The 72,089-nt window shown below is 44.5% G+C and overlaps 2 protein-coding genes across 2 annotated transcripts; both read right to left on the bottom strand.

Moving 5' to 3' along the window:
• Positions 1-21,686: 21,686 nt before the first annotated feature.
• LOC141082598 (olfactory receptor 5V1-like) lies at positions 21,687-22,604 on the bottom strand. The gene has a single exon (XM_073566579.1). It carries the CDS (start codon positions 22,602-22,604, stop codon positions 21,687-21,689), a length of 918 nt encoding a protein of 305 aa, XP_073422680.1.
• A 42,546-nt stretch (positions 22,605-65,150) lies between these two features.
• LOC141082597 (olfactory receptor 5V1-like) lies at positions 65,151-66,068 on the bottom strand. Its single transcript, XM_073566578.1, has one exon. It carries the CDS (start codon positions 66,066-66,068, stop codon positions 65,151-65,153), a length of 918 nt encoding a protein of 305 aa, XP_073422679.1.
• Between the last annotated feature and the right edge of the window lie 6,021 nt (positions 66,069-72,089).

Raw genomic sequence — 72,089 nt, 5'->3', positions numbered from 1 at the left:
GTGGCGTAGTGTGTTACTTATGGTAGGCCTTGTTACATTGGTCCCAGCTCTCTGCAGTTCATTCACTAGGTCCCCCCGCGTGGTTCTGGGATTTTTGCTCACCGTTCTTGTGATCATTCTGACCCCACAGGGTGGGATTTTGCGTGGAGCACCAGATCGAGGGAGATTATCAGTGGTCTTGTATGTCTTCCATTTTCTAATTATTGCTCCCACAGTTGATTTCTTCACTCCAAGCTGGTTGGCTATTGCAGATTCAGTCTTCCCAGCCTGGTACAGGGCTACAGTTTTGTTTCTGGTGTCCTTTGACAGCTCTTTGGTCTTCACCATAGTGGAGTTTGGAGTCAGACTGTTTGAGGGTGTGCACAGGTGTCTTTTTATACTGATAACAAGTTTAAACAGGTGCCATTACTACAGGTAATGAGTGGAGGAAAGAGGAGACTCTTAAAGAAGAAGTTACAGGTCTGTGAGAGCCAGAAATCTTGATTGCTTGTTTCTGACCAAATACTTATTTTCCACCATAATATGCAAATAAAATGAAAAAAAAACAGACAATGTGATTTTCTGGATTTTTTTTTCTCAGTTTGTCTCCCATAGTTGAGGTCTACCTATGATGTAAATTACAGACGCCTCTCATCTTTTTAAGTGGTGGAACTTGCACTATTGCTGACTGACTAAATACTTTTTTGCCCCACTGTATATATATACATATGTGTGTGTGTGTGTTTTGAAGGTTTTTGTTTTTTTTAAAACGATGTGTACAGTGTTAGTTTACAATGCTATGTTAACATGAGTTTTTACATGGAGAGAACTTGCTCTATGTAAAACCTCATGTTAAAATCGCATTGCATACGGATGTCATATTGAAAAATCACACTGAAATCGCATGACACTCGCATGACAATTGCATAGGATCGGTCCGTTTTTTTCAACCAGAAAACGGACCGTTTTTTTTCTCGCAAATGGGGATGAGCCCTAAGGCTGGAGTCACACTAACCTGCGCAAAGTACGGTCCGTAGTTTACATGCGTAATACGGATGAATGACCCCTAAATAGTGCTCCGTAGGTCATCCGTAAGCCAGGTGAGGTCGCGTATTTTGCGCATGAAAAAGGAGGATGATTGACCTCATGGAGATCAACATCCGACACTGCGGAGACACCATCACGTGTTTCTCAACGCAGTGATTCTAGAGCACTGCCCCCATACCTTATGGGAAATATGTAAAACATGCAAAAACATAAGCCGCGGAGACACCATCACATGTTTCTCAACGCAAGCAATGACTAGCCAGGTCTTTCACCGGAAAGGAACAACCACGGGAAGGGCTGTCTCCAATGAAGGAAACCACCTATGCCAAAACATGGTATCCATCCACAGACAGCTGTTTCGGGGTATTGCCCCTCATCAGTGTGGAGTAGGAAACTGGCTAGTAGGAGCAATGCCTAGTAAAAGACCATGAAAAAGGGAGGATGATTGACCTCATGGAGATCAACATCCGACACTGCGGAGACACCATCACGTGTTTCTCAACGCAGTGATTCTAGAGCACTGCCCCCATCCCTTATGGGAAATATGTAAAACATGCAAAAACATAACCGCGGAGACACCATCACATGTTTCTCAACGCAAGCAATGACTAGCCAGGTCTTTCACCGGGAAGGAACAACCACGGGAAGGGCAGTCTCCAATGAAGGAAACCACCTATGCCAAAACATGGTATCCATCCACAGACAGCTGTTTCGGGGTATTGCCCCTCATCAGTGTGGAGTAGGAAACTGGCTAGTAGGAGCAATGCCTAGTAAAAGACCATGAAAAAGGGAGGATGATTGACCTCATGGAGATCAACATCCGACACTGCGGAGACACCATCACGTGTTTCTCAACGCAGTGATTCTAGAGCACTGCCCCCATCCCTTATGGGAAATATGTAAAACATGCAAAAACATAAGCCGCGGAGACACCATCACATGTTTCTCAACGCAAGCAATGACTAGCCAGGTCTTTCACCGGGAAGGAACAACCACGGGAAGGGCAGTCTCCAATGAAGGAAACCACCTATGCCAAAACATGGTATTCATCCACAGACAGCTGTTTCGGGGTATTGCCCCTCATCAGTGTGGAGTAGGAAACTGGCTAGTAGGAGCAATGCCTAGTAAAAGACCATGAAAAAGGGAGGATGAGTGACCTCATGGAGATCAACATCCGACACTGCGGAGACACCATCACGTGTTTCTCAACGCAGTGATTCTAGAGCACTGCCCCCATCCCTTATGGGAAATATGTAAAACATGCAAAAACATAAGCCGCGGAGGCACCATCACATGTTTCTCAACGCAAGCAATGACTAGCCAGTTCTTTCACCAGGAAGGAACAACCACGGGAAGGGCAGTCTCCAATGAAGGAAACCACCTATGCCAAAACATGGTATCCATCCACAGACAGCTGTTTCGGGGTATTGCCCCTCATCAGTGTGGAGTAGGAAACTGGCTAGTAGGAGCAATGCCTAGTAAAAGACCATGAAAAAGGGAGGATGATTGACCTCATGGAGATCAACATCCGACACTGCGGAGACACCATCACGTGTTTCTCAACGCAGTAATTCTAGAGCACTGCCCATATCCCTTATGGGAAATATGTAATATGCGTATTTTGCGCATGTCTGCATCCGTATGTAATCCGTGTGGCATCCGTATGCAATCCGTATGGCGAGATTTTCTCGCAGCCTTGCAAAATGGACATTTAACGGTTTTGAGGCCTGCAAACAATTTAAATCATTAGCCTGCACCCTATTTATACACTCAGAAACAGGTGGCTGCCTACATTCTGTCCATTTGTGACCTTGCCTTCACTAGGTGTGTTGGTGTTCTTTGTGCAACATGGCAGAGGGTCTGAGATTCAATACAACTGAGCAGGTTCTCTTTACCTGGCTTTTGTCACGGCGCTTTGGGCAACCATACCCAGTGATAGTGGATCCGCGGAGGAGGAGACGCATGTGGGTACATCCACTTTTGAGGCAACGACTCACAAGAGGTCATTTTCACCGCCTCTATTCTTCTCTGCGGGAGCATCCAGAGAAATTTTACCAGTACTGTCGCATGAGCATTTCCACATTTGATCGACTCTTGGAGACAGTGCTCCCTGGGATAACCTTTCAGGACACAAGGATGCGCAAAGCGATATCTGCAGAGGAGCGACTTCTACTCACAATACGGTATGTACTACACAACCACATTCTCTATGTTCATAATGTGTGTGCTAAATTATGTTTTTTGGCCTTCTTGGACAAAGTTTAATGCCCTCATCTTACTCCAAATATGTTTCAACTGACACACCAGAATGTTAGATCTAATATGTCCTGCATATCACTTAGTCATTGTGCCACCAAATATGTGTGTGTTATTCTATCTCAATTCCTACCAAGTTTGGTCGGCATGTAACTGATTTTTTTGGACTTTAGGCATTCTAAACTTAACAATTTCTGTTGTTCTACAGCTTCCTGTCCACTGGCCTGTCTTATGCCGCCCTCCACCATGAGTTTCTCATTGGAAAATCAACCATTTCAGGCATAGTGAGGTCTACATGTACAGAAATCTGGACAAGAGTCCATCAAGTGGTCATGCCCGAGCCCAGGATTGAAGACTGGTTGAGGATATCAAGGGACTTTGAGGAGGACTGCCAGTTTCCAAATTGTATTGGGGCCCTGGATGGCAAACATATCAGGGTGCGTAAGCCGCCGAACTCTGGCTCCCAATTCTTCAATTATAAACAATACTTTTCTGTTGTATTGTTGGCTCTGGTAGACCCTCAATACAAGTTTATAATTGTTGACATTGGGGCCTATGGAAGGACGGGAGACTCTAGAGTCTTCAGTACTTCCATAATGGCTCGGCGGCTACGCACCAACCAGTTGGATCTACCACCACCACGCGAGCTACCAGGCTCCCCTGAAGAATCAGTCCCTTTTGTCCTTTGTGGCAGATGAGGCCTTTCAGTTATCGTGCAATGTCATGAGGCCATATCCCCGGCGCAACCTTGACCACAGGCGCAGAATTTTTAACTTGCGCCTATCACGTGCTAGGCGACTGGTTGAGTGTTCCTTTGGGATTCTTTGTGCCAAATGGCGGGTACTCCAGTCTGCCATTCAGTTGAGTGAGCAAAATGTGAATGAAGTTGTGAAAGCCTGTGTTGTTCTGCATAACTTCACCAGGATACATGATTGTTCCTCCTCTGATGGTGTTGTGCGTAGGCCGGACAATGTGCTGCAGGGTGAGACCACCTATGAACCCTCAACGTAGACCTCTCTCTGGCCTAAAAGTGCGTGATATTTTCACAAATTACTTTATCTCACCTGAGGGGGCAACTTCTTGGCAAGAGCATGCTGTGTCTATGTTATAATTTGTTTCTTGATTTGTGTCTAAATATATATTACTCCACCCCTTATGATTCTATGAGTGTTTCATTGCATTGGTTAGTGTATGTTAGTATGTTGTGAGGGATTGTGAAAAATCACACAGAGACGTTAACTAGAGTAGACAAATTTTTAGTTTTGCCTTTTTTTTTGGTTTGCTTAAAGACAAACATAATATTGCCATAAGAACATTTTGGCAATGGGCAAAATGACCCTTTGTGCCTTCTTTAACTTTTTTGAAAAGTAACATTACATAACAAAACACAAAAAAAGATTAGGCAATAGCAACATTGCTGCATGACAAGATTAAACTAGATTTGCCAAAAAAAAGTGAGCTCCATCACCAAAATAAATGCTAAAAGATAACACTCACATTTCCTCATAATGTTTTCCAATCATAGAAAGATTCCACCATGACAGGCAAGGCTACCTCACAGCTTTCAGACAGATATTACCTGTCTGTAGAACAGAGAATATTTAACCATGCTATACTTGAAAGGATGAAAAAACAAAACTCACTTGTTAAGACATAGAGAGAGCGTGATATTCTGAATGCTGGTCGCCTTGAATTGTTTTACTAGAGATTGCTACCAAAAAAGGTGCCTACTTCACTAAGGCCAGCACGCCTTTCCTAGGCATTAGCAAGTGAGTAGTGTCTTTTCATCCTTTCATTTTACAGTATAGCGCATTGAAATATTCTCTTTTGTACACACATGTAATATCTGTCTGAAAGGCGTGAGGTAGCCTTGCCTGTCATGATGGATTGTTTCATATGTTTGGAAAACATTGTTTAAAAATTAGAATGTTAAATTAGAAAATGTTGGTGATGGAGAACACCTGTTTTTTCCTTTCTGTTTGGAGCACCAGTTGAAACGCACTGGACATCTCCCACCATCAGAATCATAAATCCTCATAGGTTGGGGAAGGGGAACGTGAAAGAATAGCCTGTGGGTGCTGCTGGACACTGTGGCCAACATCGCCCTGTGTGGGGCCATACTGTTGCCCATGATGCTGGAATTGTCCTGCCTCCTGGGACTGTTGGGGATACTGGCCAGAGTAATGATGATGGTGAGGGGCTTCTTGTTAGCTGTGGTAGGCACGTGGCTCATACCCACCAAGATAGCCAGATCGTCCCCAACCAGGTTGGGACCAGCCTCCAACACTGGGTGGGTACAAGTGGCCATATTGGTGGGGTTGGCTTGAGGCTGACATTTGGGGCTGCGGAATAGAAGGTTGGGTAGGGGGAGGAAGGGGTTGAGGTGTTGGCCCACGTATTAGGGGCTGTTCGGACCCTGCTTGAGCAAGCATCTGTGTGGATGGTCTCATGTGCATTAGATTTCATGGTGAGAGCTGCCACCTCTCCAGAAATTAAAAAACCTCATATGGGGTATTGGGGGGGGGTGCTTGCATCAAGCAGGATCTGAATACATCCCCTAATACGGAGCCTGACCTCACAGGTAAGGGCACGGAGCTAAAGGGTGAGGCTACGTGCATAGGCCTCCTCCCCATCATCTGTAGTTACTCTAGATAAATAATTGAGCACCCCTGTGTCCACATTGGTCCTGCTCTCTTGAATAGTGACCTGGCGCCTTCTTCTTGTTCGCCGTGATGTAAGAGCAGCCTGTGGGGAGGCCCTGATCTGGGCAGTTGGGCTGCTGCTCAAGTTGCCCGGCTCTTCCAGGATGAGTGATGGGGCAGCAGCAGACCGTCCTGGTGGTGTTGTGTGTAGGCCAGCCATTGTGTTGTCCTGTGATGCCTCATCTTCAGCCATCCTTCTTGTAGGGGGAGAAGATGGGCCAGTCACCTCATCCCCTACAGGATCTATAATGGGCTCTGCCTCTTAGGCCGTTCCTCGATCCGTAAGGTTGGATTGAGTTCTGTTATGAAATAGAACAGAGGCAAAAATACATCAATATTTTTGTCCCTGTAAAGTATTTGTGTAATGTATTTGTGTAATGTGGTGTGAGGTATCTACTTACGGTCTCAGATCCAGAATTGGGGCGAGGAAGGACAGCCGGTCATAGTATATGTACTTCCTTTTTACATATCCAGCATCCCCACTCCTGGACTGCTGCTGGCGTTCCCGGCGGAACTGGTCCCGGATGCTTCGCCAGCGTTTCATCACATCTTCCACTGCAATGTGACAGGAAATATTGTAAAATTCACATATTTGAGAGGTCACATTTTCTACCAGTAGTCTAGGCATGGGGCCTTCTGGGGTGTGCTTTCTACCCATGGTGGCATATGTAATTGGGCAGATACACAGGGTCTCATTAGCTACACTTAAAATAATTTGTTTGGCTAGGAGGATGAGGAGCTTGTGGCCTAACCCCAAATTATGGCTGTGTGAAGCCACGTGTCACATCCAAATGTAACGGCCTCATGAGGTTAATAAAAGTACATGCACAAGAAGGGGGGTGCTGATTCTAGATTCATTTTTTATTGCGCGCTAAGGTGAATGATGTTTTGCGTTGCACTTACGAATTTTATGCTGCTCATCACGTGGTCGGTCACCAAAGTCATGGTACATCTGGCGACAGATGCGCCTCCATGACGCCTCCTTTCTTGCCCGGTTAGCATAATTTGCATCGCGTTGGTCCCATATTTCAGGACGCTCCTGCACCAGGAAAATGAGCATCTCCACATTTATGTACGTGGACGCCATGTTGCTGCTGTACTCTGTGGAGGCGTACTTCCTGGATGTCTGGAGCGCTTTTTGAGCTCATTTACATGTCTAGGCTTCCTGATGATGGATTGGCCCATTTCCTGTCACCAGCCAAAAGACCTGCGTATTGCTCGCAGGTCACACGTGTGGTCCGTGTGTAATCCATATTTTTTGCGCACCCATAGACTTGCATTGGCGTACTACGGGCGTAGTACGCTGACAATCGCAGCATGCTGCGATTGGCACGGAGCGTAGAATACGGATGAGAAATATACGCCTGGTGCGAGTGACCCCATAGAGAATCATTTGTCCGTGTCTAATGCGTGTTTTTAGTGCCTTTCAAAAAATGAAAAAATAATGCATATAATAAATACATTACATGGGGTATTGGTTACTATTTTGACCAATTTTGGCCAGCTATTACTATGAGTGTGATCAATAGGCTGTTCAGACACTTGCATCACACTTATCTGAGTGACTTACGTCTTCTCTGTGTGACTTACGTCTTATGCAAGCCTTATTTTTGTGCATTTTTTCACTAGGCAGCCAGCCCCTCCTTTGTCTGGTTGGGTGGCAGGTTGTTTTCATCAGTGGAATGCACCTGTGCCTTTATCAATGGGGGTCTCCTGCATCCTGCTAGTGCGTTAGTCCATGTTTTGGTGAGTCTACCTCTCATGTTATGTGTTTTTTATATGCTATGTTAGGCCGGGGTCACACTGCGTTTAGGCAGTCCGTTAGACAGACTGCATTACACTGCGGCATAACGCTGTGTAACGCAGTCCGTTGACGCTGCCATTGCCCTCCATTGTCGGGCGCATCGCGACGCATGCTGTAAAGCAGCATGTGTTCGTGAAGTGCGGTCATTCAGTGACGGAGCCTCGGACGTGGGCTGCAGCGTCTGAGGCTCCGTCACCGCTAGTGCAGATGAAACATCTGTGCTAACGGTATAGCATAACGCACATCGCGTTATGCTATAGCGTTAATGCAGCCCGTCAATGCTATGCGTTGAACGGGCTGCCTTAACGCAGTATGAACCTGGCCTAACATGTGAAATCAAGAATTTAGCCTTTATGTCCCATAATCCATAAGCACCTTTTTTCTGGGCTTTTGTCTTTTTCCATTCTCTACAGGCGGCTATTTAAAATTAATATTGCATTTACAAAACTTAGCATAAATAGCAACATTTTAGTGCTTGCTAAGTCCTCCCCCCTTTTTTTCTGCCACTTCTTGGATTTAAATACTATAAATTGTCTGGCTTCTTAATAAGTGGTACTTGTATTATATTCTTTTTCACTATGCACTGATCCTTTCTTTCCCCACCAGTTTGGAGGCCCCTTCTTGCCCTGTCTTTTTAATATGTTTTTATATTATTGTTATTTAACCCCTTTACCCCAAGGGTGGTTTGCACGTTCATGACCGGACCAATTTTTACAATTCTCACCACTGTCCCTTTATGAGGTAATAACTCTGAAACGCTTCCATGGATCCCGGTGATTCTGACATTGTTTTCTCGGGACGTATTGTACTTCATGTTAGTGGTAAAATTTCATTGATATAACTTGCGTTTATTTGTGAAAAAAATGGAAATTTGGTGAAAATTTTGAAAATTTAGCAATTTTCCAACTTTGAATTTTTATGCCCTTAATTCACAGAGATATGGCACACAAAAAACTTAATAAATAACATTTCCCATATGTTTACTTTACATCAGAACAATTTTGGAACTAAAAATTTTTTTGTTAGGAAGTTATAAACTGACCAGCGATTTCTCATTTTTGCAACACCATTTTATTTTTAGGGACCACATCACATTTGAAGTCACTTTGAGGGGTCTATATGATAGAAAATACCCAAAAGTGATACCATTCTAAAAACTGCACCCCTCAAGGTGCTCAAAATCACATTCAAGAAGCTTTTTAACCCTTCAGGTGCTTCACAGGAATTTATTCGGTCGTCCATGACAGCACCACCTGAGAGAGGGGATCTGCCCTTCAGGAGCAGGAAATCCTACAGATACATAAGGGCGGCACCTCTCCCACGCATCAGTTGGTTTCCTGTTCCTGGAGGACAGGATTCCCTACACATCGTACCATCATTGAGGAATTCCCAGGCCGGCTGTCCGACTCAGGTAGCGGGTGCGTCTCCTATCTCGGGCAGTGCGGGGTCCCCTGGAAGCACCATGGTGGGCCCAGGCAGGGCTCCACGACAGTGTGCGGAGCAGGTGGGAGCGGGGTCCGGAGGATGCCCGTCTCCAGGGCCGGCGCCGGCAGGTGAGTATGAATCCCCCCCGGACTCCGGTCCCCGGTCCTCCTGGTGCGTCCTCCCTTCAGTCCGGGTCGTGGTCGTGGACTGGCAGCTGTACCTCGGTGGCGTGCGGGGAGCACTGTGCGGGGTTGGGTGCCGCCGTGGCGCTGGCGGCCTGTGCGCCCCGCACGTTCACGTGGACCGGAAGTGGCACGGCCGGCGGGGGGCGGGGACAGTAGCGCCGGGCCGGAAGTCGCATGCCGGCCGGCTTATTTTCCCTGTGCGTCGCCGGGCGCAGCGGCGTGAGCAACGGCATAGCAGCAGTGGCGGGGAGTGAGCGATGCGTAGGGAGGAGTGTCCATGGATTTCGAGAGGTAGAGGGGGGGGAATTTGCCCCTGGCCAGGACACCTGTGAACCCTGGTTGCCGGGGGGAAGATAAAAAGGGCACAAAAACGCTGCAGAGCGGCTTTAGCTCAGGTGCAGAAATGGACGAGCCAGAAGCTCCTGTGACCCAGCTGGATCGAGAGCAGGACTGTACCTCAGAGAGGTCCCAAGCCAACTCCCAGCAAAAGAAAAAATGAACTGGACAATCCGGCCATAGAAGTTCCTCCAGGCCGAAGGATCCAGCTCGCCCCCCTCCGTGATCCGGTACCTACGCCTTCTGCTCAGGGTAAGAGATCTTCATGAATGGGCCCTGATGCAGTGTTCCCCTTTATGCTTTCCTCCTACAGGGGAAGAAGTGCGCTGAAAAAAATTACCATACATGCTTCCTTACCCTGTCCCCCCTCCTGTAGGTGGCGGAAGAAACCCCTGACTTCGCTACAAGTCTAAGGGAAATTATCAGGACGGAAGTTAAAGCCCTAAAGTCCATATCCCAGGGGGAGTTGTCTAGGAAAAGAAAGAGAGCAAGTTTCTCAGGGTCGGGCTCTTCAGCTGACCCTGGAGGAAATGAAGACTCCTCAGAGCCATCCACCTCCTCGTCTGCGTCCTCTTCAGAGGAAGGCGCCAGTCGTTTCTGCCTGGGTCTGGAACAAGTGGACAAACTAGTCAAGGCGGTTAGGGCTACCATGGGGGTAACAGACACAAAACCAGAACGGTCAGCGCAGGACCTAATGTTCGGTGGTTTAGACCCCAAGAAACGTAAGTCGGTTCCGTTAAATGACAAGGTCCAAAATCTGATCAATAGGGAATGGAAGAAACCAGAAAGGAAAGGCTCCCTACCACCAGCTTTTAAGTGGCGTTATCCCTTTGAGGACCCCGTGGTGAACAAATGGGACAAAGCCCCAAAATTGGACGCAGCAGTGGCTAAAGCGTCCAAAAAATCCGCTATCCCCTTTGACGACATGGTTTCTTTAAAAGATCCACTAAATATAAAGGCAGACTCCTACCTGAAAGGGACATGGGAAATGTCAGCTGGTGCCCTGAGACTGGCAGTAGCAGCTACCTGCACAGCCAGATCTATGATGGTCTGGCTGGACCAGCTGGAATCACAGTTAGAGGACAGAGCTTCGAGGAAATCTATCTTGAAGACCCTACCTACCATCCAGAATGCAGCAGCCTTTTTAGCCGACGCTTCGGCAGATTCCGCAAGAATGACGGCCAAAGCCGCAGGGCTGTCAAATGCAGCCCGACGGGCTATATGGCTGAAATGCTGGCCTGGGGATATCCAGGCCAGATCCCGGCTTTGCTCCATCCCGTGTGAGGGGGAATATCTATTCGGACCAGTCCTAGATGAACTCCTGGAGAAAGCCGGCGATGATAAAAAGAAATTCCCTTCCCTGCCCACCCTTTCCTATAGACGTCCCTTTACTAGGAAGAGATTTTTCCATAGGAGATCATCCAAAGACCGGGGCAGATGGGAAGATAAAAAGAAAAAAAGGTACCGGGTTTATGTTTGGAGGGGGATGCTAGAAAGCATCCCGTGACACCAAGAAACCTCCCCAATGACTAGCGGCTCCGGTGGGAGGTAGACTATCGGCCTTCTACCAAGCCTGGTCACGGATCTCAAACAGTGACTGGATCCTGTGGTTGGTAGCCTCAGGCCTAAGGCTAGAATTTGCCTGTGCCCCACGGAACAGTTTTAAGGTCACCCCGCTCAGGTCTTCCCTGGCAGAACAGGCTGCCCTAGAGACCGAAATTCATGACCTATGCCATAAAAGAGTACTGAAAAAGGTACCAGAGGCGGAGAAGGGCGAAGGCTTCTACTCCCCACTATTTTTGGTCCGTAAACCAGATAATTCCTACAGGACCATATTCAACCTGAAGGCACTCAACAGATACCTGGTCATTCAAAATGGAAACGATCAGTTCCACAATAAAGTTACTGTTTGAAAACTGCTTTATGGTGGTGTTGGATTTAAAAGACGCCTATTACCATATACCCATCCATGCGTCTCATCAGCGTTTCCTTAGAGTGGCAGTTCATTTAAAGGGGTCGTTACATCATTTTCAATATGTCGCCCTTCCCTTTGGTATAGCAGTCGCCCCCCGGGTGTTCACTAAAGTTATAGCGGAAGTTATGGCCCATCTACGAGAGGCAGACATCCTAGTAATCCCATACCTGGATGACTTCCTTATTGTAGGCAGAACAGCAGAACATTGTCTGGATCAATTGCAAAAAGCAGAATTAGCTCTGGAGCGGTTAGGGTGGCTACTAAACATTAAGAAGTCCCGTTTACAGCCAATGAAAGTTCAGCAGTTCTTGGGCTTAACCCTAGAGTTGCAGAATCAGGAGTGTCATCTTCCACCCGAAAAATTAGTTTGCCTACGTCAGCAGGTCTTGAACGCCTCCAATAGCCCTACCATGTCTCTTAGGAAGGCAATGTCCCTCCTGGGTTCTCTCTCATCCTGCATCCCCACGGTCCGGTGGGCCCAGTTCCATAAAAGGGTGCTACATTGCGAGGTTTTACGCCATCAAAAAATCCTGGGCGGTTATCTAGAAGGCCAGTTGACTTTGTCCCAACATACTTTGAAATCCCTTGAGTGGTGGCTAGACAAAAACAATCTAGCTAGAGGGGTGCCCTGGGAATGTAACGTAACCCGAATAGTCACCACACACGCAAGCCCTACGGGTTGGGGGGCCCACATGGGGGAGGTCTTGATCCAGGACCTATGGGAATACCATCAGTTGGAAATATCCTCCAACCTGAAAGAGCTAATAGCCATAGAGCAGGCAGTTAAAAACCTTCTTGTGTATCTACAGGGTCACCATGTTCGAATATTCTCCGACAATCAGGTCACCGTGGCTTACATCAACCACCAAGGTGGGACTCGTTCCAGGCCCCTGATGGAGGTAGCAGAGCGGTTGCTCCAATGGGCAGAGCAACATCTCCTATCTTTAACAGCTCTGCACATAAAAGGAAAAGAAAACACCACAGCAGACTTCCTAAGCCGCAACCTTCTAAAGCAAGGGGAATGGTCCTTAAAAACGTCCATCTTCGACCTGATCGTACAAAAATGGGGGCAGCAAGAAGTAGACCTCTTCGCCACCAGAGAGAACAGGAAGGTGCCTCAGTTCTGCTCTCTAAATCCCAGAGAGAGCCCTCTGGCAGTAGATGCTCTTCTGATTAAATGGGACTTCGGGCTAGCATACGCCTTCCCTCCCGTCTCTACTACCCCTGGTGATGAGGAACGTCAGGAAGGACAAGGTGAGGATTATAGTGATCGCCCCGTTTTGGCCCAGGAGGGCATGGTTCTCATGCCTCAGGACCATGTCGGTGTCCGACCCTTGGGTCCTACCAAACATCCCAGACCTCCTATCCCAGGGCCCAGTTTACCATCCTCAGGTAGCTGGCCTACATCTGACGGTGTGGATTTTGAACGGGCACTACTAAAGGAGAAAGGTTTCTCCCCAGCCCTAATTAACACCCTGCTCAAAAGCAGAAAACCAATTACAACCAAAATCTACGTTAGGATCTGGAAAAGATTCCTTCAGGGTTCAGGGGTAGTAGCTGGGCAGTCCACTCCCATAGCACAGATCCTAGAGTTCTTACAAAGAGGCCTGGACATGGGACTCTCCACCAGCACCCTTAAAGTACAGGTGTCGGCTTTAGGGGCGCTTTTTAACTGCAACATTGCCAGTAACTATTGGATCAATAGGTTTATTAAGGCAACAGGCAGGTCCAGACCAGTAGTGAGAAATAAATTTATGCCATGGGATCTAAACCTTGTCCTCACGGCCATGACAGAGGCCCCATATGAGCCTATCTCATCAGCTTCCACAAAAAACCTGTCTCTTAAAGTGGCTCTTCTGGTAGCGTTGACATCAGCCCGTAGAGTAAGTGACATCCAGGCGTTGTCTAGACTTCCTCCTTACATACAATTCAGGGACAACAGGGTAATTCTTACACCCGATCCAGCATAGCTGCCTAAAGTAGCCTCCAGTTTCCATAGAACGCAGGAGATAGTCCTTCCATCCTTCCTCCCTAATCCCACAAACGATAAGGAAAGGAAATTACACACACTAGGCGTTAGGAGATGTCTCCTAGAGTACCTGGCAGTTACCAACCCCTGGAAAAAAGATAATGCCTTGTTTATTTCCTATCAGGGCACTAGGAAGGGCCTTAGGGCTTCAAAAAGCTTGCTAGCGAGGTGGATTAGGGAGGCCATTTCATTAGCATACACCTCAAAGGGCAAACCAGCTCCTGGCAAGCTGAGGGCGCATTACACCAGGGCCATGACAACCTCATGGGCAGAGAGAGCAGAGGTCTCGATCGACCAAATATGTAAGGAAGCTACCTGGTCCTCTCTGAGCACCTTTTATAACCTTTATAGACTAGACCTGGGTGCTTCCTCAGACCTCTCCTTTGGTGTCAGGGTTCTGCAGGCTGTAGTCCCCCCAAAAGTTGTTTTGCAATTTGTCCTAAGTAGGCTGATACCCCATATGTGGGGGTAAAACACTGTTTGGGCGCATGGCAGAGCTTGGAAGGGAAGGAGCACCGTTTGACTTTTTCAATGCAGAATTGGCTGGAGTTGAAATCAGACGCCATGTTGCATTTGGAGAGCACCTTGTCTGCCTAATCAGTGGAAACCCCCAATTCTAACTCAAACCCTAACCCCAACACACCCCTAACCCTAATCTCAGCCCTAACTCTAACCCTAGCCCTAACCTTAGCACTAACCCTAAACCTAATGGGAAAATGGAAATAAATGCATTTTTTTAAATTTTATTATTTTTCCCTAACTAAGGGGGTGATAAAGGAGAGTTTGATTTATTATTTACAGCGGGTTTTTATGTTTGGCAGCTGTCGCATGCTAAGGCCTCTTTCACACATCAGGTTTTCGCCGTCAGGCGCGATCCGGCGCTTTTGACAGAAACCGAATCCGGCGAAATGCAATGCCGGATCCGGTTTCCCCCCCATTGACTTGCATTTGCGCCGGATCGCGCCGGATGGCCATGCGTTTCATCCGGTTTTCGCCGGATCCGGCAATGTGTCGCGATCCGGCGTCTGGAAAAAACGGCTACTGTAACGTTTTTTGTCTCCGGCGAAAAAGCCGGACACGCCGATCCGGCGCGTCCGGCTTTTTCACACAATGAAAGCCTATGAGCGCCGCAATGCGCCGGATCCGTTTTTTTGGTCTGAGCATGCTCAGTAGCTCTGCCCACAGGAGATATATAAAAGCAAGACAATGGGACCCTCAGCCACACCCAACATGCCACCCAAGCCAAGAACCAGGAGCAGGAGAAGGCAGCAGACATCTGCAGCAGCAGCACCATCAGCACCACCCCAAATGGAGCAGCAAATGGAACATGCTGAGGAGGGGAGTCCAGCAGCAGATGAGAGACGGTAATTATCAAATCCCCCATTCCTCCAAACTAGGGCCATGGAATATCAAGATATTCATTGGCCCTTTGTTTCTCTTTATTCAACAGCCGCCAAAGAGATGCAGCAGCAGCAGCAGCAGAAATGGCATCACTGGCAGCAGCAACAGCAGCAGCAATACCCACAGCCATGGAGTCTGGCCATCAACAGGACAGCACATCTTCTTCTGGGAGCCCTCCCTCGCATCGTCAGCGTTTGACGGTAAGTTTTTATTTCCAAAATCCATCATCTCTGTAATATATGTCTATTCATTGCCTTTTATTTCAAAACAGGAATCACAAGATGAAGAGGAGCTCCCAGAAGAAGAAGGAAGGGGTGAACAGACACCTGGAGTGGGCTCACAATTGGTAAGTTTTTTGCATCAAACGCAGAAACACAACATCACACTACACACAACACATAGAAAACAATGTTCTGCAGACCACACACAGCAAACAAATGCCTACATCCAAAGACATAACATTTTTTGTTTTCTTCTCTAGTCTTCCCAATCTGGTGCTCGGCCAAGAGGTCCTCGCAGTGCCTCCCAGGGTCGTCGGCGACAGCAACGCGGCGGTCACCAGCGTGTAAGTATAAATATTTTTGCTTTGTTTTTTTGCACTTTTTATTTCATTTCTTTTGTGGAGGCTAATTATGTTATTTTTGTCTTTTTCTTTAACAGCCTTCACAGCGTGCTCCCGACTCTGACGGTGAGGATGGAGGGATTGATGTGGACCGCCTCATCGATCTCGTCACAGAAAGGGAGCCGCTCTGGAATATGGCTGACCGCCGCCACGCTGACCTGATCGTTACCCGACGACTCTGGGAGGAAATCTGTTCGCTCCTTGTGGGCCGCTGGGAGGACCTCGATGTTCGGGCCCAGATTAAAGAGCGTAAGTATATACAGTACCGGTTGCTTGATGTAAACCAGTGTTTCCCGAACTCCAGTCCTCGTGGTCCCCACGGATCATGTGTTCAGGATTTCTATTTACTATGGAAATCCTGAAAACATGACCCCTGGGGACCATGAGGACTGGAGTTTGTGAAACACTGATGTTGTATACTAACCACTCCTTTCTCGTTTCAGGGAACTGAATTGTGAATCGGTGGCGGTCTGTGAGGGATCGTTTCAAGAAGGAGTTCAATAAAGAGATGCGGGCCCCGAGTGGATCTGGAGGACGCAGGAGCAAGTACAAGTACGCACAAGCCCTGTCGTTCCTCTGGGAAACAATGCTCACCAGAAGGTAAATATTACACACCACATGTGAAAAAAATGTTAGATGTAACTTTTTTTTTTCAGCCAGGGCCATACCATGTCAGTATTTTAATTGTTTTTTTTTCTCTTTATTACACAGCACGGTGAGCAGCACTCGGGAGCCTGCACGATTGGACCCTTCTGAGGCGATCCCTGAGGAGACCGGCACCGAGGGACACTTCGACCGCCCCGGTACATCTGCACCTTCCCAGCCTTCCCACACATTCGACCCATCTGTCCCATCCACCAGCACAGGAGCATCGTGGCCGCCTACATTACATGAAGCTGCTGGTGAGGAGATCGCTTTCCCTTTACCCCACCCTTCTGCCCCTGCCACCTCTAGTACACCTGCGGGTACTGGGCGGCAGCGGCAGAGTGGTCAGGAAAAGAGTTATGCGCCAGAGTTCTTGCATCTGAATGCATCTTTCCAGAACTGTCTAAAAGTCTTGTCAGAGCAAATCTCCGCAGGCTTTCAGCAGATCAACTCCAGCATTCTGGAGGTGAAGACACTTCTGCAAACCATGCATTCAGAAGCAAGATCTTCGCCAAACCACACCTTTTTCAGGTCTGTTGTGGAGCGCATGGCAACACTATCTCCTACCCAGCAGATGCATGTAATGCATTCGTGCCACGGTGCTCTACAGCAGGTTACCTCCCAACCTCCACCTCCCACCACTGTAGTTCCTCCACCTGCACCCCCTCCAGCCACTTTCCATCCTCCCCCTCCTATTACATCTGCACCCCCTCCAGCCACTTTCCATCCTCCCCCTCCTATTACATCTGCACCCCCTCCAGCCACTTTCCATCCTCCCCCTCCTATTACGTACCAGCAACCTCACCAGTACCAGCAACCTCCCCAGTACCAGACATCTCCCCACTTCCAGCAACCTGCCCCGTACCAAACTCCTTCCCCGTACCAAACTCCTTCCCCGTACCAAACTCCTTCCCCATACAACTTTCCATCAACATCATCTGCTCCTACAGTCCCTGCCCAACCCTCCACTCCACCGCCCACCACCTCTTCTGCCTCCCACATGTCCACCCATTCTGTAGCTTTTTCCACACCTTCACCTCTAACTGTTCCTTCCCCACCACGATCCCAGTCCTCTCTCCACACACCCAGTGTCGAAGTGTCCCGCAGCCCCTCCAGCAGTATTTCCACCCCACAGTACACAGATTTGTAATGTGTGTTTTTTGTAATAAAAATGCCCATTGGGTTTAAAACCTTTATTAAAAAAGTTTTTTGCACTTTAAAAACATTTTACAAAAAAAAAAAAATTTTAAATAAAAGTTAAATTATCGTTTCACAATGGTTGTCTGTCATTTCTTTCTGCGGCGAACTATGTTTAAAAAAAAGGTTAAATACAGGGTATTTCAAAGGTAAAAAGGTATTCAAAACCAGGTATATAACTGTGGGTAAATTTTAGCTTTTTGCCACAGTTGTGTTCCTGGTTGTGTTTGAAGCAAAGTATTTCACCTAAAAAGTTGTGTTTATTGTTGGTGATTTCCTACCAATGTACACAACTTTTGTTAAAAGGTGAAATACTTTGCATAAAACACAACCAGGTACACACCTGTGGCCTAAAGGTAAAAATAGTAAGACCATGACAAGATAGCCAACTTTGGTTGGCAAAGGTATATACTGTTGGTCCAGAAGGTACACAAGTTTGGTTAGGGCACAAATCTTTCACACTCTGTCATCCCAGTGTACTCTGCCTTGAGGTGACATAAAGTATAGTGGAAAATTGTCCCTGAAACCGTCACAGAACTTCTAGTGGTAATATTTCCAATGACAACATCCATCTTCGCCAGTAACTTGCTCTTCTCTCCAACCTGCACTTTCTTCTCTACAACCTGTCAAAGAAGGGCTGTAGGAACATGCTATATATAGTTTTCCAGTAGCCAATCCCGTTCGGAAGGCCACAAGGGTCAATTTTAAAAACCGGATCCGGCGTAATCCGTCGAAAAACGGATAGAAAAACGGATGAACCGGATGAGACGGATCCGGTTTTGTCTGTCAAGAACAAGACGGATCCGGCAGAAAACCGGATCCGGCACATCAGGTTTTACAAAACATTTGCCGGATCCGGCATTCCGGCACGACGCCGGATCGCGCCTGACGCCGAAAACCTGATGTGTGAAAGTAGCCTAAGAGACGCTTTTTTTTGTAAAAATAGTTTTTGCATCACCACATTTTGAGAGCTATCATTTTTCCATATTTTGACCCACCAAGTCATGTCAGGTCTTATTTTTTGTGGGACATTTTTTGATCGTTTTTTATTCTGATTTTTGGGATGCAGAATGAACAAAAACCAGCATTTAATGAATTTCTTTTGGGGGGTACGTTTACACCGTTCCGCGTGTGGTAAAATTGATAAAGCAGTTTTATTCTTCGGGTCAGTATGATTACAGCGATACCTCATTTATGTATTTTTTTATGTTTTGGCGCTTTTATGCAATGAAAACAATTTTATATAAAAAATAATTATTTTTGCATCGCTTTTTTCTGCGAGTTATAACTTTTTATTTTTTCACTGATGACACTGTATTGTAGCTTGCTATTTGCGGGACAAGATGACGTTTTCAGTGGTACCATGGTTATTTATATTCGTCTTTTTGGTCGCGCATTATTGCACTTTTTGTTCGGCGGTATGATAATAAAGCATTGTTTTTTGCTTTATTTTTATTTTTTAAGGGGTTCGCTAAAGGGGTTAACTAATGAGACAGTTTTATAGGGCAGGTCGTTACAGACGCGGCGATACTGAATATGTGTACTTTTATTATTTTGATTTTTTTTCATTTCCAAAAAATGAATTTATTAGGGAATACTTTTTTTTTGTTTAGCGATTTTTTATAAATTATTTTTTTACTTTATTACATTGTCCCAGGGGGGACATCACTGTCATGTGTCAGATCGCTGATCTGACATGTCACACAGCGCTGCGACAGATCAGCGATCTGACAGGCGCTGCACAAGGCTTTCTCATGCCTGCGCTCTGCGCAGGGAAGGAGGCCCCCAGAGCAGCGCAGCACATTGCACTGTGCTGGGGGTCTCAGGGAAGCACGGAGGGAGCCACCTCCCTGCCGATGTTTCTTTAAACCCCCGGTACACTGCGATTATGTTTGATCGCAGTGTGCCAGGGGTTAACGTGCCGGGGGCGGTCCGTGACCGCCCCTGACACATAGTGCCAGGTGTCAGCTGTGATAATCAGCTGACACCCGGCCGCGATCAGCGGCGCCCCCCCGGGGGGCCCGGGTCCTGTGGACGGGATAGTACGTCAGATGTCAGGAAGGGGTTAATATCATTCTATCACTTCTTTTCTATATGGCACCTACCATAGTAGATTATGTTGATTATATATTTGGTATCGCTGCGTTCAGAATTGCCCGATCTATCAAAGTATAAAAATAATTAATCCGATTGGTAAACGGCATAACGAGAAAAAAATCAAAATGCAAGAATTACAATTTCTTGATCGCTGCAACATTGCAATAACATGCAAATAATGGGTGATCAAAAGATCATATCAATCCCAAAAGAGTATCAATAAAAATGTCAGTTCGGTGCACAAAAAAATAAGCCAACACTTCGTCCCAGATCCTGAAAAACGGAGACGCTACGAGTCTCGGAAAATAGCAACTCTTCTTTTGTTAACAAATTTGGGATTTTTTTTCACCACTTACAGTAAATAAAAAAGAACCTATATATGTTTGGCATCTACGAACTTGTAAAGATCTGGAGAATTATAATGGCAGGTCAGTTTTAGCATTTAGTGAACATAGTAAAAAAAAAAAAAGCAACAACAATTGTAGAAATTGGGCAAAAAATAATCCCTTATATGGTCATATTGACAAAATATAACAGTTATGGCTCTTGGAAATGGGAATGAAAAAATGGAAATACCCCTCGTCCTAAAGGGATTAAGACTTACTATAAATGAGGGGAAAAAAAGCTAGCCCTTTTGGTCTGCTTCTACAGAAAGCTGTTGTAGCAAAGATTTCTTAAAATGTTAATGCTCGCTGTGATAAAAAGTGACTGTGCATCAAAGCTCCTGAGCATTTGGCTTTCTACCTGCAAACCAGTCAGTGCCCATAAAAACCCCTATCCAGGGTCAAACTACAGAGCAATGGAAACAAGTGAACTGGTCTCATGAATTAAACTTTCTTTCATGTTTTGGTGAGATTGCACTGCTTACCTGGGAGAAGAGATGCTCCCATGGTGCACTGTAGGAAGAAGGCAAGCCCCCATAATCAGAGTGATGATATTATTAATGCTTCATGCGGGTACTACTTTGACGTGCACCTTTTAGAATCCTATCACATCCATTCTTGTCAACTTTATTCCTTCAAGGGTTATTCCCAGAATTACCTGTTTTCCCTTATCCATATTTACAGGGTAGATGATCACTGGGTCTGCAGATAAGCACAGCAGTTGGCGATTTCCAGTAGTCTCATAGATAACTAATGGTTGAGATAGAGTATAGAGCATTGTTCTCGTAGTTATGAAACCTTGTTCTCAAGATCACTGGGGATTCCAGTGAACAGACCAACAGCAATCAGTATGTTATCCTACTTGTAGGGAATACATTTAATTTCTTGGAATAACCCTTTAATTGAATTGATCTGTTTTAGCATGATAATTTGCTTCAGAGTAAAAAATATTCAGGAATGGTTGAAAAAACATTACAAAATTTTGAGGTGTTGGTTTGGCCTCCACCGCAACATCTCCATCCAATTGAGTATCTGTGGGACGACCTGAAAAATAAGTCAGATCCTAGGAGACTCATTCTCACAACTCTGCTACTAATGACTTCTTGTCTTGTACCGCAAGGCACCTTCAGAGGTCTTGTAGAAACAATGCCTTGAGGGGTCAGAGCTGTTTTGGTGACTTAAGAGGGATCTACACAATGTAGTCAGGAAGTCTGAAAACTATGGCTGATGTTAACGATATGTATGATGAATTTACATAAATCATTGTCAAACATATGTAGAAAGTATATAGTGTGGCTTAGTGGTTAGCACTGTTGCTTTTCAAAACTGGGGCTCAGGGTTCAAATTCAATTCAAAACTTTGAAAGCATTTTGATAAGAAATAGTGAACCCCACTGGAGAGAGCTAGAGATTACAATGTTATATGTTTATTTGAAAAAGATCTAATTTCCATACATTTACATCCCTGTTTCATGCTACCCCCCAATCACTTAGGTATAGCAAAAGTATCAATTTTCTAATCTAATAACGGCATACCAACATACTAAGGTCAAGTTTTCTACTCTCATCACCACCATCATCATCACCGCCCCTTCCACTGCAAGTTATGTTCCAGTCATCGCTTTCTTCAAGGCTTTTTTCACCTCTTTGTTTCTCAAACAATAGATTATAGGGTTTAACAATGGGGGCAGTAAACCATATAGAACAGATGAAACTCGGACAACAATGAAGTAATCTCCAGAAATAGGACCATTGTAATTAAAAATGCCAGTAGTGTAGAATATAGTGACAACTATGAGGTGTGAAGAGCATGTGGAGAAGACCTTCTGTCTTCCTTCCGAGGAGCGAATTTTCAAGATAGTGGAAACGATATGTATGTAAGAATTCATTACAAGAAGAAATGGAGACATCCCTATAAATATAGCGACCACATGTAACAACATTTGGCTCCCCTGGATGTCACTACAAGCTGCTTCCAACATTGGAAGGACATCACAAAAAAAATGGTTGATGTGATTATTTCCACAAAAAGTCAACTTCAAGGTCATCAAGGTGTGAAACACAGCATTCAGCAATCCACAGACACAGCACCCCACAACGAAGCCTGAGCAGAACTTCCTATTTATAACCACATTGTAACGAAGGGGGTTACATATGGCTACATATCGGTCATAAGCCATTGCAGCCAGGAGGAGACACTCAGATCCCCCAAAACAGACAAAGAAATAAAGCTGTGTGAAGCATCTATGGAAGGATATCCTCCTATTACCTGTTATAGCATTGACTAACATAGCCGGGAGAGTGACTGAAGAGTAACACACGTCTAATAAGGATAAACAGCTCAAGAAGAAATACATTGGAGTCTGAAGATGGCTGTCCACCTGGATGATGCCAAACACAGAGAAATTTCCAAAGATGATCATTATGTAAATAACGGCAATAAATATTGTACAAAAGACCTGTAATTCCAAGAACCCAAGCAGAATGAAATCATTCAACAATGTGGTATTTTCCGCTTCCATCCATGTCATTTTCCAAGACCTGAGGAAAGCAAATAGAGATTCCTTGTCAGCAGATTTTTGCAATCTCATCTGAGAGCAGCACGACGTAGGCACAATGACCTCGAATCCAATGCTGTATCACTTAGCTTACTGGGTGCCGCCGCCATTCTTACACAATCAGAGCTTTTAGACTTTAAATGAAGTTTGTGCACTGCAATACACTTCAGCTGAATTTGGGTTCAAGAATGCACATCCAGCTGAAGTATTTGCTGGTGACAGCTGTAGTTACACCCCTGCATAGAGATATTATTGTGGGGACTATCCAATCAGAATATAGCATGGTTTTGAGTAACAGAAAAGTAATGAGAGAATAAGCTGTCATCTCTCATACGAATGAGGAGATTGAGAGGGATTAAGACGAAGACATTGTTATTGAGAGAGAAGGGGACTGAGACATTGTTATTGAGAGAAAAGAAGACCAAGACATTGTTATTGAGAGAGAAGGAGACTGAGACATTGTTATTGAGAGAGAAGAACACCGAGATATTGTTATTGAGAGGGAAGAAGACCAATACTTTGTTATTGAGAGAGGAGACTGAGACATTGTTATTGAGAGAAAAGAAGACCGAGACATTGTTATTAAGAGAGAAGGAGACTGAGACATTGTTATTGAGAGAGAAGAAGACAGAGACATTGTTATTGAGAGAGAAGAAGACCAAGATATTGTTATTGAGAGGGAAGAAGACCAAGACTTTGCTATTGAGAGAGGAGACTGAGACATTGTTATTGAGAGAAAAGAAGACCGAGACATTGTTATTAAGAGAGAAGGAGACTGAGACATTGTTATTGAGAGAGAAGGAGACAGAGACATTGTTATTGAGAGAGAAGAAGACCAAGATATTGTTATTGAGAGGGAAGAAGACCAAGACTTTGCTATTGAGAGGGAAGAAGACTGAGACATTGTTATTGAGAGAGAAGAACACCGAGATATTGTTATTGAGAGAGAAGAACACCGAGATATTGTTATTGAGAGGGAAGAAGACCAAGACTTTGTTATTGAGAGGGAAGAAGACTGAGACATTGTTATTGAGAGGGAAGAACACCGAGATATTGTTATTGAGAGGGAAGAAGACTGAGACATTGTTATTGAGAGGGAAGAACACTGAGATATTATTATTGAGAGGGAAGAAGACTGAGACATTGTTATTGAGAGGGAAGAACACCAAGATATTGTTATTGAGAAGGAAGAAGACTGAGACATTGTTATTGAGAGGGAAGAACACCGAGATATTGGTATTGAGAGGGAAGAAGACCAAGACTTTGTTATTGAGAGGGAAGAAGACTGAGACATTGTTATTGAGAGGGAAAAACACCGAGATATTGTTATTGAGAGGGAAGAAGACTGAGACATTGTTATTGAGAGAGAAGAACACCGAGATATTGTTATTGAGAGGGAAGAAGACAAAGACTTTGTTATTGAGAGAGGAGACTGAGACATTGTTATTGAGAGAAAAGAAGACCGAGACATTGTTATTGAGAGAGAAGGAGACTGAGACATTGTTATTGAGAGAGAAGAACACCGAGATATTGTTATTGAGAGGGAAGAAGACCAAGACTTTGTTATTGAGAGGGAAGAAGATCGAGACATTGTTATTGAGAGGGAAGAACACTGAGATATTGTTATTGAGAGGGAAGAAGACTGAGACATTGTTATTGAGAGGGAAGAAGACCGAAACATTGTTATTGAGAGGGAAGAAGACCGAGACATTGTTATTGAGAGAAAAGAAGACTGAGACATTGTTATTGAGACGAAAGAACACCGAGATATTGATATTGAGAGGGAAGAAGACCAAGACTTTGTTATTGAGAGGGAAGGAGACCGAGACATTGTTATTAAGAGGAAAGAAAACTGAGACATTGTTATAGAGAGGGAAGAAGACTGAGACATTGTTAATGAGAGGGAAGAAAACCAATGCATTGTTATTGAGAGAGAAGACGGAGATATTGTTCTCCTTTTTGGCGCCAACCTCCGCCATCTTCATGGTCGCCATGTTGTTCACAAAAACGGTATCAGTCACTTCCAATATGTCAGTCACGTTTAGGTTATTAGCAATGCACTCCGGCGGCCTCAATATGCTACTGTATGCATCCTGGGGGACACATAGCGACACTCATATATGACACCAGTCACTGCCTCACAGAGGGAAGAAGACCAAGACTTTGCTATTGCGAGGGAAGAAGACTGAGACATTGTTATTAAATTTAGACTGAGGTTTATGATGACAATTTACAAGTCAGAAAATCTGTCTCAAAAGCTAGAAGCACTGTTTAGTGTTTTTTTATGCTGCTTTTGCCACTGATTTTATCAGGCAAGAATGCCTCAAAAATTGTCATGAAATATGAAAAAATGGTACCATGTGAACTAAGGGTGTTTTTCTTTTTGGAATAAGTAGGAAGCTTATTCAACGAGCTACAAACTACTTGTAAAAAGCCCTTTGTGAATATACTCTTAAGGGGTCGTTCACACGAGCCAGAACCAGACAAGAGCAATCCATTTAAAAATTGGATTGCACTCAAACCAATGTTATTATATGGGGTAGTGCAAATCTGCAGTTTTTTTCTCATTAAGATTAAAAACAAGGGGATATAAATCAACAATAAAAAAATATATATTTTTCAATGAGTAGTTAATAAATATAGCTAATAAATTGTAAAATTGAATGGCAAACCATCCGGATAAAACAGAAAAGAAAAAACAATAGGTATGGAGGAAGAAAAGATGGAAGGGAAAATATATAACACTAAAATATGCAATAAAATGCCTTTATTAAATATGGCAAAAGGTGTACATGTCATAAAAAATATATATGCATAAGTGTATTACACAAAATTAAATAAAATAAATGCGTATATAAAAAACACATCCGCTGATCTAAATATAATATATATATCTCATATAAAGCACCACCAAATAGCTGAATAAGCTGTAACTGCTGAATATAAATATATCTATGGTGGCACATAAATAAATATAATTAAATATGAAGCATAAAAATAAAAATAAAAACACCAGGTAAATAAAAAGATGTGGCCCAAAAGGATAAATACATACAGTCATGGCCAAAAGTTTTGAGAATGACACAAATATTAATTTTTACAAAGTCTACTGCTTCATTTTTTCTAATGGCAATTTGCATATACTCCAGAATGTTATAAAGAGTGATGAGCTTAACAGCAATTACTTGCAAAGTCAATATTTGCCTAGAAAATGAACTTTATCCCCCAAAACACATTTCAACATCATTGCAGCCCTGCCTTAAAAGGACCAGCTAACATCGTTTCAGTGATTGCTCCATTAACACCGGTGTGGGTGTTGATGAGGACAGGGCTGGAGATCAATCTGTCATGATTAAGTAAGAATGACACCACTGGACACTTTAAAAGGGGGCTGGTGCTTGGCATCATTGTTTCTCTTCTGATAATCATGGTTATCTCTAAAGAAACACGTGCAGTCATCATTGCACTGCACAAAAATGGCCTAACAGGGAAGAGTATCGCAGCTAGAAAAGATTGCACCTCAGTCAACAATCTATCGCATCATCAAGAACTTCAAGGAGAGAGGTTCCCTTGTTGCCAAAAAGGCTCCAGGGCGCCCAAGAAAGACCAGCAAGCGCCAGGACGTCTCTTAAAAGTGTTTCAGCTGCGGGATCGGGTTACCAGCAGTGCAGAGCTTGCTCAGGAATGGCAGCAGGCAGGTGTGAGTGCATCTGCACGCGCTGTGAGGTGGAGACTCTTGGAGCAAGGCCTGGTCTCAAGGAGGGCAGCAAAGAAGCCACTTCTCTCCAGGAAAAACATCATGGACAGACTGATATTCTGCAAGAGGTACAGGGAGTGGACTGCTGAGGACTGGGGTAAAGCCATTTTCTCTGATGAATCCCCTTTTTGATTGTTTGGGACATCTGGAAAACGGCTTATTCGGAGAAGACCAGGTGAGCGCTACCACCAGTCTTGTCTCATGCCAACTGTCAAGCATCCTGAAACCATTCATGTGTGGGGTTGCTTCTCAGCCAAGGGAATGGGCTCTCTCAGTCTTGCCTAAAAACACAGCCATGAATAAAGAATGGTACCAGAATGTTCTCCAAGAGCAACTTCTCCCAACCGTCCAAGAGCAGTTTGGCGATCAACAATGCCTTTTTCAACATGATGGAGCACCTTGCCATAAATCAAAGGTGATAACTAAATGGCTCAGGGAACAAAACATAGAGATTTTGGGACCATGGCCTGGAAACTCCCCAGATCTTAATCCCATTGAGAACTTGTGGTCAATCATCAAGAGACGGGTGGACAAACAAAAACCTTCAAATTCAGACAAAATAAAAGCATTGATTTTGCAAGAATGGACTGCTATCAGTCAGGATTTGATCCAGAAGTTGTTTGAGAGCATGCCAGGGAGAATTGCTGAGGTCCTGAAGATGAAGGGTCAACACTGCAAATATTGACTTGCTGCATTAACTCATTCTAACTGTCAATATAACCTTTTGTTACTCATAATATGATTGCAATTATATTTCTGTATGTGATAAAAACATCTGACAAACACACATAAAAACCAGAGGCCAGCAGATCATGTGAAAATATAATATTTGTGTCATTCTCAAAACTTTTGGCCATGACTGTATGTGTCCACAATTTGCAAAAATAACTATAATAAACTAAAAGTGACACTAGCATATAACACTGAACCACATGTGACCCATACAGAGAGACAATGATATGCTAAAAGTGGCGCTAGTGTGTAGCTCAAAACCACACGTAACCCATCAGGAGAAACAATGCAGCGTTAAATATACTAGGCTAAGATTGGCACTAATATATAGTACTGGACCACATATGACCCATGAAGCAAGACAATGCTGATCAAAAAAATATACCTGGATGTTTCAAATAAAGATAGCTGTGTGAAGCAAAGGGGAAGGACTGTGTCCGAAATGCGCGCCGGGGCGCGTTTGCTTCACACCGCTATCTTTATTTGAATCATCCAGGTATATTTTTTTGATCAGCATTGTTTGTTTCATGGGTCATATGTGCCACTCTTAGCCTGATATATATATATATATATATTATATTTAGATCAGCGGATGTGTTTTTTATATACACATTTATTTTATATTATTTTGTGTGACACACTTATGATATCGACACCTTTTGCCATATTTAATAAAGGCATTTTATCGCATATTTTAGTGTTATATATTTTTTATACCTGCCCTTCCATCTTTTCTTCCTGCATACCTATTGGTTTTTCTTTTTTAGTTTTTTTCTTAAGCCAAATGGCCCTGAGCACAAAAATAGGAGCATGATGCGAGTTCATCTGAGAATCGAACTACACTCACCCGAACAAGTATGTGGGTACGTGTAAAACATTAGACTGCACTTGGATATCATCCGAGTGCAGTCTGATTCCCATGGACGCCAGCAATGGAGAAGATTGTGAATTTACTTTGTCCTTCTCCTTCGCACCTGTACTGTGATTCTATCATGCAATAAAATTGGAGCACAGAGCACTGATACTAGGATCAGACTCTGACAGAGTTTGAGCCAAGTGTCATTTGCATAATTGGCCCCGATTCTTTCGTATGAGGGAATCGACGGCTATGTGACCCCGGCCTAACTCTGACAGAAGCAGATAATCCAGATATGGGTATGTTCACTTGATACTTTATTTCCATATAAAATAAATATATTTGGGGCATTTACAAAGCAGAAATATTAATCGTCTTAAAAAATATATATACATAACTCCAAATGTACATATGATGGAGTCTGTCTGCAGACATATGCCAGACTCACAAAGTTAAAGTTGGGTGCTTGACTGTTAAAATTTGAATGTATTGTATTATTTTATATCTTTTTCCAAACAAGTATAAATATATTTTTTAAAGAAAATATAAATCCAACACTTTCAAAATAAATATAGACACCAGATCATACTCACTGAATAAATATCTAGCACAAACAAAACCACATAAACAAATACAGAGCCTACTGAGCAAATAGGTACCCCAGACCAAATCCTCTAAACACAATGAGACCCTAGACCCGGTACTCTAAACACAATGAGACCCCAGACCAGATCCTATAAACACAATGAGACCCCACACCAGATCCTCTAAACAGAATGAGACCCCAGACCAGATCCTCTAAACAGAATGAGAACCCTGACCAAATCCTCTAAACAGAATGAGACACCACACCAGATCCTCTAAACAGAATGAGACCCCAGACCAGATCCTCGAAACACAATGAGACCCCACACCAGATCCTCTAAACACAATGAGAACCCAGACCAGATCCTCTAAACAGAATGAGAACCCTGACCAAATCCTCTAAACAGAATGAGACACCACACCAGATCCTCTAAACAGAATGAGACCCCAGACCAGATCCTCTAAACACAATGAGACCCCACATCAGATCCTCTAAACAGAATGAGACCCCACACCAGATACTCTAAGCAGAATGAGAACCCAGACCAGATCCTCTAAACAGAATGAGACCCCACACCAGATCCTCTAAACAGAATGAGACCCCAGACCAGATCCTCTAAAAACACAATGAGACCCTGCACCAGATCCTCTAAACACAATGAGAACCTGGACCAGATCCTCTAAACACAATGAGACCCTAGACCAGATTCTCTAAACACAATGAGACCCCAGACTATATCCTTTAAAAACATTGAGACTCCAGACCAGAAGGATGTGCACTTTGAATCATGAATTATAAACATGATACTGTGCACGATGCAAAATTACTATCAAATCACGGTGTTTACCTGTTTGTGTAATACTATCATGTATTGACGATTACTACCCCCCGGGTCACCCACCTAAAAATTGTATTTTACTTGTGGTATTTTGCTCTACCTTTTTAACATATTTTTTTTAAGCTGATTCATTAGAAATATATTATTTTAAGTGATACATGGTGGCATATAAAGCTTTTTCTTTGGTGTTATATTCAATTGAGTCAGTCAAATCTGCAGAAAAACCACAGGTATAAAAAGTTTGCAGATTTGCTGAGTTTTGTTGGCATTTTCAGTACTTCCTATGGTGTTTCCCATTCTCATCTGTGTAACAGCGTGGAAAACACCCGCGTGGTGGTTCTGATCTGCAGTAACGCTATCACCGGTAAGATCGTCGGTCACAGCACTGCAGGGTCATGCTGTCAGATGTCAGTGTGACCCCGCAGCGGAGACCTAACCGCAGGTCAGCAGGCATGGGCTAATGAGACTACTGCTCCCATCATGCTACATCTGCTGTCACTGGTAACAGTGACGGCAGGTGCCACTGATGGGAGACGTAGTTTCATCAGCTGGCGCCTGTGCTCAAAGTTAAAAAAAATTAAAATAATTACATACATATTCAAATAAAAATTTTAAAAAATTATACTCACCTAACACCAAATCCCCGATGTCCTCGTCTCCTAGAAAAAATGTAAAATAATAAACCACTATATACTCACCTGTCCGCCGTAGTCCACGTAATCTCAAGTGTCGCCGGCAATACACTGTCAGGAGGTAATTGCTCCCACAGTGTATCACTGAGCTGTCATGACTGGGTTCACCAGAGTTTATCAGCTGATCAGCTCCGGTGCTCTCACTTACAGCACCTTTCTCATGTCAGCTCAGTGGTATACCTCCTGTCAGTGTATCGCCGGCTGTCTTTGAGAGCAGTCACATCAGTGACTGCTCTCAAAGTGATCAGGATTGTCATGGGACATTATGGATTATCTTCTCTGTGGACAGGTGAGGAATATTGTGGTTTATTATTTTATTTTTGTTGCAGGGGACGTTGGCATCAGTGGATTAGGCATTTGATGAGTATGGTTTAATTAAGTTTCAATAAAGGAGTTTGTATCATTATTTCAAATAAAGGACTTTATTCTTGCTGTGTGTTTTTTATACAATATCACTATGAGGTTACTAATGGATAGGTGTCTTATAGACGCCTCTCCATTACTAACCTCTGGGATTGATGTCATCTGACAATACAAAGGTGACATCAACCCCACAAATATGAACCCAACTTGCCACCGCTACAGGGCAAGTGGGAAAAGCGAGGCTAAGAGCCATATTTGGTGCATCTTATAGATGCGCCTTTTCTGGGGTGGCTGAGCTGATATTTTTACTCTGGGAGGGGGCCAATATCCATGACCTAAGCTGTTAATATCAGTCAATAGCCTTCTGCCTAGCCATTGCTGGCTATATTTTATAAGGGGACCCTATGTCAATTTTTTCTGGGGTCACCATGTAAACTAACCAGTAAAGGCCAAGCAACAGCTGTGAGCTGATATTACTAGCCTGGGAACCTTTATGGCTATTGGCTCCTTCCCAAAATATTAACATCAGCCCTCAGCCATCAGCTTTCCCTTTCCTGGTTATGAAAAGTATGTGGGAGCCCATGCATTTTTTTTTTCATTTTTTTCTTTAAAATTAACAGTTGCTGGTTGGTTACTGCCTATGTACGTTCGTTCTGTTAACTCTCCTACATATGCTGGTGACAATGTGTGTGTGTGTGTCTGTTTGTGTTTACTTATCGGCTTGGTAATGAGGGTGTCGGGCTCACACCTTTTCATTACTAAACCTAGAGCTTGGTGTCAAAGACAGCTACTGACACCAAGCCCTAATCCCATTACCCTGATGCCACACTGCATCAGAATGAAAAGTGTGGTGTTGAACCAAGAAATCAAATCACAAAACTTTTTTTTTAAATATCTTTATTTAGCTCAAAAAAGCCTTCATTGCTGTACAAAAACACATGCAAAAGACATACAAAAACGTACCAAGAATGCTGCAAAACACGCATTTTTGCAGCAGCATTTTTTCTGCCAAGAGATATAGAAACCTTGCAGAAATTTCTGCAAGCAAATGCTCAATGTGTGCACATAGGCTAATTATGCAAATTGTCTCTTCAGAGAGGAAGAGAACTAGAACTCTAGTGCCACCTATTGGAAGTAGCAATCCTAAAAGTCAATGTCAACCCTTTAACGAGCCTTGTTACATAGGATAAAAGCCAAGCCTTAGCATGTCATTCTCCGCAAGGAGAAATGATACTTCTTGGATATCACATAGCCTAAGGCACATCTTGAAACTGCTGTAATGCTCCACCGGAAATTTTACTTTAGCCATGGACCGGTGTTGTTTTCTGGTGTTATTTACTGCACTTTAGCGGCGTAAAATATGATGAACCTACTGTGTGGGCTACACCACTGGCCGTATACCACACATAGCACTCAAACACTCTGTTTACTGCACACCCCTCACACACTGGCCGTGTACCACACATAGCACTCGCACACTGGCGGTATACTGCACACAGCAATCACACTGGACATACTGTATATCGCACACAACACACACTTGACATACACCACACACTGATGTCACTATTACATTAGACATATGATACACACATTGCTCAAACATAAGCATATATGTCACTTATACAATGGACTACACTGAACCCTCACACTGCAAACACCTATGACACAGGAGATCTCATATTTATACTGTTTTCTTTCATTACTTCTGGTTCTTAGTTGGTGGCAGGAGTCCTGCAGGCTATGGGCAGCATAGCTTGAGACTCTGCCTGTTAGAGCTGAGTCACCCCTCTTAGCACTATGTTTCGCCCATCTCCCCCTTCTGATGTTCTCCCCAATCTATAGCTATCTAGCTTCCCCCAATGTTCGGCCAATCAGTGCTAGCTTTATATATGTCTCCTGTCTCTGCATTAGTGCACTGAGACCACATAGAGGAGTGAGAGTCTCCTCAGTGGCGCACAGGTCCCGCTCACGCTCTCTGACTGTAACTGTGATCACTCCGGAGAGTGTGCGGCAGCCCAGACGGAGAGGAAGTCGCCCCCACTGCAGTCTGCCGGCGCCATGTGCGATTGCACAGGTCGCACATAGCCAAGTGCGGCCACGTGTGTTACCAATGGAAACCACTTTAAACATTTGTAGCATTTAGATAAAATTTGGATAGCTAATTTCTTGCCATGATAATAAATTTGTGCTATGGTCTCTCCATTATGAATAATGAGGCTATAATTTTGTGCCATCCTTTTCTAATCGCTCTGTAATTATAGATATAGACCAGACCCCGAAATACTGCATTCCAACAAAGACAACTACAATATGAGTAAATTTTGAATAAATTAAATTTGAACTGCATTACTGCTGTATAGACCATATTTTAAATTTGAGTTACTCAGCGCGACGCTTGATTGAATTGCGCTGTCATCGACAAGGCAATCTCATGAGATGGGACATAAGCAAACAGACTTACCTCTTCTGGATCTAGACCCACAAATTTTCTCAGCCAAATTTGTGTGGAAGATGGGCTCGCAGAATTTGATCAAAATGTGAACTAAGCACTTCAATTTTATAAAGTATAGTCCATCCAGCAGTATTCTAGTTCATAATTCATATATTCAATGTTTACATATACAATTGAAGCAACATGTAGTTATGTCATTTTGCTTGGAGGTGCTTGCCAATTTAGATTTTTATTATAAACATTTAAGGGTAAGTGACTGCTTCCATATTCAGCTGAGCACTCACCACATCCTTCTAAGTCTGATTTCACATTGCATTTTGTTACATGGTTGGTGGCCCTGTCAGACTTTACGTCCGAACCTTCACAAAACAGGATTCGGGCGTATGCGCTTGAAAGGGCTTCTGAAAGACACCGCCGGGCAGGACTCACATACGGTACAGTAGACGAAGAGGCAGAAACAAAACACCGGATTTATTGAAAGACAGAGGAATTTATGCTGAAAAATAAGAATAACGGTTCTTGTAAAGATAACAGCAATATTAGATACAAAGAGAGATAGCTGGAAAGTGTCACACAAGCTATGCTCCAGCTATGGCAATATAAAGTTCAATACAAAACAGTATAAACAATTTCTACAGACTAAGCTCTTCTAAATTCCTACCTGGCTTCCGATTATCGGGCCGCGCTGTTACAGCCCCCTAAATCCCTAAATAGAGAACCTGTTTTAAGCCCTAAAACAGTTGAACTCCGGTGTCACACTCACAGTTCTGCCGCACTGAGGAGAAAGTCTATTAGCTTCAGCTTGGTGCCGATATAGTGAAGCCAAGTTAGCTGTGTTGCGCTCTTCCTTCAGGTTACATGTCCTTGGGGAAAACTGTTTTGGTTGTGCTATGCGACGCTTTCCTTCTGACACAGTCCTGCTAGCCGATAGTACCCAATTACCGCAGTATCTCTTCCCTTAAAGCCAATAATTCTCTCAGAGTTCAGACACCCTTAATATTCTCTCATCATGGCACAGAGACAAGTCTCTCATTTTAGGATCACACAATTCCTGCTTTTTGCTCAAACTAAAATACAGCAAGCTGCACGGGGAAAAGGACTAGTCTAAAGGTACTGTCACACTGAGCGATATCGCTAGCAATATCGCTATAACTTGTGACGTTATAGCGATATTGCTAGCGATATCGCTATGTGTGATACTTACCTACGACTGCTCCCCCGCTGGTTATCGCTGATCGCGCGAGAACGTCCAGGACTGTTTCTCGTCGTCAGCTTCCTGCGGCGCTTCCTGCTGTGATGACGAGCAACGCGTGGAGCCGGGCGGGAGGACGCAGGATCGCCTGGTGTGACAGGTAAGTAGCGACCCCCGTCCCCAGCGATGTCGCTGGTGAGATCTGCCTGTGTGGCAGCTCACTAGCGACCACTTAGCGATGTACCAGCGATCCTGACCGCGTCATATCGCTGGTCAGGATAATAATAATAATAATAATAATAATTTTTATTTATATAGCGCCAACATATTCCGCAGCACTTTACAATTAAGCGGGGACATGTACAGACAATAAATTCAATACAAGTTAAGACAATTCAAACAGTGACATTAGGAGTGAGGTCCCTGCTCGCAAGCTTACAATCTACAAGGAAATGGGGGGACACAGTAGGTGAGAAATGCTTGTTAATTCAGGTCTGGCAATTATAATAGGGATTTTCATATAAAGCTGCATGATCCGGTCATCAGCCCGTGTGTTTAAGTGCAATAGACAAGTATCAAATGCAGTTATCATGTGCATGAAGGGTGTGGAGACAGATGAATAGTAGGGTGCAGATTCAGAATAATATGTGGAAGGAGGGAACAGGGCAAAGTTAGCTTGCTGAGTAGTTGATGTGGTAGGCTTGTTTGAAGAGATGGGTTTTCAAAGCACGCTTGAATAGGTCAGGGCTAGGTATCAGTCTGATCGTCTGGGGAAGTGCATTCCAGAGAGTTGGAGCAGCACGAGAGAAGTCTTGGAGACGGAGGTGCGAGGTTCGGATTACGGGGGATGTTAGTCTTAGGTCATTTGTAGAACGGAGGGCACGTGTAGGGCGATAGACAGAGACGAGAGAGGAGATATAAGGCGGTGCAGAACAGTGGAGAGCTTTGTGGGTGAGAGAGATGAGTTTATACTGGACCCTGTAGCGAATAGGTAGCCAGTGTAATGACTGGCACAAGATGGAGGCATCGGTGAAGCGGCTGGACAGAAATATGACCCTGGCTGCCGCATTCAAGATGGATTGGAGAGGAGAAAGTTTGGTAAGAGGGAGACCGATCAGAAGAGAGTTGCAGTAGTCCAGACGAGAATGAATAAGAGCGACAGTAAGAGTCTTAGCAGTTTCAAAGGTGAGAAAAGGTCGGATTCTGGAGATGTTTTTAAGATGCAGGTGACAAGAGCGACTGAGTGATCGGATGTACGGAGTAAAGGAAAGTTCACTGTCGAATATGACCCCAAGACAGCGGGCATGCTGCTTGGGAGTTATGGTTGAACCCTCCAGGGTTATTTCGATGTTAGGTAGAGTGAGGTTAGTAGAGGGGAGAAACACAAGAAGTTCAGTTTTAGAGAGATTTAGTTTCAGATAGAGGGAGGACATGATGCTAGAGACAGCAGACAGACAATCCTTGGTATTTTGAATTAGGGTAGGGGTGATGTCAGGGGAAGAAGTGTATAATTGGGTGTCATCAGCATAGAGATGATACTGGAACCCAAATCTGCTGATTGTTTGTCCAATAGGGGCAGTGTATAAAGAGAAGAGGAGGGGGCCTAGGACTGAGCCCTGCGGGACCCCGATAGTAAGGGGACGAGAAGAGGAAGAGGAGCCGGAAAAAGATACAGTGAAGGAGCGGTCAGAGAGGTAGGAGGAGAACCAGGAGAGGGCTGTGTCCTTGAGGCCTATAGAGCGGAGCATAGTGAGGAGGAGCTGGTGATCCACAGTGTCAAATGCGGCAGAGAGATCCAGTAGAATCAGCAGGGAGCAATGACCTTTTGATTTAGCTGTTATTAAATCATTAGAGACTTTAGTGAGGGCAGTTTCAGTAGAGTGTAAAGAGCGGAAACCAGATTGTAAGGGGTCGAGAAGAGAGTTATCCGAGAGATAGCGGATTAGACGGGAGTGGACCAGGCGTTCCAGGAGTTTAGAGATGAAGGGAAGGTTAGAGACAGGTCTGTAGTTAGCAGTGCAGTTCTGGTCCAGGGATGGCTTTTTAAGTAAAGGGGTTATGATGGCATGTTTAAATGAGGAGGGAAATATACCTGAAGAAAGAGAGAGGTTAAATATTTTAGTCAGGTGAGTGGTGACCACTGGTGAGAGAGACTGCAGGAGCTGTGAAGGAATAGGGTCACTGTTGCAGGTTGTAGGCCGAGCAGAAGCGAGGAGCTTGGAAACTTCTTCTTCTGAAACAGGCTCAAAGATGTCTAGTGAGCTTGAGGTGCGGCAGGGAAGGGGATCCAGGCACTGAGGAGATAGGGCTGAGATATCCTGATGGATGTGGTTGATTTTTTCTAGGAAATAAGTGGCCAGATCCTCACCGCTGAGGTTGGTGATGGGGGCCTGTACTTTAGGTTTCAGGAGGGAGTTTAAGGTTTCAAAAAGTCGTCTTGGGTTGTTAGATAGTGAGGTGATGAGGGTGGTGAAGTAGGATTGTTTGGCCAGATGAAGGGCAGAGTTATAGGTTTTGAGCATGAACTTATAGTGGATGAAGTCTTCTGCTAAGAGAGATTTTCTCCACTGCCGCTCTGCACACCTCGAGCAGCGCTGAAGAAAGCGTGTTTGCGTTGTGTGCCAGGGCTGCCGTTGTCTGTGTCGGGTCTTTCTGCGTATAGAAGGTGCTGCTTCATCTAGGGCATTCTTCAGTGTATTATTGAAGTGTGACAATGCTATGTCTGGACAGGAGAGGGTGGAGATGGGGGCTAAAGATGTGTGGAGATTGTCCCTAAGCTGTTGGGTATTAATGGTACGTGTATTCCGATAAGTGTGGTAAGTGGGGGTGTCCCGGGTGAGGAGACAATTCTTGACAGAGAAGGAAAGAAGGTTGTGGTCCGAGAGCGGGAGAGGCGAGTTAGTAAAGTCGTGCAGCGAGCCGGGACGGGAGAAAACCAGGTCCAGAGTATTCCCGTCCTCATGTGTAGGAGAATTAGTAAACTGTTTGAGGCCGAATGAAGAAGTTAGAGAAAGAAGATGAGAGGCAGACTGGGAGAGCGGATCATTGATGGGGATGTTAAAGTCTCCCATGATGAGGGTGGGGATGTCACAGGATAGAAAGTGAGTAATCCAGGTGGTGAAGTGGTCTAGAAACTGGCGGGAGGAGCCTGGAGGGCGATAAACGACCGCCACTCGTAAGGAGAAAGGCTTAAAGAGTCTGACGGCATGTACTTCAAAGGAAGGAAATGTAAGTGAGGGAACCGGGGGGATGACCTGGAAAGCACATTGTGATGAAAGCAGCAAACCAACACCTCCACCCTGTCTGTTCTCAGGTCTGGGGGTATGTGAAAATTTCAGCCCACCAAACGAGAGAGCGGCAGCAGCGGTGGTGTCTGAATGCTGGATCCAGGTTTCTGTAATAGCCAGAAGGTTAAGGGAATTAGAGAGAAAAAGATCGTGAATGTAAGTCAGTTTGTTACACACAGACCGTGCATTCCAGAGAGCACATTGGAAAGTGAGAGGAGAAGGCATGCACTGAATGTTAATAAGATTAGCAGGGTTTCTATATGCAGCTGGAGGAGAGTAACGTATGCTGGTGGAGGGAGGCCCAGGGTTGGGGGAGATGTCACCTGCAGCTATTAAAAGGAGAAAAAACAGAAAAAGCAGGTGGTAGGATGATTTGTATGAACGCTGGTACATTGCTAAGTGTGACAGTACCTTTAGTGCACACAAATCAGTGGGGAATATTGTCTCTTAAAATCACAGTTTAATTCCGTTTTTGGCAGTGTCTGACCCCTTACACACCAACAGGAGCATAAACTATAATGGTTCTGACAAAGTGAACGTGTGCTCTGTCGTGCATCATTTTAGGAGGTATATACCTACTGGAGGACACTCACATGCAGTCTACTATGCAGGAGGTTAGGACATAAGCCCTAAAAGGGGTCATGCGTTTGTAAATACACAATGTGATAGGACCCTAAGGTTGCTTTTAATTAGAGCTGGATCCTATCTGCCCTTATAGGCTTAGTCCAAAGATAGGTAAGTCTATTAGTGTGGTTTCCCATCTAAAGAAGTTTCACTGTTGCCAGCAGATGGGGTCATGCAATTGGATCAAATTGCACATTAAGTAGCTAATTTTATAAATATAGTCTATATAGCAGTAATGCAGTTTAAAAATCTTTTAATCAATGTTCACATACATTTTAGTGCTCTTAAAATGCGGTTGTATATGCTTATGTGTTGGTGTAATGCATTCAAAGCAGCTTGCATTTGTACATGAATTTCATTTTACTAGGATGTGCTTGTCAATTTTTTTTGTTTTTGTTTTTTTTTTTGCTAAAACCTAAATAAACATAGAAACTAGTAAGTAATGGAAAACTGACTGAACAAATAACTAATCTAAACTAGTGCATACCAAAAACAACTCACATAGCAAATAAAGTAAAAGGTTGCACTAAATTGAACTAAAGCAAGGTCAATGTGAAACACATGAAGTGTGAATAGCGTAATGGCTTTTGAAATTTACAAAAAACACATGAGATACTTAGCACAAAATTTGGCCAAAAACTGTGAGCCCATTCACCAACATCAAGGTGATCCCATCAAATGGGTCCCTGACCTAACTGCCTAGTGTGAACACTTACCTCTGGCTAATGTCTTGGTAAAGCCTATATTTATAGGAAGGTCGGAATCAAATGTGATTGGATGTAATTAAAATCACAGCATGGTGAAGGGTGGGGTGTCCAAGTCAGAAAAACTGGTACAATAGTAAGTAATAGAAAAATGACAGAACAAAGAATTAGTCTGAACTAGTGCATACCAAAAATAACTCACATAGCAAATAAAGATTATAGTTCAGTCAGTTTTCCACAGGCACTTCTCAGATATCTCTGTTATGGGAAAACCGATTTCTAGCCAAGGCTAAAAAATACTTACTGTGTATGCAACAGATATTTAGTAATAATGGACCATGCAGGTACAACTCGGTGCAGATAAAATATTCCATATTTGTGATCATTTTCCTCCTTCAGATGACTGTTTAGTATCCAGACTGATGCATTTTATTGTTAGTTTTGCAGTACCAGAGCGTAAAGAGCCTTGTTATATAAAAAGGAGATAATAGAAACTCACCAAGGATTTGCAGAAAATGCACCAGACTCCCAGGTGAGCTATGAAATTCATGGGCTTATCCACTGGGTTTTTTTCAATTAAGTTAAATGCTTTGGGGAACTATTCATCTAAAAAAAAAATCTTCATATTGTTTCTACACTAGAAGGCATTAGGGTACTCTGTTTTGTATTACAGCTGTTTCTTTGTTCTATATAGGAAACAGTTGCAACCGGAGTGGACATCACTCACATAGAGGAGTCAGGTGTAAATATTAGGGGGTTCTCCAAACTCTATTTAGTAACTCAAGCTATGTAGCAAATTTAATATAGCGCAGGTACAAAGACAATTTTAAATTGGCAAGTCCCGCACAAACATGCTTACAGACAGAGTCAATTAATTTGTGCATCAGTAAATGTAATCTTGAATGTTACCAGTTTTTCAGATGATAGAGTCTGGGCATTACACCAAGAAAAGCTCTGCAAAATGAATGCATACAAAATTGAGTAAAAGTACATACAAAATGGTGACCCCCTCCAACATTTATCCCTCTTTTGTTCCTTTTATTAGTTCAGTGAGAGCAGGAGCGGCTGATGGGAGTATTCATAGGTCGCTCCTGCTATCTAAATAAATAATTTTAAAAAATGGCGTGGGTCCCCCTGTATTTTTGATAACCAGCCAGGCAAAACTCACAGCAGGGGTGTTACGGGATGTTTTTCGTATGACAAAAAACAAGGAGAGCACCACGGAGTGGACCCTCTGGGTCACGGCCCCAGAGCCCCTGCGGACGAGCTGGACCAGGTGGAGCCACCCCCTATACAGGGAGTGTTAGGGGCAGGCCCACAAGGGATGGAACTGTGACAGCCGCAGCCAAAGGGACGACTGGGTGAGCACCAGAGGAACTTAGGGTGGATAGTCAGCGGAGCAGCGGCACGGGAGGACAGAGGTAGGAGACAGAAGGACGCAGACACTTGGAGGGTACGAAGCAGGTGGTGGCTGGAGGCTGCAAGAGAGAGAGCGGGTAAGAGAGGGCACGGACAAGGAGATCACAGGGGCGCGAGCACACCGGGAGGGAGGCAGGGAAACGGAACAGCCAGAGGAGCAAACCCAGAGAGAACAGCAAAAGACCTAACTGAGCAGAGCTAGGAGGTGAAGCGTAGCAGGGCCTGAGAGCGTACAAGGCGCTGGCCAAAAGGACAGCGGCCCGGGAACGATACACAGGCGTCTTACCTGGGGAGACGCCTGCCAGAAATAGGAGATGGGCGCCGCCATGTTGGGGGCGGAGCCACCGCGTCACATGATGCCGTCAGAGCTCCGGCCAGAGGAGCGTGGGAGCGACGTCGGGGAGGCCGGAGGTCAGCAGCGGGGACGCGCCGGGGAGCGGGTGCGCGCCGGGAGGTGCGCACAGGACACGGCAGGTGAGTATCAGCGGCGGCCGTGACAGTACAGCTCCCTCTACTCCCTCCTCTCCTAAGGTTGTCAAGAAATCGTTTCATGATCCGAGGAGCATTAATGTTTTCTCGAGGTTCCCAGGACCTCTCCTCAGGACCGAAACCCTTCCAATCGACCAAAAACAACGTTTGACCCCTAACAGTCTTAATGGCGAGTATATCTTTAACTTCAAAGGTATTATCAGAAGTGCTGGGTTGGAAATTTTGTGAAGCGGTTGAGTGGTAGTGATTAAATACCGCAGGCTTGAGGAGAGATACATGAAAAACATTGGGAATTCTTAGCGAGGCAGGCAATTTCAATTTGTAGGCCACGTCATTGACGCGCCTTAGAATCTCAAAAGGACCGATGAAACGTGGACCCAACTTATAGGACGGAACCTTTAGTCTGATATGCCGTGAGGAAAGCCAGACCTTCTCCCCAGGGGAGTACGGAGGAGCATCTAAACGTCTCTTATCGGCGTAATTCTTCATTTTGCGACTGGCTGTCTCAAGGGCCTCCATGGTGTCCCTCCAAATCTGGGAGAAATCTATCGACACAGCATCCGCTGCCGGTACACCCGAGGTGGGGGAAACGGGAAGGGGAATGCCGGGATGTAGACCAAAAACCACAAAAAAGGGGGACTTGGTAGAGGCTTCACTGGGGTGATTATTGTAGGCGAATTCAGCCCATGGAAGAAGAGAAACCCAGTCATCCTGGTGCGCGTTAGAAAAATGCCGAAGGTACGAAGTCAGGACTTGATTGACCCGTTCCACTTGTCCGTTAGACTGGGGATGATAGGCCGAAGAAAAATCCAGAGTTATCTTCATCAACCCGCAGAGAGCTCGCCAGAATCGAGAAGTAAATTGGACTCCTCTGTCCGAGACAATGTGCTGGGGAAAGCCATGGAGACGGAAGACGTGGAGCAAGAAAATCTTTGCCAACTCGGGGGCAGAAGGCAGGCCAGGCAAGGGAACAAAGTGAGCCATTTTTGAAAACCGATCCACGACCACTAAGATAACCGAACACCTCGAGGACTCTGGCAGACCAGTGATGAAGTCCATAGCTATGTGGGTCCAAGGAGTTGTGGGTATGGGTAATGGGTGTAGGAGCCCATAAGGTCGGGATCGAGGAACCTTGTTCCTGGCACACGAAGGACAGGAAGCGATGAAGTCCAGGACGTCTTGGCGAAGCGATGGCCACCAATAATGTCGAGAGATGAGATAGAGAGTCTTCCTTATTCCAGCGTGTCCAGAAAATTTAGATGAGTGCCCCCAGTGTAAGACCCTGCTCGGAACGAAGGTCTTACCGGGTGGTGGAGAAAGTACGTTTAGGGGAGCCACAGTGATAATCTTAGCTGGATTGATGATGTGTGCTGGGTCATCTTCACTGTCCACAGGCGAAAAGGACCGAGACAGGGCGTCAGCCTTGACGTTCTTATTCCCTGGCCGGAAATGGAGCTGGAAATCAAAGCGCCCGAAGAACAAGGACCTTCTAGCTTGACGCGGGTTGAGCCTTTGGGCAGTCTGAACATAAGCCAAATTCTTATGATCCGTGAATATGGTAAACGGATGGACAGCTCCTTCAAGAAGATGGCGCCACTCTTCAAGGGTGAGTTTAATGGCCAGTAGTTCTCTGTCTCCAATAGCGTAATTACGTTCTGGGGCGGAGAAAACCTTGGAGAAGAACCCACATGTGACCACGCGTCCAGAGGAGGTTTTTTGTAGAAGAACCGCTCCTGCACCCACAGACGAGGCATCAACCTCCAGAAAAAATGGCCTACTGGCATCTGGATGGTGGAGTACTGGGGCTTTAGCGAATTCCTGCTTTAAATCTTTAAAAGCGGCTTCAGCCTCCCGCGGCCAGGAGTGGGGATTAAACCCTTTGCGAGTGAGAGCAGAGATAGGCTTAACTAGGGAGGAAAAATGCGGAATGAATTGCCTGTAAAAATTGGCGAAGCCCAAAAAACGCTGGACTGCCTTCACTCCTTGGGGACGCGGCCACTTGAGAATGGCAGAGACCTTTTCAGGATCCATCTCCAAGCCAGTGCTCGAAACGATGTAGCCAAGGAACGGTAGAGAGGACTGCTCAAAGAGGCACTTCTCCAATTTAGCGAACAGGTAATTCTCCCTGAGACGATGTAGAACCTGACGGACATCTCGGCGGTGGGTAGACAAGTCGGGAGAGAAAATCAAGATGTCGTCCAGATAGACCACTACGCAGACATAGAGGAGATCTCGAAAGACGTCGTTGATGAGTTCTTGGAAAACTGCAGGAGCGTTGCAGAGTCCAAATGGCATCACCAAGTACTCGTAATGCCCGTCCCGTGTGTTGAATGCCGTCTTCCATTCATCCCCGGACCGTATACGAACTAGGTTGTAGGCTCCTCACAGATCCAGCTTGGTGAAGACTCGTGCTCCTCTCAGGCGATCGAAGAGTTCAGGAATTAATGGAAGCGGGTACTTGTTTTTTACCGTGATGCGGTTAAGGCCCCGATAATCAATACACGGACGAAGAGTCCCGTCTTTCTTCTTCACAAAAAAGAAGCCTGCACCAGCAGGCGAGGACGATTTTCGAATGAAGCCTTTGGCTAGGTTCTCTTGGATGTACTCCGACATAGCCTGCGTCTCGGCTAAAGAGAGAGGAAAAATTCTGCCGCGGGGAGGAGTGGCACCAGGAATGAGCTCAATAGGGCAGTCATACGGTCGGTGAGGTGGAAGAACCTCAGCCTCCTTCTTGTCGAAGACATCTGCGTAGACCCGATAAGCGGGCGGCAAACTAGAGGGACCAGGGAGGAGACGGGGAACACCTACGGGATGCACCGGCTGCAGACACCGAGACCGACAAGAGTCCCCCCAGCACAAAACATTGCCGTTAAGCCAATCCAAAGTGGGTTCATGGAGTCGCAACCAGGGAAGACCAAGGAGAATAGGATGAGAGATACCGGCTAAAACAAAAAACGAGATTTTCTCCTTGTGCAAGGCGCCAATCTGAAGCTCGACCTCATGCATAACTAACTTGACGGTCTCTTGCAAGGGATTACCGTCTACGGATGCAAGGACTTGGGGATTCTCGAGGGCCTTCACAGGGACCGAAAATTTGGAAACTACATCGAGTCTAATAAAATTCCCAGTGGCGCCAGAGTCCACGTAGGCTGCCAAGGAGACCCGCTTGCCACCCACATGCAATAGGACAGATAGAGAAAGGGGTTGAGAGGAATCATGCACACCTAGGGAGGCCTCTCTTACCTGACCTAGGCGGAGAAGTTTTCCGGACGATCCGGGCAGGCACGGAGCAAATGAGACCCGCTACCGCAATAGAAATATAAGCCGTGAGAACTTCTCTCCTTACGTCGTTGTTCGGAGAGTTTCAAGCGATCTACTTGCATAGGCTCGGGTCCAGATGCGGAGGGAAAAGCTCTAGACCGAGGACTGGGTGGTCTGCGAGGAGTTGGCAGCGGGCGCGCGAGTCTTCTTTCACGAGCTCGTTCCTGGAACCGCAGATCGATTTGGGTTGCCAACGAGATTAGATCCTCAAGAACCATGGGAGTGTCGCGGCCTGCCAACTCGTCCTTTATCCGACCCGAAAGCCCCCTCCAAAAAGCTCCTACCAAAGCCTCATTGTTCCAACCCAAATCGGACGACAGAGTCCGGAATTGGATGGCATACTGCCCCACGGTTAGGGACCCCTGAGATAAACTGAACAGAGATTCGGTGGTGGAGGCGAGATGACCTGGCTCGTCGAATACACGACGGAAAGTGTCCAAAAAATTAGACAAATGAGTAACCAGGGGGTCATCACGCTCCCAGAGGGGGTTTACCCATGCCAAAGCGTCCCCCTCGAGGTGGGAGATTATGAAGGCCACTCTAGAGCGATCCGTGGGGTATGCTTGAGGCTGCAACTCGAAATGGAGGCGACACTGGTTCAGGAAACCTCGGCATAGTTTTGCGTCACCGTTATAACGGGGGGGTTTGGCCAACCGTGGAAGGGGGTGAGGACCAGTACTGGAGGAGGAGCAGCCGCGGCTGCCTGGAGCGCAAGTAAGCGGCCATCAACTGAAGCCATGTAGCTGAGGATGTGACTTTGTGCGTCCTGCTGCTGCGCTAACTCTTGCTGTAAGCCAGCCAGCTGGGCCGCATTACCAGGATTGGAGGTTTGGAGAGCGGAGAGATGCGCGTCCATCGATTTCATGAAGGACATTATGCGCGTTTGGTTCTCGCGTAAAAAAAGTAACTCCTTCTGAGTAGCCGTGACTCCAGCGGGGTCCATGGCCTGTGTATCTGTTACGGGATGTTTTTCGTATGGCAAAAAACAAGGAGAGCACCACGGAGTGGACCCTCTGGGTCACGGCCCCAGAGCCCCTGCGGACGAGCTGGACCAGGTGGAGCCACCCCCTATACAGGGAGTGTTAGGGGCAGGCCCACAAGGGATGGAACCGTGACAGCCGGAGCCAAAGGGACGACTGGGTGAGCACCAGAGGAACTTAGGGTGGAGAGTCAGCGGAGCAGCGGCACGGGAGGACAGAGGTAGGAGACAGAAGGACGCAGACACTTGGAGGGTACGAAGCAGGTGGTGGCTGGAGGCTGCAAGAGAGAGAGAGAGCGGGTAACAGAGGGCACGGACAAGGAGATCACAGGGGCGCGAGCACACCGGGAGGGAGGCAGGGAAATGGAACAGCCAGAGGAGCAAACCCAGAGAGAACAGCAAAAGACCTAACTGAGCAGAGCTAGGAGGTGAAGCGTAGCAGGGCCTGAGAGCGTTCAAGGCGCTGGCCAAAAGGACAGCGGCCCGGGAACGATACACAGGCGTCTTACCTGGGGAGACGCCTGCCAGAAATAGGAGATGGGCGCTGCCATGTTGGGGGCGGAGCCACCGCGTCACATGACGCCGTCAGAGCTCTGGCCAGAGGAGCGTGGGAGCGACTTCGGGGAGGCCGGAGGTCAGCAGCGGGGACGCGCCGGGGAGCGGGTGCGCGCCGGGAGGTGCGCACAGGACACGGCAGGTGAGTATCAGCGGCGGCCGTGACAAGGGGGCTGCAACCTTCAGCTGTCAGCTTCAGCAAGGCTTGTTATCAAAAACAGAGTGGTCCTCACGGGGATCTCACCGAGGTCACTGCTCTCACTGTTATTAGCGGCTGCAGGTGTTGGTGACCGGAGGTAAGCTTTATACCTCCATTCACAGCTGAGCATTCCTGCTGTCTTTTGACAGTGTGGGAACTGTGGCTCTCTGATTGGCGGGGGTGATTTCATGACCGATCAGGAGCAGTGTTTGCAACGCTGTCATGCACATGACAGCATGGCAAATACTGGATGTTCAGGTCCCCCATTCAAGTGAATGGGGTCTGGGTTCGGGTCTGGGTACTGTTCTGGTACTGGAACCTGAACATTTTGTAACCCGCAAGACCCAAACACCTAGGAGTCCGTCCATCTCTACTTATGACCTAAAAGATATTAGTTTCACCAATAAATATCCCAGTAGTAAAGCAGGCCAAAATGGATGCAATAATCTAGGCACTTAATCCCTTAAACCAAGAATGTCAAACTCAAATACACAGAGAGAAAAAAATTAAAAACTTGGACAAAGATACAGGATAACCTTGATATTTATTAAAACAATGTCTATAATTGAGGACGTTTTTCTTTGTTGTGAAGGGTTTAAAGGTGTTGTCTGGTCTAAAATGTGTGTGACTGCAGACTTGTGAATCCTCTCAGTGCATGCACTTAGCGCTGTGAGGATTCTCCAGTGTCAGCGCTGTGAATGGTGGTCACGTGACTACAAGTATGCATTATGCATACTTCTGAGCAGAACCTGACTAGACTGTTTTTGACATGCTCAATATTAGTATATTGCACGAGGCCAGAAAAAGTCTAATTAGGTCCTGGCCAGAAGTTTGCATATTGCATGCTTGCAGTCACGTGACCACCGTTCACGGCCCTTACAGTGGAGAATCCTCACAGCGAGCAGTGTGCGCTGGAGGATTCACAAGTCTGCAGTCACATGGAGTGAGTGCAGATAAGTCATTTTAAATCAAATACCAAGATGACTGTGACAATGCAGTGTAGCTGAAATGGTGACTCCCAGTTATGACACCAGGGAAATGCCATTAGCACTTCAGGTACACAACTGCACAGTCACTATTTGCTGCAGGGGTGAGCGACCTCACAAGGAGAAGTACTAGATTCAGGCACTTTATGCAGGACTCCATTTCTGTTGTAGTGTGCTTTGCTATAGAATGTGTGTATGAGAGAGAGGAGGAGGGGGAGGGGAAGCGAGGTGATGCTGGGGGTCTTTCTCTGGTGCCTTTTAAGATGTTTAAATCAACATAACGCCCTATGTAGGGAAAAGCACTTCATTCATGATATGACAAAATCTCACATGCAAATGGATATGGGAGGCCAAGAAGAAATTTAAAGATTTATTGAAGATAAAATAATTATTTTTTTTCAATTCTATTATAAAGATCGTATGTATAAAAAAAGCAAAATATGACAAAAGTAGAAATGCCATTAGGGGACACTGAGCAAGAAAATGGGGGGCAAGGGGGATGTCACATAAGATTATAAGTGGATAACTGGATCGGTAAGTAAAAGTACAGTTACTCCCCTTAAACATATTAAAAAAACACAGTATGTAAACATATATAAATCCACCCCAAAATACCCTCACAGTGGTGGCAATAATACAGGAAACTGGGCTAGTGACTAAGAAGGCGTGTAATACAGTATATAGGATCCCTCAAAAATGGCATGAACCCAGTGCTGGCTGAGTCAGAGATAAAGTACTAGTAACCACAGCATGTCTTATTTATAAGTCTGGCGCCAAAAATATTCGAGGTAAGTACTATATTGAAATATATGTTACCTGTATAAGGTGAACCGGCCACGGGAAATGTGCTCCAGGCGTCCCTTCACCCCGACGCATGTTTCGACAAAAGCTTCTTCTGGGAAGATGCACTAGATTCATGCACTTTATGCAGGACCTCATTTCTACTGTATTGTTCTTTGCTATAGAATGTGTGTATGAGAGAGAGGAGGGGGGGAGGGGAGGTGATGCTTGGTGTTTTTCTCTGGTGCCTTTTAAGATGGCAAATTTTGGAACTTGAAGAAAACAAGTAAAACGTAAGCACACAAGACTGATATCAAAAGCCTCAAGAATGTAGCAAAGGAAAAAACAAGTGGTATGGAATGAAAATTTAAACAAATCTACAGTGCTGTAATCTGCAGCCCAGGAGAGCAGTATGTGTGAAGAATCCCTGCTGTGTTTCTGAATGGCACAGGAACAGGTACAATTCTCCTGCCCCTTTCTCCCAGCAGAGTCAAGCTTCTGTTACCTGGGGATTTACTAGGTACAGAAGAAAGGTCTTATCTATACTTACACAGAAGCACATCTTGTCTGGTCACCTGCTGGGACTTCTCTTCTCTGATTGGACAGTGCATTGGTGGGTCTGAAGAAGTTCAGGCAAGTACAGTAACATTACATTCACCGTGCACAGGGCACTTACTTGTCTCTGATAGCTGCTACTGCGCAAGTGCCAATTTCAAATGGATTTTTTTTTAATATCAGGATAATCTCGACCACATTAATTATAAACACAGCAAACATGTAACTATACTGCAGGGCAGTGCAGGAGACACGGATGGCGCATGCCTGCAGAAGGCTTTTTTTTTTCAGTATGTACATATAATATTCATTAAGTTAACTAGGGGGCAGGTCGTTGAGGGATCAGGGACCTGTCAGCAGTCTGGATTATGAATACCTAATCAGGACACCACATGAAGCCCCCCTCAGGCCGCCCCAGAGTATGAGCATAACATTAACTCAAAACTGAAAATAAAGATTAAACAACAACCACAAGACAGATTTCATCACCCAGGTATCATTGCAAGGGCTCATACTCATTTGCGAGAAATACGGACGAGTGCAATCTGATAAAAAATCGGATTGCACTTGGACCAATGTTATTCAATAGGTGACATCTCATTTGCGAGTTTTTTCTCAGCCGAAATAGAACTGAGAAAAAAATCACAGCATGCTGCGTATTGCTGCGATTCTCGGACGAGACTCGCCAATGCAAGTCAATGGGTGTGAGAAAAAAAATCGCACCTCACTCGCACCATGCTCACAAAACATTACATATATTCACATAGAATACATACATACATATACACTCACTGGCCACTTTATTAGGTACACCTGTCCAACTGTGTGTTAAGACTTAATTTCTAATCAGCCAATCACATGGCGGCAACTCAGTGCATTTAGGCATGTAGACATGGTCAAGACAATCTCCTGCAGTTCAAACCGAGCATCAGTATGGGGAAGAAAGGTGATTTGAGTGCCTTTGAACGTGGCATGATTGTTGGTGCCAGAAGGGCTGGTCTGAGAATTTCAGAAACTGCTGATCTACTGGGATTTTCACGCACAACCATCTCTAGGGTTTACAGAGAATGGTCCGAAAAAGAAAAAAAATCCAGTGAGCGGCAGTTCTGTGGCCGGAAATGCCATGTTGATGCCAGAGGTCAGAGGAGAATGGGCAGACTGGTTCGAGCTGATAGAAAGGCAACAGTGACTCAAATTGCCACCCGTTACAACCAAGGTAGGCAGAAGAGCATCTCTGAACGCACAGTGCGTCGAACTTTGAGGCAGATGGGCTACAGCAGCAGAAGACCACACTGGGTACCACTCCTCTCAGCTAAGAACAGGAAACTGAGGCTACAATTTGCACAAGCTCATCGAAATTGGACAGTAGAAGATTGGAAAAACGTTGCCTGGTCTGATGAGTCTCGATTTCTGCTGCGACATTCGGATGGTAGGGTCAGAATTTGGCGTAAACAACATGAAAGCATGGATCCATCCTGCTTTGTATCAACGGTTCAGGCTGGTGGTGGTGGTGTCATGGTGTGGGGAATTTTTTCTGGGCACTCTTTGGGCCCCTTGGTACCAATTGAGCATCGTTGCAACGCCACAGCCTACCTGAGTATTGTTGCTGACCATGTCCATCCCTTTATGACCACAATGTACCCAACATCTGATGGCTACTTTCAGCAGGATAATGCGCCATGTCATAAAGCTCGAATCATCTCAGATTGGTTTCTTGAACATGACAATGAGTTTACTGTACTCAAATGGCCTCCTCAGTCACCAGATCTCAATCCAATAGAGCATCTTTGGGATGTGGTGGAACGGGAGATTCGCATCAGGGATGTGCAGCTGACAAATCTGCGCCAACTGTGTGATGCCATCATGTCAATATGGTCCAAAATCTCTGAGGAATGCTTCCAGCACCTTGTTGAATCTCTGCCACGAAGAATTGAGGCAGTTCTGAAGGCAAAAGGGGGTCCAACCCCTTACTAGCATGGTGTACCTAATAAAGTGGCCAGTGAGTGTATACTGTATACAGTATGTATTGTATATATATATTTATATATATAAAAATATACATAATATATATATAAAAACAGAGCCATGAAAAACCTCACAACATTTTATACCTGCTACTTAGTACCTACTGTGTACTTACTTAGTACCGTATTTTTCGGACCATAAGACGCACTTGTTTCCCCCAAAATTTTGGGGGAAAGTGGGGGGTGCGTCTTATGGTCGCAATATACTCACACTGGTGCGGGTGCGGTGGGTGCAGCGTGGCTCTGTAGTGTGGTGGTGGCGGCGGCAGGCTATGCTCTAGTGCAGAGGCAGCGGCTCTCTGTTCTCGGTGGGGCGGAGGCTCCACCAGCATTTTCTCGCAGCCCGGAGGTCCCCGCACATCCGTAGCTGCCATGTTGCGGTGGCCTCCGGGAACATGGACGCCGGGAAGATGGCCGCTGGTCCGGGGATGGCGCATGCTCAGGTGTAGATCTCGGGAGACGAGATTCAAATCTCGGTAACGAGATCTGGTCCCGAGATCTCATCTCCCGAGATCTCGGGACAAGATCTGTACCTGAGCATGCGCCGTCCCCGGACCGGCGGCCATCTTCCCGGCGTCCATGTTCCCGGAGGCCACCGCAACATGGCAGCTACAGATGTGCGGGGGCCTCCAGGCTGTGAGAAAATGCCGATGGAGCCTCCGCCCCTGCACCGGAGCCGCTGCCCCTGCACCTGAGTACAGCGCCCCTGAGCACAGCACCGCAAGCCCCAGCACAGCCCCCAGCATGGCGCCCCAGCACAGCACGGCACCCCACAGCACCGCAGCACAATGCCCCTAGTACAGCACAGAGCCCCCAGCACGGCACCCCACAGCCCCCCTTCCCAGCACAGCGCCCCAGCACAATGCCCCCAGTACAGCACAGAGCCCCCAGCACGGCACCCCACAGCCCCCCTTCCCAGCACAGCGCCCCAGCACAATGTTCCCAGTACAGCACAGAGCCCCCAGCATGGCACGGCACCCCACAGCCCCCCTTCCCAGCACAGCACCCCAGCACAGTGCCCCCAGTACAGCACAGAGCCCCCAGCACAGCAAGGCGCCCCACAGCCCCCCTTCCCAGCATAGTGCCCCCAGTACAGCACAGAACCCACAGCATGGCGCCCCACAGCCCCCCTTCCCAGCACAGCATCCCAGCACAGTGCCCCCAGTACAGCACAGAGCCCACAGCATGGCACTCCACAGCACCCCTTCCCAGCACAGCGCCCCAGCACAGTTCCCCCAGTACAGCACAGAGCCCACAGCATGGCACCCCACAGCCCCCCTTTCCAGCACAGCGCCCCAGCACAGTGCCCCCAGCACAGCACGGTGTCCCCAGCACAGCACGTTGCCCCCAGCATAGTGCCCCCAGCACAGCACAGTGCCCCCAGCACAGCCCCCCTTCCCCAGCACAGCACCCCTGCCCCAGCACAGAGCCGCCACTACACCAGTTTGGGATGGGATTTCCTAGAGGCCACCGCACAAGCCTGGAACACCGAACGACCCCTGTGACCAGTCCTCCACCTGTGCTGGATCCCTTCCCTGGTAAGCTGAATTCGGACTGTAAAACGGACCCCCATTTGACACATTATTATTTTTTTCCCTATTTTCCTTCTGAAAATTTGGGGTGCGTCTTATGGTCCGGTGCGTCTTATAGTCCGAAAAATACGGTACTTACTGTGTACTATTGCATATATATGTGGTATCTAGTGCCCAGAATTGATTTTATGTAGCATGTTACTTATACGATGTTATACTATCCAACTGTGATTATCTGATGTTATGCTGTACAACTGTGATTATCCTATGTCTTACTGTTTTTAAATACATTTTTTAATTACCGTATATTTAATAAAACTTACTATTTATCGCATGTAACTATGCCTTGCATTTGTTCTCTATAGGTTTTTTCTATATATGGGATTAGTTTGAGGACACTTTCTGTGATCTATTTAGAATCATGTGTAATTTGAAATTTCTAACTCTTAAATATGTAATTTTCACTAAATACATAAGCATGATTGATATTTCACAGTGTGCCCCATATTACCCATTGCATACATAGATATCTATCCTAGAATAATATAGGAGTTTATTCTTAGATGATCCCTATTAGATACTTATTGGTCTTGACACCACTGTGCTCGGACATCTGTGAGGAATTGTTGATTTTAAATATTGGGCATCTAAACTATAATTTAAAATATTTTGAATACATTTGTTATTTTAGTTTTGAGTTGTATTGCACCTTATTGGTATCCTGGGATCTTTTGTTTCCCATGGGAACCCAGTTTTTTGGTTTCTTATACCGTTGTGGCCAAAAGTATTGACACCCCTGCAATTCTGTCAGATAATACTCAGTTTCTTCCTGAAAATGATTGCAAACACAAATTCTTTGGTATTATTATCTTCATTTAATTTGTCTTAAATGAAAAAACACAAAAGAGAATGAAGCAAAAAGCAAAACATTGATCATTTCACACAAAACTCCAAAAATGGGCAAGACAAAAGTATTGGCACCATCAGTCTAATACTTGGTTGCACACCCTTTAGCCAAAATACCTGCGACCAACCGCTTCCGGTAACCATCAATGAGTTTCTTACAATGCTCTGCTGGAATTTTAGACCATTCTTCTTCGGCAAACTGCTCCAGGTCCCTGATATTTGAAGGGTGCCTTCTCCAAACTGCCATTTTTAGATCTCTCCACAGGTGTTCTATGGGATTCAGGTCTGGACTCATTGCTGGCCACCTTAGAAGTCTCCAGCGCTTTCTCTCAAACCATTTTCTAGTGCTTTTTGAAGTGTGTTTTGGTCATTGTCCTGCTGGAAGACCCATGACCTCTGAGGGAGACCCAGCTTTCTCACACTGGGCCCTACATTATGCTTCAAAATTTGTTGGTAGTCTTCAGACTTCATAATGCCATGCACACGGTCAAGCAGTCCAGTGCCAGAGGCAGCAAAGCAACCTCAAAACATCAGGGAACCTCCAACATGTTTGACTGTAGGGACCTTGTTCTTTTCTTTGAATGCCTCTTTTTTTCTCCTGTAAGCTCTATGTTGATGCCTTTGCCCCAAAAGCTCTACTTTTGTCTCATCTGACCAGAGAACATTCTTCCAAAACGTTTTAGGCTTTTTCAGGTAAGTTTTGGCAAACTCCAGCCTGGCTTTTTTATGTCTCGGGGTAAGAAGTGGGGTCTTCCAGGGTCGCCTACCATACAGTCCCTTTTCATTCAGATGCCGACGGATAGTATGGGTTGACACTGTTGTACCCTCGGACTGCAGGGCAGCTTGAACTTGTTTGGATGTTAGTCGAGGTTCTTTATCCAACAACCGCACAATCTTGCGTTGAAATCTCTTGTCAATTTTTCTTTTCCGTCCACATCTAGGGAGGTTAGCCACAGTGCCATGGGCTTTAAACTTCTTGATGACACAGCGCACGGTAGACACAGGAACATTCAGGTCTTTGGAGATGGACTTGTAGCCTTGAGATTGCTCATTCTTCCTCACAATTTGGTTTCTCAAGTCCTCAGACAGTTCTTTGGTCTTCTTTCTTTTTTCCATGCTCAATGTGGTACACACAAGGACACAGGACAGAGGTTGAGTCAACTTTAATTCATGTCAACTGGCTGCAAGTGTGATTTAGTTATTGCCAACACCTGTTAGGTGCCACAGGTAAGTTACAGGTGCTGTTAATTACACAAATTAGAGAAGCACCACATGATTTTTTGAACAGTGCCAATACTTTTGTCCACCCTCTTTTTCATGTTTGGTGTGGAATTATATCCAATTTGGCTTTAGGACAATTCTTTTTGTGTTTTTTCATTTAAGACAAATTAAATGAAGATAATAATAACAAAGAATTTGTGTTTGCAATAATTTTCAGGAAGAAGGGGAGTATTATCTGACAAAATTGCAGGGGTGTCAATACTTTTGGCCACAACTGTATGTATTACATAGTTACATAGTTAGTTAGTTACATAGGTTAAAAAGACCTAGGTCCATCAAGTTCAACCTTTCTCCACCAATTATACATTTTGTCACTAAATTGCCAACAATGTTATGCTTAGTGAGGAAATCATCCAGCCGTTTTAAAAAGCTGTTATAGTTTCTGCCTTTACTACTTCTTATGGTCGGCATTCCAAATTCTGACTGCTCTAACTGTAAACAGAACCCTTTCTTATTTAGTTGCCTGAATCACCTTTCTTCTACCTGAGTGCCCCCTGGTCCTTAGTATGACACCTTTGTTGTCGCTTCTGTGCTTGCTGTTACTACTGCTGCTGATGTTACAACCAATTTTATGAAATGTGAAGGCTCCAGGTTGAGTCTGAATCTGGTGGACTGCCTGTAGTTGAAGTGGTGTCAGAGCCCTGTTATACTATCTCTAATCTGGGGAAATTGATAATGTCTGTAAAGTGCTGTGGAATTAATGATGCTATGTAAGTGAGTAAAATAAATTGATGCCACTTTTCCTGTTGTCTGGCCCCTAATTTTTGAAAATGTTTGGACTCCAAGTTGGATCTCCTTCATGTGTCTTGCCTAAATTTGGCAAGGCACTCAGACCACCAGTCCTACATCTGTTACTCATCCATCTGTTTCAGCTACAAATGCTGCTCCAAGATCTTTCCCAGGCCCTGTCCCATGCTGAAATGTGAAATGTGGCCTGCTGGCTGCAGCACACAATTAGCACAAAGGATTTCTCTACTGAAATGTAGTCTGCTTTCTGTAGCACGCTACTACTGAAAACGATTTAGATTCAGAAATGTGCACTCCAGGCTGGCGAAAAACTAGTAGAACCAAATATTTATATACTTATATGTGGCCTTGTTTCAGGAAAATGCTATTGACACTAACAATTTTTATTTTTTTGAAATGTGGACTCATGCATGGCAAAAAAATACTACCAGCACAAAATATTTTTCTACAGAAATGTGATGTTGCTTCTGGACCACAGTATTACCACACAGAATTTAGCCAAGGCTAAAATATTACCAGCACAACATATTATTTTGCCAAAATGTGGCATTGTTTCAGGACAATATTTACATAGTTACATAGTTATTAAGGGTGAAGGAAGACTTTAAGTCCATCTAGTTGAACCATATCCTATCCTAACCTTCCCTAACATGTTGATTCAGAGGAAGGCAAAAAACCCATGTGGCAAACAGTAGGCTTCAGATTGGGGAAAAAATTCCTTCCCGACTCCACATACGGCAATCAGACTAGCTCCCTGGATCAACGCAATATTAAGGAAACTAGTGTATATACCCTGTAATATTATACTTTTCAAGAAAGGCATCCAGTCCCTTCTTAAATTTTAGTAGGGAATCACTCATTACAACATCATATGGCAGAGAGTTCCATAGTCTCACTGCTCTTACAGTAAAGAATCCATGTCTGTGAGTATGCTTAAACCTTCTTTCCTCCAGACATAGAGGATGCCCCCTTGTCCCCGTCACAGGTCTAAGAGTAAAAAGATCATTAGAAAGCTCTTTGTATTGTCCCCACATATACATTGTAATAAGATCACCCCTAAGCCTTTGATTTTCCAAACTAAATAACCCCTTACTGGCCTATAATTTCCAAGTTCAGTTTTTGTCCCCTTTTTGAATATTGGTACCACATTTGCTATACGCCAGTCCTGTGGTATGGACCCTGCTATTATGGAATCTTTAAAGATTAAAAATAATGGTCTATCTATGACTGTGCTTAATTCCTGCAGTACTCGGGGGTGTATTCCATCCGGGCCCGGGGATTTGTCAATTTTAGTGATTTTTAGACGCCGCCGTACTTCCTGCTGGGTTAAGCAGGTGACATTTAATGGAGAATTTTTATCCCTGATCATGTTATCCGTCATGGGATTTTCTTGTGTAAATACTGTTGAAAAAAGTCATTTAGCATTTTGGCTTTTTCCTCATACTCATCCACCATTTCACCCAGACTATTTTTAAGGGGGACAACACTATCATTTTTTAGCTTCTTACTATTTACAGTATGTAGTTAAAAAATATTTTGGGATTATTTTTACTTTCTCTGGCAATGAGTCTCTCTGTCTCAATCTTTGCTGTCTTGATTTTCTTTTTACAGAATTTATTTAATCTTCTGTATTTATTTAATGCCTCATCACTACCTACTTGCTTTAATTCTCTAAATGCTTTATTTTTGTCACTTATTGCACCCCTTACAGCTCTATTTAGCCATAGTGGTTTCCTCCTATTTCTAGCATGTTTATTCCCATACGGTATATATTGTGCACAGGTCCTATTCAGGATGCTAATAAACGTCTCCCATTTTCTTTGTGTCCTTGTAACCCCTCTACTACACATCTTATTAAAGGACACATGAAAACTTATTATTTTGTGATCACTATTACCCAAGTGACCCTCAACCCTTACATTTGATATGCGGTTTGGCCTGTTGGTTAATATTAGGTCTAGCAGTGCCCCCCCTCTTGTTGGGTCCTGAACCAGTTGTGAAAGGTAATTGTTTGTCATAGTTGTCAAAAACCTATTACCTTTGCTTGAACTGCAGATTTCAGTTCCCCAATGTATTTCAGGGTAGTTGAAGTCCCCCATAATAATGACTTCTCCTTGAGTCGCTGCTTCATCTATTTGCTTTATGAGGATATTCTCTGTTGCTTCCATTATTTTTGGAGACTTATAACAAACCCCTATCAGTAATTTATTATTCCCCCCCCCTTATTTCTCCCCACAAGGACTCTACATTTTCATTCGATTCATATATATTATCACAAAGGATGGGTTTTAAGGATGATTTTACATATAAACACACGCCCCCCCTCGCTTATTTGTTCGGTCATTTCTGAACAGACTATAGCCCTGTAAATTATCCGCCCAGTCGTGGCTCTCGTCCAGCCATGTCTCAGATATCCCCACCATGTCATAATTATGTTCCAACAACATTAACTCCAATTCCTCCATTTTGTTGGCGAGACTTCTGGCATTAGTATACATGCACTTTATGTATCTCTCTGTACCTCTATTCTTTCTTAAATTATTAACTGTTCTAACCCCACCCCCATGCCACCCCCTACCCCAATTTCATTATTTGTGCCCAGGTCTCTATCTGCACTGTCTTCCCCTCCTATAAAAGGAATACCCTCCCCCTCAGTTCCTAGTTTTATTTTCAAATGTGGCCTTCTTATTTGCCACTGAAACAGTGTTTTAGCACAAACGATTTGGAGTAGGTAACACTGCGTAACAAATTTCAGGGAAGTTCTTGTCCCTTGAGAAAATTTTATTGTATCTTATAGATTTTGATATGTTGAACACGAATATGTGCTCCAAAAGTCTGTATCATGTAAGGTTTTTAAGAAACAACAGTTTATAGTCTACACTATGACGTCCGAGACACTACATACATTTGCATCGGTGTCAGTAGCAAAAGCAATTGTTCAAAAGTGTTTTGCAGACAACTTTCGTTTATAATCCGTGTCAGATGCTTCTCAAATAAGATTCCAGCAATAGTCAGCAAGCATTGACGTACTCCCCTTTCCCTGGTACCTTTTCTCCATCAGCGCAATGTCTTGGTGAAATCTTTCACCGTGTTCATCACTAACGGCACCAAGATTGGCTGGAAAAAAGTCCAAGTGAGAATGTAGAAAATGCATTTTTAGTGACATACTAGCTGAAGAGCCCGGCGCTGCCCGGGCATAGTAACTAACTGTGGTTAGTTATAACAAATTATAATTATCCTCCGTCCCATAGTCCCACGCCCATATACCCATCATAAATATCCACCATCCCATGGGCCCGTGCCCATATACCCATCATACATATCCTCCATCCCATATTCGAGTGTCCATATACCCATCACACATCCTCCATCCCATAGTCCCATGCCCATATACCCATCATACATATTCCCCATCCCATAGTCCCATATACCCATCATACATATTCGCCATCCCATAGTCGAGTGCCCATATACCCATCACACATCCTTCATCTCATAGTCCCATGCCCATATACCCATCATACATGTCCTCCATCCCATACTCCCGTGCCCATATACCCATCATACATATCCACCATCCCATAGTCCTGTGCCCATATACCCATCACACATCCTCCATCCCATAGTCAACCATTATGACATCATAATGAGTGGCGGAGATTGCAACCTACTGTATGATGACATCAGCGTCGCCATGGCAACCATTATGACATAATGAGGGGTGGTGCTTGATACACACACACTTTTTCCCCATTATGTAGATAGGGGCAAAATTGTTTGGTGAATTGGAACACGCAGGGTTAAAATTTCACCTCACAACATAGCTTAGGACACTCTCGGGGTCCAGACATGTGACTGTGCCAAATTTTGTGGCCATAGCTGCGATGGTACGGATGCCAATCCCAGACATACACACACACATACACACATGCATACATACACACACTTGAGCTTTATATATTAGATTGCATTTCATCAAATGATATGCTGTGAGCATGTTGTTCATGAGTTGTTCAAAATTCGGTGCCCTGCTGTTGCCAAGGAAGTTGAAGGTCACATTTTTAAAGGCTCTCCATGCCACTTGTTCAGCACCTTGCAAAAGACCATCAATGTTACAGTCATTCATTATATCTCTGAGTTGTGGGCCAATAAAATATCTTCTTTAATCTTTGCATCACATATTCTTTGAAATTTCTGTCTCAAGTAAGAAAAGGCTTCCGATTCCTTGTTCATTGCTTTGACAAAATTCTTCATAAGCCCAATTTTAAAATGCAAAGGAGGGAGAAGTATCTTTCAGTCCAAGAAGAAGTGCAACAACTTTTAGATCACCACATATGTTCCAGTTATAATTTCTATAATTAATGTGGGTTAACAGTAACTCCATATTCTCATACGTTTCTTTCATGTGTACAGCATGTGCAATAGGTATAGAAGGATAGATATTTCTTTTGAGTAGTAAAACAGCCTTCCGAATTAAAACTGACGAGTCAATGAACAGTCGCCATTCCTTCGGCTCATGTTTGCATCCAAGAGCACCAAACAACCGCAAGACATTGTTGCAAAAGGTTAAACTGTCGACATGATTGAAAAATTGATTAAGGTCTTCTTGAGGAATGCAAAACACAGAAACTCTTGTTCCTGGTAATAAGAGATTCCGTTCTTGTAGCCTTGATCCCAATAATTCTGCCTGCCTCTTTGACAATTTCAAATCTCTGATCAAGTCACTCAGATCAGCTTGACTGAACAGATGTGGATTAGATGTAGAAGTTTCAAAGTCTGGGTCTGCAGCAGTTTCATTTTCCACTGACATTGTTAGTTCATCTTCATCGTCCTCCATTGTCCATACTTTGGGCAGCTTTGGAACACAAAGACTTTCATCGTGTGCCACTGGTCTTATGGCTGAAGGAATATTATGATATGCTATTGATTTCTTGTTCTTTGCTGAATATCCTGTTACATTTGTATGGCAGTATTAGCAATCTGTTACATGATCTCTCTGCTCTCTCCATATCATTGGGACAGCGAACGGCATTGAAGGTTGTGATCCATTCAGCCATGCTCTAAGGCTGGTTTCACATTCGCGTTAAAACGACGCTGCGCACTGCGTCGTTAAGCCCCGCCCCGATCCGGCTCCCTGCCCGCCCCATCCGGGATCACCGCCTACTTTCGCATTTGCACGCATAAGATCGGCGCACCCTATCTTTAGCATAGGGTGCGCAGATCATGCGCTGCCAGTGTGAAAGTAGCGTGCTGCGCACTTTTGACGGTGAGCCGTGCGCGCCGAAATGCAGCATGTTGCACTTCGGCGCGCACGGCGCACCGTCAAAAGTGCGCAGCACGCTACTTTCACACTGGCAGCGCATGATCTGCGCACCCTATGCTAAAGATAGGGTGCGCCGATCGCATGCGTGCAAATGCGAAAGTAGGCGGTGATCCCGGATGGGGCGGGCAGGGAGCCGGATCGGGGCGGGGCTTAACGACGCAGTGCGCAGCGTCGTTTTAACGCGAATGTGAAACCAGCCTAAGTATGTCAGTTTTGTCTTTTGATTCCTCCCCTGCCCAGGAAATGTGGTATGCTCCATACATGGTCAGCCGGATGATTCAATGCACCTGTGCGGAATTCGCATAAGTGCTTGCATATTTATAGATTAGTGATTTATGTTATTTCACTGGAAAATTCAGAATTTACTGTTTCAGAAAAAGTTCATATATGAGTTTTTAGAATTATAACAGAATATTATAATGTTTCGTATCATTTCTCAAAAACCTTATGTGATAGGAAAAATCTGAAGTAATTTCTGAAATCAGCATGAAAAAATCTATCAGGAACATTCACAATTGTCTGAGGGACAAAACCTTGTTAACACAGTGTAATTGGACCTCATGGCTGCAACACTGTATTAGGCCTAGAAATTCTTAAGTGGAAATCTGGCCTTCTGATTTGCCACTGAAACACAGTTTTAGCACAAACTATTTGGAGTAGCTAATGGGGCCTCCGAAGACTGCCACACAGTTTTTGCACAATCTGCTTCGATGCTGGAAGATCGATTTCACACAGGGTAAGTTCGCTTTCAGCACCAGCATTATCGTAGGAGTGACCTTTCTGCACTGTGACACAGAGTAAACGGCGCCAGCAAAAAAAGATGTCCGCTTTTTATATGGCCAGGGACATGTGACTTTGGCAACCAATCACAGAAGACTTTGTGTCTAGATTTTGTGGATTGTTTCTGCACCCTGATTGGTTGCCGAAGTCAACACATAATAATAATCTTTATTTATATAGCGCCAACATATTCCGCAGTACTTTACAGTTTAACAGTTTCAAAACACAAGTCATAAGCAACAATGTTAACAATGCAATCATTAAAGCAAAATAAGACGATCCTGCTCGTGACAGCTTACAATCTACAATGAGGTGGGGGAGGTGCAAAGTACAGGTGTGTATTTACAATGATGTATATACAATGATGGTCCAGCCATCTTGAGGGAGTGAGGGATGGATGGAGCTGATGAATAGGCTACACACGCACACACACATAAAGTGACTAAAGGGGGTTTTACACATAGCGATATCGCTAGCAATATCGCTAAAGCATCACCGATTTGGTGACGCAGCATCGATATCGCTATGTGTGATACTTACCTCCGACCGGCTCCCCCCGCTGTCTGTTGTTGATCGCGCAGCTCCATTTCTTGTCGGCTGCTTCCTGCTAGGCTTCCTGCTGGCGCTGACGAGCGACACGTGGACGCGGACGGGAGGACGTCAGGATCGCCGCATCTGAAAGGTAAGTAACGACCGCTGTATCTCCTGTGAGTTCATTTTCCACTTCACCATTGAGGTCTGATGAACTCCCTCTTCTGGTGAAGGAAGGTAGTGAGGCTGATTACCAAGCACCTGTGCAGGATGATGATGACTGGGTGACTGGAATTGCTGACTGGATATAAGGCAGCCGAAGCCCTTCTGTCTTGCTGGTGATCTCTCTGAGGGATTCTAGGAGACCAGTCTGATTCCTGCTCCTCAAAAGCTAAGTTTTCTGCTCTGCTTTTTGCATTTGTGTTTTGGTTTTGTTTTGCCTTGTTTTTCTGGATTTCTGCCATTCCCTGCTGGGGTGAGCTGAATTCCAACTGAATGAACATCCTCCAAGGCCGGTGATTCCATAATTTTTGCCAGTGGTTGTATAGTATACTAGATGGTGGCCCGATTCTAACGCATTGGGTATTCTAGAATATGGCCAATTCGCATGAATATTACTCCTTCTTATCCAAAATGAAGCGATCCACAATTATATTAAAAACATGTAACTTTATTAAACCATCCAAAACAAACATTAATTTTCCTATCCAGAAAAAATCATATCATTGATCTCACAGGATATGATTTTTTCTGGATAGGAATATTAATGTTTGCTTTGGATGGTGATTAAACTGCTATTCTTAGTGTATTATTAATGATACTTATAGGGGTTTTACACTAAGCGATATCGCTAGCAATATCGCTAAAACGTCACCGGTTTTGTATCGCTATGTGTGATACTTACCTCCGACCGGCTCTCCCGCTGTCCATCGCTGATTGCGCGAGATCGGGCGGCTCCATTTCTCGTCGTCTGCTTCCTGCTGGGCTTCCTGCTGTGTGAGACGAGCGACGCGTGGAGGCGGGCGGGAGGACATCAGGATCGCTGTGTGTGAAAGGTGAGTATCGTGCGCTGCGTCGCTGCTGCATCGCTGTGAGATCTTTCTGTATGAAAGCTCACTAGCGATCATTTAGCGATGCACCAGCGATCCTGACCGCGTCGGATCGCTGGTCGGATCGCTGGTTCATCGCTAAATGTAAAAGGGCCTTTGGTTTATATGAAATAACGCTTTGGATATGCGTATGGATTAGAACCTCCATTGTTAATTTCTGCTTTGTTTTTTTCCCCTTTTGGGGTATGTTATCAGGAAACAATGAATATGTAGCCAATTTTAAATGTCTTTGCTTTGTTTAATAAAGTTACATGTTTTTAATATAATTGTGGTTCGCTTCATTTTGGAGAAGGAGTAATATTCTTTTTTGTTCGCAAGTGTGGATATTTACTATTGATGCTACCTATGCAGCTTCAATAGTGAAAGATAGAATGTAAAAAAGAATTTAAAAAAATAAAGAAAGGTTATTCTCATCTTCCGACGGCCCCCGGACCCTTTCCTTCCTCTCCACGCGCCCGGCATCTTCTGTTCCCAGTAATGCTTAGCGCGAAGGACGAGAGATGACGTCACTCTCGCGAGAGCGCAATATTATCCACGGTCTTTCGTGCAAAGCATTACTGGGAACGGAAGATGCCGGGTGTGTGGAGAGGAAGGAAAGAGTCCAGGGGCCATCGGAAGGTGAGTATATAACTATTTTTTATTTTAATTTTAATTATATTTTAATTATATTTTTTATAGGTTTATGGTACCCAGGGTCCAGAGGAGTCGCCTCTCCTCCGGACCCTGGCTGCCGGCTAGGACCAGTCATCTCCCAGCGCCGCTGATCTCCCGATGGTAGCGGTGGCGTGCATCCTTTGAATTCCATACTGCGCCTGCGCACTGCGCCTTTCGCTGATTGGCCGCGGACGGCCGGCAGCGACCAATCAGCGATGCGGGATTTCCATTACAGACAGATAGAATTAAACGATTATATAGTAGATACAGTTTAATGATCTTTGTGCCCCCATCTAGCGGCTAAAATTTAGCACTGCGCTTTCCCGATAATCACACATTAAACATTGTGCAGCAGAAGCTAAAAATAATATACAATTACACACAGCACTAGTCAACGAGAATTATACAATCCTAACATACCATATTTACATTGTACAGGACGTGCTTTTTAAAGGAGTTAGATGCCGATACTGTTCATTGTAACCCCTTACATTTGCGGTCATTCAAAATTATAACTTGTCCTGCAAAAAAAACAAGTTCTCATATACAGTGGGGAAAATAAGTAGTTATTCACTGCCAATTTTGCAAGTCTTCCCACCTACAAAGAATGCATTTATGATAATGAAACCTATGCATGAACATAGTAATGATCTCACAATGGGACATGATAGAAAGGTCACAGCACATTACTTGCAAAACAGGGCTAAAGATAAAAGTCAAACCCAAACATATCAGTGGCAAATAAGACATCAAGAGAGGCAGTCAGCCCAACACAAGACACCCTGAGTCCTTTAGGCGCGTTTCGCTCTTCACATACACTGCTTCATCTTAAATCAATGGAGAATGTGATTTTCTGGTATTTATTTTTAAATTCTGTATCTCTCAGTTGAAGTTTACCTGTGATAAAAATTACAGACCTCTCCATTCTTTGGAGGTAGGAAAACTTCCACTGTAGCTATCTCGACAGAAAAATAAAAAACGTTTTAGCTCTGGGAATAAGAGAAGGAAAAACAAAAGTGCAAAAATGACAAACACAAAAAGTAGAAAAAAAAATATTTTCTATAAGTTAGACAGCCATAAATAATGTACAATAGTCATCAATTATCTGAGTCTTCAATAAAAACTCTCTTTATTGCAAACACATATTAAAAAGTCGCAATTCCAGAGCCAGATGTGGCTAACAAATTGGTTTTAGACAGGTTTCTTTCATTGCGCACGTATTTAATGTATTTCTACAATAAAGAGTGTTTTTATAGATATGAAGTAATTTCAAAGACACACTGGCCATGCTGAAACCTTTACGTGGGTAAAAATGTATACATGCGCACAAAGATCTGTAAGTTAGTAAAGTGGTATCTATAGCAAGGAATCTACGACTATTCTGCATTGCCAAACTGCTGATATCTGCAATTTCCAGCATTCCACTTTGTCCTATCAGTCATGGTAGTCTTGCTGCAGAAAGATAGAAGCTGCTTTTGCCAATGAGAGAGGGCAGCCTAGGAGAGGAATGCTTTTAATTTTTTAGCTCTTCTAATCATCCTGCTATGTACTGATGTCATGCTTGTTGTCATGTTACCTTCCTACAGCTAAGGGTACTGTCACACTTAGCGATATCGCTAGCAATATCGCTATAACTTGTGATGTTATAGCGATATTGCTAGCGATATCGCTGTGTCTGATACTTACCTACGACCCGCTCCCCCGCTGGTTATCGCTGATCGCGCGAGAACGTCCTGGACTGCTTCTCGTCGTCAGCTTCCTGCGGCGCTTCCTGTTGAGAGACGAGCGACGAGCGTGGAGCCGGGCGGGAGGAGGTCAGGATCGCCTAGTCTGACAGGTAAGTAGCGACCCCCGACCCCTGCGATGTCGCTGGTGAGATCTGCCTGTGTGGCAGCTCACTAGCGACCACTTAGCAATGCACCAGCGATCCTGACTGTGTCATATCGCTGGTCGGGATCGCTGGTACATCGCTAAGTGTGACAGTACCTTAAATGTCTTGCCATGGTATACCTGGTGGAGAGGGGACAAAAGGCCATTTTGCAACAAAAGAAAACACCAACATTATAAATGGCACATGACAGCTGGCATCCTATAGGAATTGCCTAGGAGTTGACCTCCTGCTATGGCTGAATAGCAAGTTTAATACACAAAATGATGATGCAAGGCGGCCTTTTTACTCATGGTTGGGGGGGATGTTGGGGTGACATACAACATATGAACTTCTTATGTCTTAAATATTTCTTCCTTTCCATTTTTAAATACTAGTAATTGCTTTTTTTAAAGCTCTCTTCACTTCTTTATTTCTCAAGCTATATATAACTGGGTTTACCAATGGAGGCAGCACGCTGTTGATAATAGATGAAGCTCGGACGACTGTAAAAGATTCTCCAGACTTTGGGCCATTGTAGCTGAAAATACCTGTTAAGTAAAAAACTGTGACGACCATGAGGTGGGAGGAACATGTGGAGAAGACCTTCTGTCTTCCCTCTGATGAGTGGATTTTCAATATGGTGGAAATGACACGGACATAGGAGTTAATCACAACTAAAAATGTGGTTACTCCTAGCATCACTGTGTCTACTCGTATGACTATCTGACTATTGTATATGTCACTACAAGCAGCTTCCAACATTGGAAGAACGTCACAGAGAAAGTTGTTGATATGACGAGGTCCACAAAATGATAGGTTCAAAGTCATAAAGGTGTGAAGCATGGAGTTTATCAAACCAAGGAGGAAACATCCTGCCACGATGAAAGAACAGGACCTTTTGTTCATAATTTGTACATAATGGAGGGGGTTACATATGGCTATATATCTGTCGTAGGCCATGGCAGCCAGAAGAAGACCTTCTGTCGCTCCAACACAGATAAAGAAATAAAGCTGGATAAAGCATCCGGTAAAGGATATTTTTCTGTTCCCTGTTACAGCATTTACCAGCATAGCTGGGAGGGTGACTGTAGAGTAACACACATCTAGGATGGACAAGCAGCATAAGAAAAAATACATTGGAGTTTGGAGTTGGCTGTCTACCTGGATGATACCAAACACAGACAAGTTACCAACAAGAATCATGACATAAGCTATAGAAATTAAAAGTGAACAGATCATTGATCCCTTGGAGAATCCCAGTAGAATAAAGGCATCCATTGACGTATTGTTTTCAGATTCCATTAAAAGGTCTAAGGAAAAAAAGATTATGGTGTTAATCTGATAATCTGATAGACCATTAGGGTCAACATTCTACATCTTGGTGGTTGATTTTAGATATCACAATATTACGGTAGTGGGATGTCAACTCAACTATAGTAAGTATGTCTAAGAAGAGGGACCCACTAGTAAGTGATTGCACGATGATTAAAAATCTTTAAATATGAAAAAAATCAATGATTTTAAAGGTGAATTACTCCCAAAGTTACCTCTTTTAATATTATTTATACAGTCATGGCCCAAAGTGTTGGCACCTTTAAATTGTTCGAGAAAGTGTAGTTTTTCTCCAAGAAAATTACTGTAATTACACATGCTTTGTTATACATGATTTTTTTTTTTGGGGTGAAAGATAGTGAGATAGCCACAATACCCCAATGCTGACTTCCTATACATTACCTGAAAAGATGTGTATCTTGTACCATGTTTGCCAGTAGATAGAAGAATATTCAGGATTGAGAGTCCTCAGTAGTTGATACCTTTTAATGGCTAGCTGGAAAGATAGTAACAAATTGCAGCTTTCGAGACTACTCAGGTCTCTTCATCAGTCAACGCCCCATTGGGGACATTGATGATAATGTCAGCAAAGTGCTGTGGAATTAATGGTGGTATTTAAGTAAACAAATTATATTCTACCCTCACATAGTATCATTCATTGCCTTATAACTTTGCCACCCAGTACTCTGCAATCAGCAGCTTCTTGCTACTGGAGAAGTTTGTCATTTGGTAAAAACCTGTGTGATCAATTACGTTCCTAGACGAATATTAATGACACGGCATCTACAGCATTTAGCAACTCAGATACAGAGTGTTGGTGGCAGAAAAAAATGAAAACAATAGTACTCTAGCTGCCCAAGCTAGTAACCATGGACTCTGCCCTGTCCTTCAAACCACACATCCAAGCTCTTTCTACCTCCTGTCGCCTCCAGCTCAAAAATATTTCCAGAATCCGTCCTTTCCTCAACCCTCAATCTACTAAAATGCTTGTGCACGCCCTCATCATCTCCCGTCTCGACTACTGCAACATCCTTTTCTGTGGTCTCCCTGCTAACACCCTCGCACCTCTCCAGTCCATCCTTATCTCTGCTGCCACACTAATTCATTTCTCTACCCTTGCTACTCCTCCGCTTCTCTCCTCTGCAAATCTCTTCACTGGCTTAAATTCCCTCAGCGTATCCAGTTCAAATTACTAATACTGACCTACAAGGCCATCTATAACCTGTCTCCCCCATATGTCTCTGAACTAATCTCCCGATACCTTCCCCCACGTAATCTCCGGTCATCCCAAGACCTCCTTCTCTCCTCCACACTTATTTGCTCCTCACCCAACCGCCTCCAAGACTTCTGCCAAATAGCCCCCATCCTCTGGAATTCTTTGCCCCAACTTGTTTGACTATCAACCACATTCGGATCCTTCAGGTGGAACCTGAAAACCCACCTCTTCAAGAAAGCCTACAGCCTGCAATGACCCCGCTATCTCCTCACCACTACCGGAGATATCACCTCAACCAACATCGGAACTGCTGCAACCCACCAACCTACTGTCTCCTTCGCCACCATCCTGTAGCATGTAAGCCCGAAAGGGCAGGGTCCTCTCCCTTCTGTATCAGTCTGTCATTGTAAGTTTGTTTACTGTAAGTAATATCTGTAATTTGTATGTAACCCCTTCTTATGTACAGCACCATGGAATCAATGGTGCTATATAAATTAATAATAATAATACCTTTATTATCCTGTCTTATCTTGACCTCCAGCAGTAAAATAGAGCTATCATGAAATAAGATAAGATACGATACACTTTATTGATCACGAGGGATCATAAATAAAATCATCCTCTACTAAAGGTAATGAGATGGCCCAGCTTAAATTGTCCCAGTCTACACAACAAAGCTGACAAGTGAGCTGCAACTGCACCCAACAGCCTATTGAGTGTGCTCTAGTGCCATCGTGAAAACAGCATTATTTAAATATTTGTTTGATTTGCATAGCAACAAGAAAAGGACAATTAATTATAGAAAAGAAAAAATAGTAATAAATACTAAAAAATATACTAGCCAAGTGGTAGCATTGGAGAAATGTAGAAAGTTTTGCCCCAGGATGTACAACAATTGCGGTGTTCCATTTATTGTTCAAAATTTTTTTTTTATTTAAATTTTTATTATTTTTTGTTTCAAGACTCTCTTTACATCATTATTTCTCAAGCAATATGTGATGGGATTCACCAATGGAGGAAGGACACAATATACAATAGTTGACGCTTGAACATCATAAAATGAACACCTGGTGTGTAGAAATCTGTGACAACAATGAGGTGGGAGGAACATGTGGAAAAGACCTTCTGCCTCCCCTTGGAAGAGTGAATTTTCAGTATGGTGGATATTATATGGATGTAGGAGTTCATCACAACTAGAAACATTGAGGCACCTAGCAAGGTAGTGTCTATACGCAGTAACATATGAATGGTCTTGGTATCACTACAAGCAGCTACCAACATTGGAAGGACATCACAGAAGAAATTGTTATTGTGCCATTTATCAGAAAAACCTCAGTTTCAAGGTCATCAAGGTGTGAGACATGGAATTCAAGCACCCAATGAGGCAACATTCAGCCACAACATAGAAGCAGAACAGCCTATTCAGTTTAGTGGAGTAACGTAAAAGGCTACATATGGCCACATATCGGTCACAAGTCATGGCACTGAGAAGACTCTCAGTCCCTCCAACATCATGTCATGGGTTTACTGTGACAGAGAGAAGCCATAAGACCGCAGCGTATGATTTCTTCTACTATATTAAACAGTGCAGGTTTATTTTAGCAGTCCAGGGGTTAATCTGCTCAGTTAAGAGCTCCTACTAGCTTTCCTGCATTAAGTCTCAGCTGTTCACTGTTAGCCACTCCCATCTCCTATATTATCTGGGTCCTGGCTAGCACTCATTGTCAGAGTAGCGATGCTGGATGGCTGGAGGTTGTTGGTGGTGGTTATTTGAGAAGGCGTTTGGTGGATTTGTCTATGACTGTTTCTTGGTTTTGGGTGTGATAATTCCCATTCTTCCCCATCCTGCACTCCCTGGAGCATTCCTCTGTTGTTTGTATGAATATATTTGTATGATTGGTATTGTTTGTTATTCCTGTTCGTATTACCTTGTTAGTCTGATTGGTGTTTTATGGTACACTTCTACTCTCCTATTCACTGAGTGGGGGAAGGGTACAGACAGAGGGCAGATTCAGGAGCCAAGGCAAGGTACGTGGCCCTGGCGTATTCACCATCAGAAGTAATCCAGGGAACAGGGCAATCTAGGGTGCCCCTAGCGTTAGGGGCAGGGAAAATGCCCCTGGTTCCGGAACACCCGACAACAGAGTCGTGTCACAAACAAAGAAATAGAGCTTTAAAAAAACATTCAAGAAGTGATATTCCTCTGCTCCTTGTCATAGCATTCACCAGCATAGTGGAGAGAGTGACCGTAAAGTAACAGACATCTAAGATGGATAGACATCTTAAAAAAATATATGGGGTTTTGGGGTTGGCAGGATACATGGACTTTTCAAAAGATTTTGATACGGTGCCATACAAAAGGTTGATACATAAAATGAGAACAAGGGGTCAGTATTGGGCCCGCTTCTTTTTAGCATATTTATTAATGACCTTGTAAGGAGCATAGAGATTAGAATTTCAATATTTGCAGATGACACTAAACTATGCAGGGCAATTAATACAGAGGAGGACAATTTTATATTACAGGAGGATTTATGTAAACTAGAAGCTTGGGCTGATAAATGGCAAATGAGCTTTTATGTGGATAAATGTAATGTTATGCACTTGGACAGAAGAAATAAGATGTATAATTATGTGCTTAGTTGTAAAATACTGGGCAAAACTGTCACTGAAAAAGACCTGGGTGTATGGGTGGACGACAAACTCACATTTAGTGGCCAGTGTCAGGCAGCTGCTGCAAAGGCAAATAAAATAACGGGATGCATTAAAAGAGGCATAGATGCTCATGAGGAGAACATAATTTTACCCCTATACAAGTCACTAGTGTGACCACTAGAGTTGAGCGAAATGGGTCGATAAAATTCAAACGTCGCCGACTTTCGCCAAAGTCGGGTTTCATGAAACGAAACCCGACCTTAGCGTGAGGTCGGCCACGAGGTCGGCGACCATCGCGCCAAAGTCGCGTTTCAAAAGATGCTTTTGCGCCCTTTTTCAGCCAATCAGGAAGAACGCACACTGTGGGCAACGTGATGACATAGGCAGCGGTTACCACCATGTTTGTGAAGGGCATGCAAGTGATTGGCTTGCTTTGTGTGGTGTCACAGGGGGTATAAAAGGGCGTGCACGCCGACCGCCATGTTACTTATGCTGATCTCAGAATAGGGAGAGCTGCTGCTGCTGCTGATTTTGTAGGGAGAGCGTTAGGCAGGGAAGAGGATACCAAAAACTACTTCTGCTGCTAGCGATTTTGCCTGTACAACACACCAGTTACTGTGCAGTGCAAAGGGAGGCTATATTTCGGTGCATCAGCTCTGTTGGTTATTAGGCTGCCTTTTAAGGCTCCCTGATAGCTGCATTTCTGTTTTCACACTGCTGAGCAAACTGCTTTTTTCAAATCGATCCAAATCTTATTGTTTTGACCTGGTGAGTTACTGAGCGTTCACTTTTTCACACACCGCACAGCGGTGTACGCTCCTCTCTCAGTACCGTGTAACGGCTGTTATCACGGCCAAATTGAAGCTATCTACGTGTGTGACTCTGTAAGGAAAAGTCGAGGAGTTTGTCCGTTCTTACAGACCTACACCTTATAGTTTTGTCCATTTTTTAAACAGTTTAGTATATTTGTTGTTTGAGTACATTCAAAACTAGAGAGAGACAGTGTGTGTCAGTCCGTATACAAAAACACGGAGCTTGACAATTTTACATACACCGTACAGTGGTGTACGTGCACGATCCTCTCTCAGTACCATGTAACGGCTGTTATCACGGCCAAATTGAAGCTATCTACGTGTGTGACTCTGTAAGAAAAAATCGATGCGTTTGTCCGTTCTTACAGACCTACACTCTAGGGAGATTCCAATTCTGCCCAATTCTATATACACCTTGTATTTAGTCATACACTAGGCAATTTCTGCCTGTCCCATTGCGGTGTAATCTATACTGGGCCTGAGACAATAGTTCAGCGTCCTCCAATCTACATTGAGATTCAAATTCTCACCAATACTCTATAAAGCTTTTGCCTTCTCATACACCAGCCAATTTCTGCCTGTCACATTGCGGTGTAATCTATACTGGGCCTGAGACAATAGTTCAGCGTCCTCCAATCTACATTGAGATTCAAATTCTCACCAATACTCTATACAGCTTTTGCATTCTCATACACCAGCCAATTTCTGCCTGTCACATAGCGGTGTAATCTATACTGGGCCTGAGACAATAGTTCAGCGTCCTCCAATCTACATTGAGATTCAAATTCTCACCAATACTCTATACAGCTTTTGCCTTCTCATACACCAGCCAATTTTTGCCTGTCACATAGCGGTGTAATCTATACTGGGCCTGAGACAATAGTTCAGCGTCCTCCAATCTACATTGAGATTCAAATTCTCACCAATACTCTATACAGCTTTTGCCTTCTCATACACCAGCCAATTTCTGCCTGTCACATTGCGGTGTAATCTATACTGGGCCTGAGACAATAGTTCAGCGTCCTCCAATCTACATTGAGATTCAAATTCTCACCAATACTCTATACAGCTTCTGCCTTCTCATACACCAGTCAATTTCTGCCTGTCACATAGCGGTGTAATCTATACTGGGCCTGAGACAATAGTTCAGCGTCCTCCAATCTACAGTGAGATTAAAATTCTCACCAATACTCTATACAGCTTCTGCCTTCTCATACACCAGCCAGTTTCTGCCTGTCACATTGCGGTGTAATCTATACTGGGCCTGAGACAATAGTTCAGCGTCCTCCAATCTACAGTGAGATTCAA

Source organism: Dendrobates tinctorius, unplaced genomic scaffold (assembly GCF_039654945.1).
Source record: "Dendrobates tinctorius isolate UK_male_01 unplaced genomic scaffold, ASM3965494v1 ptg000018l, whole genome shotgun sequence".
In the NCBI taxonomy this organism is placed as follows: Eukaryota; Metazoa; Chordata; class Amphibia; order Anura; family Dendrobatidae; genus Dendrobates; species Dendrobates tinctorius.
This window is presented reverse-complemented; position numbering and strand designations above follow the sequence as displayed.

Excerpts from the sequence above, each read along its gene's own strand:
- LOC141082598 (XM_073566579.1), bottom strand. The coding sequence starts at position 22,604 with ATGGAAGCGGAAAATACCACATTGTTGAATGATTTCATTCTGCTTGGG.
- LOC141082597 (XM_073566578.1), bottom strand. The coding sequence starts at position 66,068 with ATGGAATCTGAAAACAATACGTCAATGGATGCCTTTATTCTACTGGGA.